This window comes from Helianthus annuus, chromosome 5 (assembly GCF_002127325.2).
Source record: "Helianthus annuus cultivar XRQ/B chromosome 5, HanXRQr2.0-SUNRISE, whole genome shotgun sequence".
NCBI classification, from domain to species: Eukaryota; Viridiplantae; Streptophyta; class Magnoliopsida; order Asterales; family Asteraceae; genus Helianthus; species Helianthus annuus.
Genome location: NC_035437.2, coordinates 99,310,439 through 99,382,527, shown reverse-complemented (window position 1 = coordinate 99,382,527; position 72,089 = coordinate 99,310,439). Strand labels below are relative to the sequence as shown.

Genomic DNA, 72,089 nt, shown 5'->3' with positions numbered 1-72,089 from the left:
ATGTGCACTATTGGTATAGGAGTTCCCTCCGGTATCCTGACAGTAGATCCTAAGTTTGCTAGAGCGTCAGCTTCAGCATTCTTTTCTCTTGGTACCTATTCAAGTGTAAAAATTTCGAAATATCCTGCTAATTTTTTAACAATTTCAAGATATTCAGCTAACTTTTCACCTTTTACCGCATAAGATCCATTGAAATGGTTAGTAATCAATAGGGAATCAACATATACTTGTAAACATCTAATATTCATATTTCTAGCCAATTCTAATCCTGCTATCAGAGCTTCATACTCAGCTTCATTACTGGTAGGAGAAAATTCACATTTAATAGCCTGGGGTAGTATGTCCCCCTGTGGCAATTTTAGTAGTATACCCAATCCTACACCTCTCACATTAGATGCACCATCAGTATATAATGTCCAGGATTCTAAGGTTCCTCCTATTTGTTGTACTTCTAGGTCCACTTCATTTTGAATATCACTACTGAAATCAGCCACAAAGTCTGCTAGAGCCTGAGACTTTATAGCATTTATTAGATCATATGCACTTAAGTTTACTGACCATTTAGCCATTCTACCCGACATCTCAGGTTTCCTAAGCACATTTTTCACAGGATAGTTAGTTTTAACATGAATCATATCTGTCTCAAAATAATGTATATGCTTAGTTGATGCCATAACTAGGGCCAATATCAATTTCTCTAAGTGTGAATATCTAGTTTCAGCATCTAATAAACTTTTACTAACATAATAGACAGGATACTGCTGACCTTCATGATCCTTTACCAAGACAGCACTTACTGTATTCCCTGATACTGCAAGATACAGGGATAATGGTTCACCATCCTCGGGCTTCATCATCAGAGGTGCGGTTGAAAGATATTGCTTCAGCTCCTGCAAGGCTGCTTCATGCTTCTCTCCCCATTCGAATTTATTATTCTTCTTCAGGATATCATAGAATTCCTTGCATTTTTCCGAGGATCTTGATATAAACCTGTTTAATGCTGCTACTCGTCCCGTTAATCTTTGTACATCTTTCATATTTGAAGGTGACTTGATGTCCAAGATAGCTTTAATCTGCTCCGGGCTTGCCTCTATACCCCTTTTAGTCACCATGTATCCTAAAAACTTTCCTGCCCCCACTCCAAAATGGCACTTGGCAGGATTTAGTTTCATATTATACTGGTCCAGGATATCAAATACTCCTTTAATATTCTGGAGATGATCCTCAGCCTTCTTGGAGACTACCATATCGTCAATGTACACCTCCATGGCGTCCCCCAGTTTGTCTTTAAACATCCTGTTCACCAATCTCCGGTACGTTGCACCTGCATTTTTCAAACCAAAAGGCATAGCAGTATAACAGTAAATACCTGTTGGTGTCATGAAAGCAGTATCCTCCTGGTCTGAAGGTTCCATTTGGATATGTTGGAATCCTGAGGATGCATCCATGAAGGTTAACATCTCATGACCGGCAGTGGCATCCACCATCGAGTCTATATGAGGCAAAGGGAATGGGTCTTTAGGACATGCTTTGTTCAAGATTGTGTAACCTACACAAACTCTCCATTTCCCATTCTTCTTTTGAACCACGACCACATTTGCTAGCCACTTGGGAAATGTGGCTTCCCTGATCATCTTGGACTTCAATAGTCTTTCAACCTCTTCTTGAATAATTATGTTTCGTTCTGGAGCAAACTTCCATCTCTTTTGTTGGATAGGCTTGAAAGACCTGTTAATTCCAAGCTTGTGAGTTATAATATCCTTAGAAATACCTGTCATATCCTCATGCTTCCATGCGAATGTTGACAACCTGCATTTCAAAAAGTTAGTTAACTAATTTTCAATATCCTGAGGGATATTGGCTCCTACGAGCACTGAGATATCCGGATTATCCTGATCCAGGATAATTTTCTTTACATCCTGCTCTGAAGCCTCCACGATATCCTGGGCCCGCATCTTTAATTGTTATGTTGCATTAGGCTTGGTTGAGGATTTCATCGAGGATGAGTAACACTCCTTTGCTTCCTGCTGATCACTTTCCACCTTGACTACTCCCCAAGGGGTAGGGATCTTGATGCATTGATGATAGGTTGACGGCACGGCTTTCATATCATGGATCCAAGGCCTACTTAATATAATATTATAGCAGGATAAGGAGTCCATTACACAAAAGCGTTGCATTGAGTTGACCCCTTCAACATATACAGGCAACTTTATCTCCCTTACGGTATTCCTGGCTTCTCCACTAAAACCAACAAGCACAGTGGATTTCGACGTAATATCCATCGGGGATACATTCATCCTCTTCAATGTCTCCAATTGAATTATGTTGACGGAGCTGCCATTATCAACCAGTATCCTACACACGAAATGGTTAGCAACATATAACGTTATTACCAGAGCATCATGGTGAGTGTTTTGGTCAAAAATCACACAAGGATAATGCAACCAAACTCTTTGTAAACGGGGAATGATGCTTGGTATGATGAACAAAGATAAGGATCACTTAAATGAAAATTGCACAAGTGACACAAGGATTTATACGAGGAAAAAGCCCTTGATCAATGAATGATCTCCGGCATAAAAAACCTCGGGTGATGGAAACTACCGATCACCAAACTTCAATATAATAAACAATGTTTACAACTTTGGATGGTAACGAGCTAGGTACAAGGATCACTATGGTGTAGTATGCTAGAGTGTGTAAGAAGTGTGTTGTCTCTTCCGAATGCTCAAGAGTGCAATTTATATAAGCGTGTGTGGTTGAATTTTAGGCAAGTCACCTAACTACTAGCTCGTTACCCCTTTAGGAATAGAAGTAAATTTAGCCTAACTAATTGCCCGTAATTTGTGCTAAGTTTCCATATTCTCCACAACGTCTATTTCCGGTGATGTATGTGCGAGATTTACGTGAAAGATTCCTTAATAACGTTGCCAAGACCAGGTCCAACTCGTAATTCCTGCAAAACAACATTAAATTCAAAGAGAACAATCATTAGTATGAGGATCCTTAGGATGATCCATGATCCTGATCCTGAAGCTATTCTGAGGATCTCTATCTGCCAAAGAAACAAGGATCACTTGTTAGGATATCATGTAAGGATCATTGGTCATTAAAATCCTGCCCTAACAGTGAGGATCCTGGACAGTATCCCTGTCATCATTATCGAACGTGATCACTTTATCAGTCGTGAGGGTTGACATCCTGGTTGGCATATCTCCCCTCTCTGCCTTGGCTTCCTTCGCGTGCCTTTTCGCCGCAGAATATGATGTCCCGTAAATGTCGGATCCTCCTGAAATGAAGTTAATTAACTTGGCATCCGCAGGAGGTGATGCTGCTCGTTCAGGATCCTCCTTAGTATCCTGACCCTTATTCTTCTTTCTTCCCAGGAGATCCTTCAGATATCCCTTGCTCAAGAGATAACTTATTTCTTTCCTCAGAGAAATGCAATCCTCAATAACATGTCCGAAATCCTCATGGAAGGCACACCATTTGGACTTATCCTTCCAATCAGCTTTTTGTTGATTCTTCCGAGGCCACCTGGCTTTGTCTCCTAAACCCTGCATAGCATACATCAGTTCAGGTATATTGACAGAAAAACAGTATTCGGATAATTCAGGATAATCCTCAGGATCCTCATCTTCAACAGCATTCACTTTCTTGTTGTCATTCCTGCCATATGGTTTAGAGCGATATGGTTTATACTAGGATTCTGATTTTTGTTGTCTTTTTGGGATTTCAGCATCACAAATGGGGTGAGCAAAGCGGGATATGTTGTGACTATCCCGGGATACTTCCGGTATAGGGTGTACTATCCCAGGCACACTTGATATCATATCCTTCAACTTTTGAAGCTCTCTGGTTATCGCTGATGTCACACCTGCATCCTGCAATGATCCAAGATTATTAATAACAGGGATACTAGTGTTAACAGACAAGTTACCAGCTTGGTGATTATGGCTATATCCTGGGGCGCATCCTGGAGCATATCCTGGACCCCTCACAGTCGACATCCTGGTCGAAGAGGGTATCTTAGGAATATGACTCGGGGAATGGCTAGACACAATATTCCCCCTGTTATCCTCAGTATATACTGCAAAACTGAAGTTCAAAGCTATGGGCTGCGAGGGAGTGACAGTATCCTCAGCGGGCCTGCTTGAGCTGGATTTCAAGAGTTGTATCTCTCTCATCAGCGTTTGGTTGGTCTCTTGCTGTTGCCTCATCTGTTCCTGTACACTACCAAACAAAGTTAGAATTTCTTCATTAGAGGCCAAAACAGGAGCAGATCCCTGAATATTGTGAGCGGGGATAACATCCCGAGCCACATGAATTTCAGTTCCTTGTGAAGAGGCTTGCGTTCTCGGAGGAGGTGGTGGAAGCACCAAACCAATTGTTGCAGAGGTTGTAGCAGACATGGTGGAAGAGCTCATGTTTGATCTCGAGGCCATTGAAAATAGTGTAGCAAAAAAGTTTTGAAAATAGAAAACCAAGTAATGATTTTGTAAAAGCTTTTAGTAGAAATAGCACCACTCGCCCCACGGTGGGCGCCAAATTGTTTTGGTCAAAAATTACCGAAGCAATTAAGTGATCAAATTAGTTAAGTGAGGTAGTGTGCTGAAGAAATGTGTCAAAAATATGTTGATTAAGTTGTTTGCAAAAACAGTTTCAGGATACAGCGCAGGATATTGAGTTGTATCTATGATCAAACAATGAGCAAAAATAAAAAGGGTGACACAGGATATACGAGGAAAGCCCTTGATCAATTTAGATCGCCGGCATAAAACCTCGGGAGCTGACAATCGCAGCTGCCTTGTTCTTCTTATTGCTTCAAATATCAGGATACAGTGAAGGATAATGCTCGGATCGAATCTAAGTGTTACAATGATTATGAATTGTGAGTGTTAGTGTGTGTTTGCAGCTAGGAATGAGAGTGTACGAGTATGAAAGCTCGAAAGTGTGTGAATTCCTATGATCCGGCACTCCTATTTATAGTTACAAGAAATAACAAACTATGCTAAAAATCCGGGATATTCCCCTATTATTCTGGGATCCTTGGAATTTTCCCTTGTGACCGTTGTAGACCACTTCTCCCAGCTCCAACGTCTCTTTTCCAACTAATTTGAGCGAGTCTTCAGGGGAATTGGTCTTTGTGAACGTTAACAACCTTCAGCAACAAGCGACAAGCAAATCGTTTGTAACTGCCAGGATACTGCCTCAAGATGTTACCAATATCTTGGTCCGGTATCCTGATCCAGTATCCTGATCACAAACAGCTAACATAAAATCAAGATATAGTGTCACGATATGGGCTCAGAATTTCACCCATAACAGTTGTAAAGAATATTCATTTCCCCAATGGATATTTTTTAGGAAGCGAAAATGAATGGGTAATTCATTTTCCTCAGTGGATACTTCGTCAGAAGCGGAAATGAAGAATTGTTGAATAAGTTATTCATTTCCCCGATGGATATTTCTTCGAAAGCGAAAATGAATGGATAATTCATTTTCCTTAGTGGGTACTTCATCAGAAGTGGAAATGAAGGATTATAGTAAAGAATATTCATTTTCTCGATGGATATTTCTTCAGAAGCGAAAATGAATGGATAATGCATTTTCCTCAGTGGATACTTCGTCAGAAGCGGAAATGAAAGAATTGATACAGGATTATTCATTTTCCTCAGTGGATATTTCTTCAGAAGTGAAAATGAACGGATAGTTCATTTTCCTCAGTGGATACTTCATTAGAAACGAAAATGACAAAATCAATACAGGTTATTCATTCCCTCGGTGGATATTTCTTTAGAAGCGAAAATGAGTGAATAATTTATTTTCCTTAGTGGATACTTCACCAGAAACGGAATGAATTTATTCATTTTCCTCAGTGGATATTTCTTCACAAGCGAAAATTAAAGGATAATTCATTTTCCTTGGCGGATATTTCATCAGAAATGAAAATGAGTTTGTTCATTTTCCTCAGTGGATATTTCTGCCGAAGCGAAAAAGGATGGATAATTCATTTTCCTCAATGGATACTTTATCAGAAACGAAAATGAACACGGTTCACAAATGGATTATTCATTTCCCAGTGGATATCTCTTTCAGAAGCGAAAAATGAGTAGCTAGTTCATTTTTCCTCAGTCGGTACTTCATCAGAAACGGAAATGAATATAGACAACCTTTGTTTCTTGTTTAAGTTAACACGTGACGAAAACTTGTTGTGGTTTTTGTGCACTGAATTCCATAATTATGTATGCATCCATAATTACGTAATTCCTTGCACAGTCCGCACAGTTTATTTTATAATGTGTAGGGGATAGAATCAAACGAACAACCTTGTGATAACTTTGAGTAGATCACTATAGGGTCTTTTTAATTAGGTCAACACACAAACATATAAACACCTAATCACATAATCACACAATTGTCAATTTGGTTATCAACTTGTTATCAGCTTGTTATTAATTTTGTTTGTTATTACTTGTTATTAATTTGTCGTTGATTTGTACATATGCATTTAAAGTACACCAGGAATCCAATCAATAGACTTCAATTAGCACTTTAAACATCCTCAAGAATCTATTTATGAAGATAGGATGATCTTATAAGGATTCGGTTTTGTCCTCATTGAATCGTAATATATGTATTAACGCACACAAAGAATCTAATTAAGGACTTTGACTTTGCGCTTTAAACATCCACAGCGATATAACCATGAAGATAGGAAGATCCTACAGGGATTTTGGAATTCGTGTAGCGAGAAATTGTTTTGAAACCTTGTACTAGGTGTATTAGGTAAATATATTTACAAAATGTTTTAAAACCATGTGAGATGACTTTAAAATCATGTATGAGGTTTTTGAAAACAGGTATATCTTTTGAAAACATATGCTTTGTAAAATATCGTGAAACTAGGGAGATATGATATGTATATTGCTTCAAACCAATTAAGGACTTACGGAAGTACCCTTAGGTATCTAATTAAGGATTTAAAGTGGTACTTTGGGGTATTCGTCCAGAGTTGTAAATGGTACCTTGTACTTTGTTTCTTAGAAGAAACAAGTACTTAGGATTTGTGGGAGCGATCTTATAAATGAAAGAACTACACGAGTAGTTTGTCTTGCAAGGAACACAGTTCCTTGGTGTCAGTATCATATGGGTATGTTATTCATACATGTAACCACAATTGTTTTCGTACATCGTAATGCAAATAAAAATTTATTTATGAACCAAAATAATTGTTTCATAGTCTTGGATAACAAAAGAAATAAAACATAAAGTCCAGTTGTTTCAAAGGAGCATCGTCTTCCAGTTAGCCAAATGCTCATCCACGGGCTGGATTTGCATTATTAAGCCTTGGGCAATTGTTTCTGAAATGGCCCATCTCGCCACAATTGTAGCAAGAACCAGGTGGAAAACGAGCTTGAGCAGGGTTGTTATCAACTTGATTTTGTGTAGTCGCAGCTCGGCAAACCCTAGCTGTATGACCAACAAGTCCACAATTTAGGCATTTGCGGCAATGTACATTAGCATGATGATGAAGGTTACATTGCTTGCACAGAGGTGCAGTTCCATTGTATGGCTTCTTAGCAGGGGGTTGAGCTGGTTGGTTAGGGACAGCTTGATTGTTTTGACCAACCACAGCGAAGTTCTGGGAAGCCTTACGCTTCTTTGACTTCTTGGAGGACTCAGTCTGCTTATCCGTTGGCTTTGCCTCATCTGATGGTTTCTTGTCGCCTTTTCGGAAAAGTTTACCCTTCCTAACTTTAGATTCAGTCAGGGTAGCAGATAGTTCAATGGCCTGTCTGATTGTGGTAGGGTTGCTACCAGTAACAATGTCCTGAACTGGGTCAGGGAGGCCATCAATGTATTTCTCAATCGCCTTATCCAAAGGTGTAACCATGGTAGGACATAACAGACTTAGTTCCTCATAACGGTCAGTGTAGGCTCGATGTTCACCGTTGTCTTGCTTAAGATCGTCGAATTCCCTTTCCAATGTCCTGAGTTCATGACGAGGACAGAATTCCCTCATTATTAAAGCTCGAAGCTCTTCCCAGGTTTGAGCCAACGCCACATCAGCACCCCTGTCTCTCATCACACCGTTCCACCATGTTAATGCTCATTTCTCAAAAACACTAGATGCGAACTCAACCTTTCGCTCATTTGGACACTGAACATGTCGGAATGTGCTTTCTAGACTCTCGAACCATTGTAGGAGCGCAGTTGCTCCTTGAGACCCAGAAAATTTCAGTGGTTTAGCCGAATTGAATGTTTTTTAGCTACACTGAGCATTGTTATTGTTATTGTTGTTGTTGTTACTCACTTGGTTTATCTAAGTAATAAGGTTCGAAATCACAGCAGCAATCTGCTGAGCGACTAAGGCTGCGAGTGCAGCATCCTGAGTTTGATCACGTCTAGGAGGCATTTTCTAGTAAGAACAAGGAAACATGAGAAACGAGTGAGATGATATTGGTTAGTCAAAACAGAATGTTTAAAAATATCGACAAGGCATAAGGATTGTGATCATTTGTTTGTTACTTAAAGCAAACAAACGACACGGTGACTAATCAAAGTAAATGGGTCATAATAATGTATCGAGAAGACATACTTTAGCCTATAAGTGGACGCTCACCCCAAGATTCCCAGGTAAGAGTGACTGGTCTGTTACTGCGGATTTGTACGAACACTCTAGCCTTAGACAGAAAACTCGAGGTACAGGCACCCACCCTTCCATATTGCACGTGTTCACATTATAAAGACCCAAACTTTGACAATATTTTGAAAACTTTGAAGGCTTAAGACCTTAAACAAATCATCTAAGAGGAGATGATTGATTTTCAAAACGGATTTTGAAATTTGTGTTCTTGTTGTGGTTGTCACCTAAAGACAGGTGACAGTTTTGTTTTAAGATCTAGACACAAGATAACTTGTGTTGGGGTCCTAGGAAGGTTATAGTCTAGGTCAAAGCATTACTAATAACCCAATTCCCTATAACATGAGCTATGATACCAACTCTTCTGTCACACCCCGACCGCGTAAAACAACAAACCGCGGCGGAAACGTCGGGGAGTGTCGTAACAGAACCATTGTTTCACAACACATGGAATTTAGAGTTTGGTTTTATTAATTAAAATGTTTACATTGTCTTAGTTTAAACAGGAAACAGAACATAATATAAACTTGTCTTGCTGGATTTTAAGTCACTAAGGCCCAAGTCCGCCTAAGTGTGTCACGATCATCATCAAACCTAAGCTCCTGAAACACATGTGAAAATAGGTATGTCAGCATAAAAATGACTGTGAGATACATAGGTTTTGCTGTTGAAGGATTCATGACTTGTAAGTTAAAAGAAGTGTTTAACAAAAAAGGTAGTTATGAATCTTGTAAAATGTTTTCTTTTATAAACACATGTGAAAATCAATAAGATAATCAGTTGATATAAAAGAAAGATGTATGGTTAAATAATTAACCAATGATGATGATGAGCATACATCAATAAGATGTATGGTAGTCATGAATCTTGCAAAATGTTTTCTTTTGTAAAACAGTGTCTTGTATACAATATGTCCTGTCTTTGTATAAATGTATCATGTCTTCGTATAAATGTATCATGTCTTTGTCTTGTCGAAGTGATTTAGATAACGCTACGATATGTAATATCATAAAAGCACTTATATATAGGATGTACCAGCGGCGTGTCCACCATGCTTTTATCATATTACACACGCCTCGTTATTTAAAACACTTACCAATTAACCACCAAAAATTTCTTCTCAAACCAATGTCAAAATGTTATAAGTAAACAATGTCCAATGTCAAGTGTAAACCATGTTTTGTATAATCAAGTGTCTTGTATGGCAAGTAAAAAGTATTTACTCAAACCATATGTATAATGTCAATGTATAACCAAACGTCATGTATGGTGAATAAAAAGTATTTACTCAAACCATAGGTATAATGTCATGTATAACCAAATGTCGTGTACAAAACAATGTCTTTGAATAAACGAAAGTTTATGTCAAAGTTGTGTTATGAAATAATTGCTTTTATCGATATAAACATTTATAAGGTTTGTTAACGAATACACTCAGGCATTGTCGTCTGTCAGATAACCCTTATAAAGACAAAGGTTTATCAGTGTTCATCTGGTTCTGTCATTCCCCAGATGGATACTTCCAAACCAAACTAGGAAGCGGTAATGAGGTTAGCAGGCCTATGGTAAACCATATATACTACCGGTCAGCGGGATAAATGTTAATGAATGTATCTAGTCTCGTTTTACATACCAAAATGTCATAATCAATATGAGCATGTCAGGTAAAATGTCTTTGTAAACCATGTACTAAGTAGAGTGTTCATGAAATCAAGGTGCTAGATATGTTAAGTCAACATATGAAGCAAAATTGATCCTTGAAATCAATGTGCTAAGCATGCTAAGTCAACATACGAAGCAAAACATAAGTGAAATCATGTACTATACGTGTACTAGATGAACATAGCAAGTATATGTCATGAAAGTGTGAAAGCATGAACAACAAGTAGGCACATGTGTATCACCCCAAAATATTTGAAAGTAGTAAAAGAGGGGACTATGTACTCACTTAAGATTGCAAGGTATCCTTGATCTAGTGAACTATCAAAGCTCGGGAAGTTAAGGAATCAAGTGGCACCTAGTATGGAATCATTATGTTAATAATCGAAGCCTAAATCGGGAGATAGGATAGAATGAGGTCTTGTAAACCAAATGAGTGTTGGAACTCATATGAAATGGTTTAACAAAGCCTAAATTCTGATTTGATACCTATCCTAGGTGCTTATGACTCGTTATGACCCGTTAAGGTAGTCTACGCTACTTTAACGCGTCATTTGCGCAAAAGCACGTTTGAAGAGCCTAACTAGTCCTATGACAAGTATTATATGCCCTAACATGTTTAATATTGTTGCATAATCAGTTTAAGTGTAAAAATTTAGGTTACATATGCTTAAATTCAAATTATGCATGAAAAGGGCATTTTGGTCATTTTCCTAAGGCATATAAACTACCTTATCATACAACTAATTTAACTAAGTGACCATAAGGTATAACCTCGGAGGGTTATTCCCTATACAACTATGGTCACAAAATATGTTTGATTGAATCCTAATGATCGACCAAACGGGTCGTCTAAGCGGTGGTTTAGACCGCTTGGCTTACGACCCTAAACAAGCACTAAACTAAAAGTGATGAGTTAAACATGTTAAAACATGTTTAAATAAGTTAGAAAACTGATTTGATATCAAAACAAAGTGTTTTGATACCCGAACACAGTTTCGTCGCAAAATGCACATAATCGTGCATTTTGACCGAAACTTTGACTCGTCACTTCGACTAGTCAACGTGGTAATCAGTAGGTATAGTCACAAGAGACTATAACCATCGTGATTATGCTCACGTTGCAAAGTTCAAACGAACTTTGTCTTGACCAAATCATGGTCAAAGCTGAAAGTCAAACACTGTTTGACTTTCTTGTTTGATTTAACTAAACAAGCATGAAAGAACACTTACAAGAGTCCAATGCTTGGAAAAAGAACTAAGAATGCTCAGGTAGGTGGCCATCAACAAGTGACTGCCTCCACTTAGAGCAGATATGAGAAGAAAGAGCAAATGAGCAAGTTGAAGTGAAGAAATGTTTGGGTTTATATAGAAAATCATAGACCTTTGGATCGATGCCAAGTGTTTTTGAGTTGTTCAAAGCTTGATCCTCACCATAAACATGTTAGGATATGATTTGGAAACTTGGGGAACACTTAAACAAGCCCACAATACTCAAAAACCATGTTTAAAATCAGTTTTAGCAGGCTGTTTTGCTGAAAACAAGTTTCTGCCCAGAAACTGTTCTCGCGGGCTGTTTGACGTGGGAATTGAGCGTGGCGTTGGGCGGGGGGGGGGGGGGGGGGGGCAGGGTGACATAGCTAACTTTGGTTAGCTACTTTAATTAAAAAAAATCCACATGGCTGGCCACGCCAAGCTAAGCCACACCACACCACACCCCTCATTTTTCACCATAAGCTTGTGGATCCCACCCACGCCACGTGTCAAGAAATGCCCCCAACCCAAGCCCCTCCACACCCCATAGTCTAAGAAGCAAGCATGAATGGGTAGTCCAATCTAAATGTAAATCCAATAACACATAGTTACGTGGCATCAAGACAATACGAACAAAGGCATCTCCTCTGTTTTCAGCTAGTTAGGTATCCATAGCAGTCCTATACAGCTTTTTCATTTAAACTTCTTTTAAATAAGTTTTCATTGGGTTAGTATAGTTTAGCATAAAGAATCGTAGTTAAAAGATGGTTCAGTTACTTAGAAAAATTGTTTTTTTCTTCCCCCACAAAGAATATATATATATATATATATATATATATATATATATATATATATATATATATATAGAGAGAGAGAGAGAGAACCATATATAATTGTCTAGTAAATGATCAAAGAAGGTCTTATTTCATCAATGGTGAATATACTCACGTCAACAAACTTCTTGTTTTCTTTTGTTCCTTTGAATAAGAAGAGTCACTCATTTACTTTATATAATTACAACATTCTATAGAGGTAACAAGAAACAAGATCAAAATCAGATAACAAAATCAATATGAAGAGACTAACATCTTTTTTCTCTCCATTTTAATTTAATAATTCAAATTGACAAAACAATTTCAGAACCCACATGTGTTTGTGTGCTTAACTGACTGAAAAACAAAAATCAACCTGGCTATCGAACCACAGACGACCAAACCACTCTTGACCTACGATTGAACCCAAACAACTTCTAGCTATTGAACCACAGATGATCACGGCTATAGAACACTTTTGGCGATTGAACCAAAAGCGATAACTGGAAATTAGGATGCAGTTTGAGAGTGGATAGGTTATGCGGTTTGAGAGTGAAAGAGGGAAAACTTAGATGATTGAAAATTTTGATGATTTGATTGACGCTAAACCTTAGATGATACGGTTTCCAGGGCGAATAGAGAAAAAATAAAATTTTCAATGTGTAATTCCCGCTGATCAAACGGATGAAGGGCACAACTGAACCCTACAGTTCAATAAAAGATAATTGTTTATTATATTAATCTCTTTTTTATTTTATACTTAAGCATTATGTGTTTTAATTTAATTATATTTTTTTGAAGGGCGACTTTCTTGTATTAGGCTACGGCACTCTCCAAATTGGAGAGTCCCGTTGCCCCATCCGGCCAGACTATGTTGTCTTAACCGGGCTCACGCTGGCTTCAGAATTTGGCTTGGGCGTTCCCCCGGGAAACCATACCACTGGCTGCCACCAGTGGCGGAGCCACACTTTGAATAACGGTGTCTTCCGACACCATTGAATTTTGTGTAGCAAATACAACGTATAACAGGAAAAATTCGAGCGGCACCATTATTCTTTTACAAGCGACACCATTGTCTTTTTACAAACGACACCATTGTTTTATATGGTCTACTCTAAACCGAAAACCGAAAAATGAATAAGGCATAACAATGTGCTTGTTCCCTTAACTGAACGTCTAAAGTGAAAACTTTGCCCTGTCTTCGCTTTTCACCTCCCAAAGGATGGCCACCATTCACAAATATTGGATCATCCAATTTATTTTCTCCCTCAAAATCATCGCCATTTTCTGCCCCCTTACCATGACTTGCATTTGCTCCATGTATATAACGTGAACAAAAATTCAGACATTCATCAACCAAATACCCTTCTGCTATGGATCCCTCGGGGTGGCTCTTGTTCCGCACATATGACTTTAACTTGCATAAGTATCTCTCCATAAAAAACATCCATCTATATTGAAGACGTTCTCCAAGCCTAACTTCATTTACTAAGTGGATAGGCAAATGAACCATTATGTCAAAAAAAGATGGCAATAATATTTTCTCAAATTCACACAATGTTTGTGCAATGTCTCATTGTAATTTTTCAAGCTCCTCACGCTTAATTACCTTGCTACACAAGCTTCGAAAAAAGGCACCTAACCTCATCAAAAGGACAGCAACATGTTTTGGTAATGATTTTCTGACAGCAACTTCAAGCAAGTAATGCAAAACTATGTGCGCATCATGACTCTTGTAACCCGAGAATTTCTTTTCTGAAGAATGAACACAATGGGCAACATTAGACGCACACCCATAAGGTAATTTTGTTTTCTTAAGAACACGACAAAAATTAACTTTCTCCTTTGAAGACATTGAAAAACATGCTCTCTTAATGATAACATGCTTACCATCATCAGAAAGTATTGGCTAAAGCCTTTCTTTGATGCCAAGTTCCAAGATATCAAATCGAGCTTTTGGGTGATCTTTTGACTTCCCACTAATATCCAACAAAGTCCCTATCACATTATCACTTATATTTTTTTCAATGTGCATCACGTCAAGATTATGTCGACATTTATTGAATTGCTAGTATGGCAGTTCAAAAAAATATTGACCTTTTCTTCCATGGGCAAGTGTTGTCATTGTTCTTCTTTTGTGTCTTTCCAAATAGATTTTTAAAGCCACACAAGTCATTCAAAGCATTAACACCTAATAGAGGTGTTGGAGAAAACCTCTCCTCAATAAGCCCATTGAAAACACTCTTATTACGTCGCCATGGATGTTTGACGTGTTGTCGTAGTCACACGCAAATTTAATCCAAATTACAACTAATAGATAGCAGCAAATGGGTATCGAACACAGGGAGTTTGTGGAAAGTGTGTTGATTCTATAGCCTTGTAAATTAACTTCAATTAATCTAATATGCAGAAATTAAAATTCAAGAGTTGATTGTTTTGGTCTTAGAACTAATTTACGAACTAATGGCAAAGCAAAATTGGATTGTTAATCAGATTATGAGAGAATGACCATCTTAGGTTCCGGTTTCCTTTAACAATTGTGCATAATTCCAACTAGAAAGAGTTACATAGACATAACTCATGCATAAACATTTGTTGTGATAACAGGGAACGAAGTACTCGGATTATATAAACGCGAGGTTGTTACCCGATGACCAATTAACCATTATCCAACCCTAACCCTTCCCGTGATATCTCGATTGTCAACGACACCAAGAACGTACGATTTAGACTAGGATCAAAACATCAATTAACAATTTACGATCAAACATTCATACACCATAATAAACATAGCAAACACACCAAGTTTATCATTCTAGAAATAAAAGGAAACACACAAAAGTCATAGTAGAAACCTTCACCTAAGATTATCACCGAAAGTTTAGCCGGACATGGCTTAGTGAATCATCATTCCAACAAAATCAATGTTCATAAGGATCAAAATACAAACCGAAATATTTAGAAATGTTCCCAATCACTTGGCAAAGCCAAATTTTGCCCAAGAACACAAGAGAAACGTCCCCAACAATGATAGATATGAAAAGGCACTTGAAAACGGATTAAAAGAGGGCAGTTACACTTTTTGCGTCAGGGTCTACCGTAATGTACGCTACCTACCGTAAATTACGGTAGCATTAAAAACTTTACGTTGAGTCTTTACTACCTTATGGTGGTCAAAAATTATCAGTGTCTACCGTAAATTACGCTAGCTACCGTAATTTAATTTACGGTAGGCTTCAGCAATCGATTTTGTTTTCTTCATAACTTTCTCGTTTCAACTCCGTTTTCTTCACCTTTTTCGCCTACGTTCTCGTAATTTCATCCACTATCATGTTATCTTCTTAATTATTCAATTCCAAAATTTTATTTTTTTTCATTTATTCTCCGTCTTTCAATCTCCAATCCAGTCGTGTCTATTGGAAGCTTTATTTCCATACTTTTAAGCTCCAAATGTACCTGAAACACAAGCAACCGTAGTTATTTAATTCAAGACAATTACATGATCAAATGAGGGAGTAACTCGTCTTTTTAACACACTTAAGGGTTGTCCCATGGACCACCCGTCAATGTTGAGCATCCAAAAATCTGCGGTGATCCATATAGCATGTTTTCTTACTATGTTTCAAGTAAAGTGAGCTAGTCTCGTAATTACAACATGGACATGCAAATTTTCCCTTTGTTTTCCACCCCGACAACATTGAGTAACCTGGAAAATCACTAATTGTCCACATTAATGTTGCATACATTTTAAAGATCACATCTTTAGATTTATCGTATGTCTCTAACCCATTATTCCATAATTCTTTGAGCTCCTCAACTAAAGGTTGTAAATAAACATCTATGTTATTACCTGGAAATTCAGGTCCAGGAATTAACAAAGACAATATAAAGTATTTTGGTTTCAATGACATCCATGGAGGTATATTGTAGTTGATCAACACCACAGGCCAAGTGCTATGAGCATTGCTCATTGTTCCGAATGGATTAAATCCATCACTTGACAACCTTAACCTCACATTTCTAGTTTCCTTTGCAAACTTTGGATACAAAGAATCAAATTCCTTCCAGCTTTGTCCATCAGCAGGATATCGTATATTTCCATCTTTAGGAAGTCCTTCATCATGCCATGTCATATGTTTAGCTATTTTAGAACACATGAAAAGTCTATGTAACCTCAGTTTTAAAGGAAAATGCCACACCACTTTGGCTGGTACTTTTGAAGATGCCTTAGAATCTTCACTATAATGCTCGTTCTGTTGTTTCCACTTAGAGGTATGGCAAATGCGGCACACTTCAGCATGCTTATCATCTTTCCAGTAAAGCATACAATCATTAGGACATGCAGGAATCTTATTATAATCAAGCCCTAAATCCCTTATGATTTTTCTAGCTTGAGTAAAACTAGCTGGAAGCTTTGCCTCTGGAATCATCTCTTGTAAAAGTTGAAGAAGATCATCAAATGCCAAATTACTAAGCCGATGAAGGGTCTTATAGAGAAGAAGTCTGACAATGAAAGATAGTTTCAAAAAACTTTTACATCCAGGAAACAACTCTTGCTTTCCATCTTCTACCAGCTTATAGAACTTTTTGGCGTCTTTATTTGAACCTCCTTGTACCGTACTTGTTTCCATTATAGTGTCTCTAAACCTATCATGCAATAATTCATTAAATTTTTCATGCATACCATCTCCAATATCATCTATGCCGTATGAATCCTTGTTTGTGAAGGAGTTTCTCCATGAAAAACCCATACATAGTAGTCTTCTACAAATCTGTGTCCTTTTAAGTGATCAATACTTCATCTCTTTGATACCAATAACGGTTTATACATCGTTTGCAAGAACATAAGATTTGAAATCCTTTTGCGGCCTTAGAAAATGAAGCATTAAGAAATTTTGTAACTCCGGCTTCAAATTCAGGTAACCGTCTAGGTAAATACATCCAACCTCTAACATTTTCCATGTCTCTGGTATTCAGAAGTTAATAGCAAATTCTATCATTTAAATACATGGTTTAGCAAGTATCAAATATCCACTAAATATTAGCAAAAGATAAACACACGCATACACCTTCAATTCACATGTCATATCAAATCCAAATACACAAATCACATTTAACATTAGAAAAAGATATACACCTTAAAATAATCCTTTGACCCATTTGCTTACTTTTAGAAAAGAAAAGAAAAGAAAAGATTATATCAAGTAATTAAATTTATCAAACATAATTGCAAATTATTATAAAGTTTGTCAAACTTCAAGTGTAATTAACATGTAATATTTTATAATAAAGCAAATTAGCAAAGTCATTGAATTCAACATGTAAACAGTCATGATTAGATCAGTGACATGCTCGAATGTTTGAATCCTAGATGAGTACACTAAACACCGTTCTAGCCCCACAAAACTTGGTAGCGCGAATCAAACATATTGAATTGAAGATGTTAGTAGTACATAAACCGAATCTGTATATATAAAAAAAAACTAAATAGCGTACTGTATTGGCACATTTGGGATTGGGCTTCATGAAAAAGGGGGCTGTTGATTTGTATACTGATTGGTTACGAGAACTAGGCCCAACTGTTGGAAGTTTGCATTTGGATCAGAAGATGGACTCAGCTGTGGATGCTGGCCCAACAGCGCTACATAGTGAGCCCCACCCTTCTGTTTTTGCGCTTGCTTCGAATTTGCAAGTGGGCTCATCAGTTAAGGCCCAAAAAGTTTATAGAAGTGGCTATTATGATATCTCAAAAAATTCTTTTGGGTCACAATCGGGCCCAACATGTAATACAAAAAGTAGTTTTGGTTCATTATGTGATGAAGAGGAATGTTTCGATACGGAACTTGGGATGTGGGAGCATGAGATAGAGGTGGTTAAAAATTTTGTGGAAACTAGTATCCGTCCAAAGGTTGAATAGTATCATGCATGGTCCGAAAACATGAGAAAGTATTATGATGGTTTGACAAAAGTGAATGGAGATGAAGCTGCGGTAGAGTCCGAGACCGATGAAATGGCACGATTTATGAAGATGGACTCTAAATTTTAGTTTTATTCTCTTTTTTTGTGTTATTTTGATGTATGTTTCTCTTTCTTTGTTCTCTGTTTTTACGGCAAGTCGCCATTTAAACATTTGAACTTTGGTTGTATTCTCGTTTTTAAAAATTAATAAAAGTTTACCCGGGGGCACCCCGTTTCCCAAAAAAAAAAAGAGACTTTACCTAAAACAATCAACAAAAATGTGCATTTAACTTTGCAATCTATTGGTTCCATCTAATATACATTTTATATTTTAATTAATAATTATCTAAATGATGGGTTTGTTTAGGCTCGTGAGCCGGCTCAAGCTCGATAAATGAAGCTCGGGCTCGGGGTCATTGAGTAAACAAAGCTTATTTTTTGGCTTGGGCTGGAGCTTGTTTCAACTCAGCTTGTTTCGAGCTGATCTCAAGTAGCTCATCCTATCCTATCCTACCCCACCCCAAAACCCACCAGCACCATGCCACCACCTCAATGCCGCTGCTGCCCACTTCCGTTAATTTTATCAAGAACTGCTAGGCAAATTCACATCCAATACAAGAACGAATACAATACTACTCATTGATCAAACCAAATTCACATCCAATACAATACAATACAGTACGAACCTTGGCAGAATGATTGAAGGTCGCTGTAGAAGACGAAGACGAACTCCCTGTACTCACCGATTAATCAAAGACGATTTGATGATAAAAATAATACCAACCGATGATCAATGATGAACTCCCTGTAATCAATCACAATATTAACCCATAATCAAAAACGAATGATCGAAGGGCTGTTGTATAACAGATACTCCGTGTTCAAGGGTTGATTTGGACGCAACTTATTAACAGAATGCCTATAAAATCTGAGTTATATTATACGTACTATTAATTATGGGTATAGGTTTATTTTCATCAAGCTACCGACATAATATAAAACCATTTAAACAAAATTATTAACATATCTCAAATTAGTCCATACGGCTTGATGGACGATATGGTATTGACTAGGTTACAGGTTCGATTCTAGGCTTTAGCTGTTTCTTTCTTATTTTTCTTCCGGCTTCTATTTTTTTCCTTATATTTTGCTTTTGTTTTAAAGTTATTTCATTTTGTTGGTTACTAGCCTAAGATCCCGCGAGTTTCGTGGGTGGCTTAACACAAACATATAATATCTACTGGCATTGAAGCCCATGTAGATCATCATTTTTTTCTATGCCTTTCCAAACTTAGGCTTCACGTCTAAGGGTTAAAACAGGTCCCAAACAGACAATACACGATCCTAACCGGTACAAACCCAAAACCGAACAGAGTGATCACTTCCCTCTCCAAAAACCTGTTACATACCAGCGAACCTTTAATAGATCAACGAAAGGTTACCATTTTCATCTTTTGATTGACATCGAGTTTATATAAACTTCAATATCTAAATTCTTATTTAAATTCATATTAATATACCCAGGGATGATATACTTGAAAACAGTTAAACTCAAGGAAAAAATAGATGTCAAAACTATATATCATGGTGTTGTTCTCGTAACGACAAACAACATACAGTTAAATAACATAAATGTATGAAAATAGTATTTACCTGATTAAATATATATCATCGTGCTGTTCTCGTAACAACAAACATTTAATTATTTTGAAGTAATCTGCTCTAAAGTTTCAAAACCATATTTTGAAGTAATCTTCTCTAAAGTTCCATGATGACTATATCGATGAGTGGCACCTTTTCCACCTGGTGTTAATATAATAATACTTGGTTAGCTTTATCCTACAATAATACAAAACAAAGAAAACAACACAATTATCATAAACTTCTAAATCTAAACTATGTGGTACTTACTTTACATGTGTTTGATTGGGCAATTGCTTTATTATTTATGGATGTTTCAAATCTTTATTGGGTATGCTTAAAAGGTTTTATACTATGTGAGTGTATACATCCTATATATGAAAAATAAAATGTAAAATGTAACAATTTATAAGTAAAAAAAAATATATTCTTAAGAATGTTTAATGCCTTTAAAGCATAAATAGCCTTACATAAACAGTTTTTAAAGCCACGTTGTATCTATATGTTTTCATAATGTAAAAACAAAAAACACTAAAACTTATATTTATACTGAAATGCGTTATATAAAAAAGTAAACTTAAACAAAAGATAAAAGTTATAGTAATAAACTTAAAAAGTAACAAAAAAACCTTATGTGCAACTTCACTCAGCCCAGATACACTTGAGCCCAACTTCATTTGGAACATCAACACGTTAAGTCTAGTTTCATTCAGCCCAACAATAATGGTCAAATGAAAAAAAAAAATAAACCAAACGTTAGAAACAACAAACATAATCAAATATAAATCTACAAACTTAATTGTATATTACATTGTAGGAATGGAGTCCAATAAAATGGGATACATGTTTAATAAATGCCTTTAAAAGAGATAAATGATAAATAATATTATAAATAATTATCATTATTATAAAATGACATATCATATTTGAAATCCATATTAGAAACCTTAACCATGGACTGCCTAAACTTTTTCTATAAGCTTTTAAAACATCACCATGCCATCGAGCATTCAAATGATTTTCTATACTTATTTACAAAACATGTTAATTAAATAAGTATATGACATCTACTTGTAGAAGATGAGATGTTTTTTTTAACATACTAACAAATTAATTTCAGTTATTTCAAAAGTTACTCACCTTTTGCACAGATATGCATTTGGATTCGAGTGGTCCAACTCGACTACTTTCTTTGCATCAAAAACAGCTTTTGCTCAAAAAAATTATAAAAATGTCAAATGCGTGAATACCAGCCACGTATATGAATAGGGGTGGTAAAAAAGGGTTAACTACACCAAAATGTAACAAATTGGACATGAATATTTCTGTATAGAAAATTATATTCTTGTTTCTTATGGGTTAGCTGCCCCAAAGAGTACCAAAGTTAACATGCATTGTAATTCTATGTAGCAGACTAAAAGACTTACTTTATTATTGCACCAAGCCTGCAAATTTCTATCTTGTTACATTCTATTGTATACCTCCGTTAAATCCCCTGTATGTATAATCAACAAAATACTCAACATAAAACATAATCAATGATGATCGATTTAAATTATAGCAAAATCATGAAGAGATAACATCTTCACCAGTCGATAACCACCTGTTCGTTCCCTCGAGTGAGACAACAGGAGTTGTTCTTCATTGGGTAATACAGTTCTTGGAAATAAAACATGGTAATGCCTGAGTAGGTAGCTGCAACAGCCGACGCGGATTGAAGCCTCGAGTGAAAATATATCCGACGACGACGACTCTTCTTTCACCGCCTCCTCCGAAAAATTCCGCATCGTCTTCGGGGGTGGCGTCAAACCAGTTCAAGCCTTAAATTCCTTTCCCGGTAAGTTAATAAAATAATTTTGGTGGTCAGATTCTATAGGAACAAAAGCACATGTGGCCAAATTTGAAAGACACGAAAGTATATTGAACATAAGAGTTGTGTTTTAATAATACATACACAAGTAGAAAGATCACCTAGTGTACTTTTAGTACAGAGAACCGCTTAATTCAACATTTAGATTATCATCCATGTAATATAATTATAATCATATTTGACAGTTAAATTAACAGTTCGGTCAAAATAACCCCAAAACATACCTCAAGCACTCTGTAAAACCAAATGTTAAAGGAATTTGTAAGTCATCCCAATCCAATCCAATCCAAGTCAAGCCATCCCTGTCTAAATACGATTAATCGCAAAGTACCAAACATTATTTATGACACCCAAAGCAAAGTAATTAACAAAATTCGTTTTTAGAAGCAATTTTATTATAAAATATGGTAGATTCAAGATTTTATCACCTGCTACTTCCATTACCACAACATCTCTGCAACTTTCATCATCCCAAATGATACATTTATCCATATGTCAAAATGCTTTTCTTGATTCACTTCCCAATGGCTTAAACTTTCTCATTCTTCATCCAGTCAACTTTGATAATTTGCCACCAGATACCAAGTTGAAACCTGAATCAGCCTTATGGTACGCGGTCTCTTGATTCCCTTCATGAAGCATTCAATCCCTAAGTTACACGGGTTAGACAAAGTAAATTATACTACTTATCACTGTTTACATAGAAGCTAAAGCAGTTACACAGTCTGGGATAATGAGTTATGGATAGTTCAAATTGAGTAATCTTATATTGCTTAACAGGTCTAATGGGGCAAAAAGCATACTGGTATTAATATAACTAATAGAAGAAAAAAGGCTTGCCTGAGGTCTTCAGATTATATTGTTAAAACAATCTTATTTGCTCTTGTGACCATGTCTTTATGTCATCTCTGCTCACAATTTCCTGATATAATCTAAAATGGGATTCAATACTTGTTAGAAAAGTAACGAGGTTGCATATAACTCAAGCTAAAAATCTACAAACCTGTTAAAAGTTCATGGTTGTTGAGGGGCGTTCTGAAGTGGGAATATCTGCCGAAGCTAAAGCAATATGAAGGAAAACCGCTGTGATGTGTTGGAACAAATGTTACGCGTTAAATCGGCTAGGCTTTTAACATAAAAAACACTAAAAAAATATGAAATGTAGCAACGTAATATTCGGAAATCTTGGTTTTTGAGGGGCGTTCTGAAGTGGGCATATCTGCCGAAGCTAAAGCAATATGAAGTAAAACCACTGTGCTGTGTTGGAACAAATGTAAGGCGTTAAGTCGGCTCGGCTCCGAACATAAAAACGCTGAAAAATATGAAATGTAGCATATCAAATGTAACTCGATACCATTGATTTTCAATTCATCTCAGTTTATACAAAAATAAAAAAACAACCAACTATAAACTTACAGTGTGTAGTGTGTTCGTGTATTCAGCTGATGATTGCGTTCAACTATTGGAAATGCAATTAACCAGATATCATATCCATCCTGAAAGCAAAACCCAAAGTAATTAGATTATCTAAATTCCAATACAGCAATAAAGAGAACTGAAGGGTAAAATGTTACCTTGTAAAAGTAATTAATTTTGTTGAACAAAGATATGTGGTCCATGAATAGGAAATACCTGCTTCTCTCATAAGATTGGAGGCCCTGTACACACAATTCAACTCTTTAAGGTTGAACCATTTCAAACAAAAACTAAAATGAATAAATGAAAACATACAATATCATTTCAAGCAATATCATACCTAAATCACAACATTTCATTACGGTAGTAAAAAGATGCAAACGTACCTACGCAAATAAAATGACTACTAAAACCCTGATAAATTGTTATTTATCCACCTCAAATTTAACAAAAGAGTATGTGAGCAGCCAGAACCCATTAAAAATACCATATCGCGGTGGGATATCGGTAATTTTAATTTCATGAAAAAATTACATATATAGCAATTTAACACTAACAATTCAGTATACTCTCCTAACATTAACAAATTAACCTTTTGTAACATGCAAAACATGAATAATTGTAGCAAGTAGGAACTGATTAAGACTTAAAACACAAACATTTAACGCTAACAATTAACAGTTAGGACTTAGAACACTAATAGCAACAATACGAAAGACGAATGGAAGAACTAAGAAAAAAGGCGGTGATATATCGCCGATAACATCAGTACCGATATTTGACACCTATATTTTATATGGAGACCGATACCGATATATCACTGGTATTAATTGCATAGCTTATTAATGGAAAAAGAACAAATACAACACTATAATGACCACCTCCTTGATTCCCACACATAATAGCGCGGTAACAACAAACACCAAAATGGCTGCACAAGGGTCGACCGCCATACCAAGTGCAAGAACAGTATATCGGGCAAGAAAAGGCGGAAGACTATCCGGGCCCCCAAAAAGCAATGCCTAAAGAAAGAGCAAAATATTCGGTTTTAAAAAATAAATCATTTTGAGAAATTAGCATCGTTGCATATAATGTAAAATGTAAACCGTAAAACGCACGCACCAGATTAGGAGAAATACCACGGGCGACTGCAGATCCGCCGATTGTATATTCCAAAATCAAAGCCCAACCGATTATCCAAGCAAGGCTAAAAATATAAATATTGTAGTTATCAGATATTTTGGAACTAATTAGTTACATAATGTGTTAAGAAGTATAATGATAAACAACGTACCCTTCTCCGACACAGATGTAAGAATAATGATACACACTTCCAGCCGAAGGGCAACGACTCGCCAACTCAGCATAACAAAAGGCGGATAGAGCAGCTGCTATTCCAGCTATTAGGAAAGAAAAGGCTAGAGCGGGACCCGAATGCTCTCGCGCAAGCGTACCCACGAGAATGCAAACAACAGCTCCAATTGTTGAACCGACACCTAACAAATTTCATAATTTCAAAATCGATTCACTGAACTATAAAAACTAATTAATATTCAAATTTAAAACCCTAGAATTTAAGTTATAGAAAATATAAGATGCTTCATCTGAACCTTACATTATTTCTCAACCATATCCTTTTGTTATAAAACCCTACCAAAAAATACATGATCATTTACAATCAAAATCAAATTTTGAAAAGAACCCAACACCAAATTCATCAATAAAAGGTAAACATCACGATAAAAAAACCCTAAAAAAGGTAAATAATATTCAAGCTCCTTAGGATTAGAAGATGACGACTTTGATGACGATTTTGGTGGTCTCGGTTTCGATCCTCTTTCATTTGCTTTCTACAGAGATTTTTTTTTAAAAGCCTGTTGATTTAACAGTTTACTTAGAACACAAACCATCTTTTTTCTAACTGAAACGTTGGATGATGAAGGTGAAGGAGGAGCCGCCAGCGCAGGTGAAGCCAGCCGTACAGGTTAATCCGAAGATTGTCGGTGAACTTATCAGTTCTGGTTCCTCCAACACCAACAACACCAGAAATCCATTTGTGGTTCCGCCTTGTAGATGCTAAAATTTCAATACAACTACAAAAGTAGGAAATTTATTATATTAGGGAAAATTAATAACGTTATCTTCTGCTGATATTTCTGGTACCTTACCGAGCTTTTCTCGGCACCGATACCCCAATCATCTCGTCGCCAGCCTTCCAAGCCGGCGTTGCAGCCACTGGAGCAGCTCTAAAAACATTATTACCAGAAGCAAAACTGTTGCGTTAGTGGGAATTGAAATGCCAAAAATGATTTGTTCTCTACATTCTAAAAATCGAAGGAATTGAAACCTAAAATCTGTTTGTTCTATAATCGATTCAACGTCAAAAGTTAGAGATTGAAAACGAATAGTTCAAAATCATAACATCAGATTGTTGTGTTAGGGAATCAACCACAATTGGTTAAAAATATCAAAACAGAAATTCACAAATACGTATAAACAATTGATGGGTTTAGGGTTTCTAGTGCACAAATGAATATCAATAGACAAAGCTAGGTAGAAACGTAGGATTGTAAGATTAAAAGGAGCAAAAATTGATGTACATAAGACTAAACAAACCTGGATACATTTCATCTTGTTACGATTTAGGGTTTTGAATAATCACTTCCATGACAATCACCTCCTCCAGATTAAGTATTTGTGAAAGGTAACAATTTTGATAGGATCTGAATCAGATTATAGGATGAAATCGCCACAGATGTTGTAGATGATTATTAGGGTTGTGAATGGCGGATGAAAGGAAAATGGAAATAAGTGAGAATGTGGATGACGACTGAGATTTAGGGTTTTTGATTTTGAGAAGACGCAAAGAGAAAGGGAATTGGTGATCCTGCCTAAAACAAAGAAAAGGGTTGTAAGAGAATGTCACGTGGCGTCAGTTTATTTTGCTTTATTTGAAGTAGTTGATTCTAACCAGTTGTTTCCCTTTTTTTTCCTTTTTGTTATTTTTCTTTCTTAGTTATTCTAACCTGGGTAATTGAAACAGCTAATTGATTACTAGAGGGAAACCATTATCAGATTTAAATGTGTATGGGTAATAGTTTTTTTTTTTTTTTTTTGAAAAGCACCAACTATATATTAATATATATATGGTTATGAATCATAATGAGCTACCGACAATCAAGATTTTTGTTTTCTTATTCTATTAAACTAGTTTATATGTGGTACATTTATTGCATAAAATTGCTTAATACATCTGATGCGGGGATACATGCAGCTTATGTTGTTTTTGTTTAAGGAAAACCTAAAGTTTATATGTGGTCCAGTCAAGTTATGAAAAAAAAACTAGATAATTAAGATTTGCATATTATTACAATACACTTTTTTAACATCTTCTCTATAATTAACTGACCCCAAATCCGTCCAAATTCCAAAATGTGTCGGGTTTCGGGTTTACCCATCGGTTTCGGCAGGGCCGGCTCAAGGTGGAGTGAAATAAAGCAAGAGCTTTATGCCTCCATTTTCCTAGGGCCTCAAATTCTAACAAAAAAAATTATATGTTGGTAATTTTGGCTTTGAAATTGTTAACATTGAGGTTTATAATCTATAATTATGCGTATACAAAGATGATATATGAATAATAGGATCCATAGCAATCTTTTCATTTACAAAAAGGGCCTCCAATTTTGCTATCCGCTTTGGGCCTAGAAATACTTAGAAAATTTTGAGCCGGCCCTGGGTTTCGGGTTCAATTGTCATCCTAGGTTTTGCGCACCACAGCTATGTTGTCAAAAGCGCAAAAAGTGCGCGCCTAGGCGCACCTATAGCGCCTGGTGGTAGCCTAGGCGCAAAAATGGGTTTTTTTTTTTGAAAAACACGCTGCTGAGGTGCAGAAAAAAAAACGAAAAGTGCCCGGGTTTTCGGAGCTGCATGGTGGCACACACGAGTTCAACCAAATTCTAGCTCAGAAACTCATTTTTGCACCCCGCCCCCCTGCGCGTGGGTAGGACTTGTGGTAAAACATGTCATAAAGCTACAATGGAGTAGTAAAGGTTTTACCTTATAAACAACCACTCACTTTGTTCCCACACCAATGTGGGACAAAATATTTACCACCTTTTGAGACTTTTATTCACACACCCAACACTTACAACATATAAGTCGTAAACTTTTTCTACTAACTATTAGCTACATGATCTTAAATGGCATATATAATAGTTTTTTTTTAATTTTATATGTGGAATCTTATTTATTTTCAAAGCATAACATATTTTTTATATATTTTTTCTCTATGTGCGCTTTTCTTAAAAAAGCCCATGCTTTTTTTGCGCCTTGCGCCTAGGCTCCGGGCGAGGCCGATGCGCCTCGCCTGCGCCTTGCGTCTTTGACAACATAGCACAACAGTGGGGCCGAATACCGTCACAAACAGAAGAAGCATCAGAAACAAAATAGAACTAACAACAAACCAATTCTCTGATACCTCGGTGTAGTCATGAAGAGGACCGATTATGAGATAGTATATAACTAATAGCTCGGTGACAAAACAACAACCAGACTTCTTATACACGATCACAAGCATGAAACAAAAATAATTTGGTTTTTTATTCTCATCGTGTCTAAACCATTAAATAAGAGTTGTAATTTGTTAACATGCTTTTAAACGGGTTGTGGTTACCTAGTAGACCCTCAACTGCCTTTGACACATTAACTCATTCTTTACAACCCAACCACTGAATTAACATGACTTTTGTGTGAGAATTGCATTTAAAAATTTCCTAATGTAACCTTTTTAACAAAAGTTGCAAATTTCAACTAAATTTGCAACCTTTGAACAAAAAGGTTGCAAATTCAATATAATTTTACAACCTTTTATGAAAAAGGTTGCATTAGATCTTCTAATGCAACCTTTATGTTCAACAAAGTTGCATTAGAGTCAAATGCAACACATTTGAAAAAGGTTGCTAATGAAAAGTTACATTAGGCCAATTTTCTAGTAGTGCATAATGTTACTTGTATACGAATCTGATCAAACTTGGTAACCATAATAGGACATGGTTGACCAACTTTAAAACAAGTAATTAACCTGCCAAGCAAAACAAAGGTGAGTTCACACACTTTACTAAAAGTATGTATTCCCGATGGTTGGGAACGGAACGAACAACACTTTCCCTAGTTTGGGATTGCATAGTATCCCTGGTTTGGGATATGGTTAAATGTTATTTATATTCCATGAATAAGCGTACTAAACGAAACTCTATCACGGAAGTCCCCATTTACTATACTGATTAGTCGACTGGCCTGGTGAACGGGATATTAGTTGATAGCGATGTTAGGTTTCACCCACCTCACACCGTGCCTGGATAGGATCGGGCGTAAACTAATAGGCCTTGGCAAACCGTCAATGATGATAGACATTGAAAAACGGGGCAACAACGATACAACGGGTCGCAAAGTGTTCGGTATTACCGAGTTTAGTAGTTTACATATGGGGTAGCTCCCCATGGCATGATATAAATGAGTAATTTAACAACACAAATTTTGGAAATAAAACTGCATAAACCGTGAACTCGCCAACTTTATGTTGACACCCTACTGCATGCTTTGCAGGTACTCAGTGATAGCTCGGACGGCGAGGAGTGCAGTGGTTGTGTAGGGCCCTTGATGGGTTCTTATTAAATATCTTTGAACTTTTAAAACTGTTACTTGGATTATCAAACTGTATGCTTCCGCTGTAAACTTTAAACGTTTCTTTTGAACTTTAAACTTCTAATGCTAGCACTACAAAAAAATGTCATTTAGTGACATACAAAAAGTGCCACCAAAAAACTAAAAAGTGCCACCAAAGACCTCTGTAAGAATGAGCGGCACACAAAAAAAGTGCCACTAGAAGCGCTGACGCTAAATCCTTTTAGTGGCACTTTTTCAATATGCCGCACAAAGTTTTTGGGGTTTTAGTGACACTTTTTTAATCTTTTTAGTGGCATTTTTTTGATCTGAAAGTTTTTGGGTTTTTAGTGGCACTTTCTTTTGCCACATTATAAAAGACTTTTGTGCCACAATTTTTGTGCCTTTAAAAAGTAATTATAATTACATATCCATACTAGTTTCAATTATATCTATTAAATATATATATACAATTTTTAGTGGCACATAACTTTGCTACAAAAATCACATTATTTACGATCTTTACTATATAATAAAAGAAACCACTTTGGGGACACTTGTCATCATATTAGGCCATTTCTTATAGATAATTATTATTTTAGTTTAATCTTTTTTAATTAATTATAAATAACCCTCCTACTAAATATTATTTAGTTTAATATCTTATTGATAATTATTATTTAGTTTAATCTTCTTCTCATTTATAATATTATTTATTTGAATTATTTATTACTTTTACATTTATCTATTTACTTCAAATTCAAACTTAATTATCTAATTTGATCTTAACTATATATTTGAACATTTTGTTTAGTTTGGTATCAAATAGATTTTACGAAACTTAAAATAAAATTAACTAATATTATTTATCATTTATACATTTACGGAGTTTTAAATAAAGGGTTAAATTTATTGAGACTTCGTTAACAAATTTTGTAAGAACAGAATAATCTATCTTATCACGAAAACCAAACTTTGTGTTAATATATTAAATATTTTTATTTTCACTATACAAAATTACATTTACTCGACCCATGTAATACATGAGGTTTTTTTAAGATATAATTTTTTATTATTTGATGTATAAAATTAGATTTATTCAATTCGTACAATACACGAGGTTTTTTAATGATATATATATATATATATATATATTTTATTATTTACTACAGAAAATTACATTTATTCAAACCGTGTAATACACATATTTTTAAAGATGTATTTTTTTTTATTATTTGGTATATAAAATTACATTTATTCAACCCGTGCAATAAATGAGGTTTTTAAAGATACATTGTTTTATTATTTAGTATATAAAATTTATTTATTCAACCCGTGTAATACACGTGATTTTAAAGATATAACTTTTTTATTTGGTCATACAATTACATTTATTCAACCCGTACAATATTGTTCTTATGGATATAACTTTTTATTATTTAATAAATAAAATTTCTTTTATTCAACCCGTGCAATAAATGAGGTTTTTAAAGATATATTGTTTTATCATTTAGTATATAAAATTTATTTATTCAACCCGTGTAATGCACGGGGTTATAACCTAGTATTAAATATAAAATAAAGGTTCTATGAAATTGTAAATGTGGAAATCATACTACTATAACTTCAACAATAAGTTCGATCCGAAACATAATTCGAATGTTAGCAAAACATTGTGTGATAAGTAACATTCCAAATTCCAAATGTTTACACGATGAGTCTAAACGTTCTTTCTGGTTAGAATTTCACTGTCTTAGAACTTAGCTCCAAAGTTTCTCATGATATCTACCCTACCCTGCCATCGTCAACCATATAAACAAGGATTAGTATGGATTAAAAAAAAAATCTAAAATTTTTTTAATTTAACAAATTCATTGTTCTTGATGGTGGTGGGAAATCATACCTTGGGCTACTCGCGCACTCTTTTTAACAAAACCAGTTAAAACGAATTTATTCTTTCTGTTGATGACAAGGAGTGACAACCCTGCTTGTAAAATTTACCAGCCACTTGAAGTATCCAAAATGAATAAGTATCCAATCATGTTTATTTGGTTTCAATTTAAATGAAGCCTAAAGAAGTATGTTTATGGAATATAAGGATTAATTATTCAACATTAGTTAGAAAATGCAAATCCAAATTAAATACTGTAAGGAAATATGTGATAAGCTAAGGGTGCGTTTGGTTCAAAGATTCACCTACGCAAATTGGGTTCTTTGCTCATAAATATCACCCTGCAAGGCTGCAACACATTTCAACGGGTCACTTGCAAAACTAAAATTTCATTCTAGAGCTGGAATCTATCAAAATATTTAAATGTAAGTAAACAACAATTAATTCGTCAACACAAAGCTTTTTGATGGCATATACATTGGCTGTTGTTTTCTTATTAAATACTACTATTAAAAAATCTGCAGTTGTGAAATACATTATGAAAAAGAAATAACATTAAAAGGGATGTAGATTGTATAAAGAGCAGGGTAACCATACCTCACCAATAGCACCATTTCCTATCATGGTGAGTAGCTTAAAATCATGAAATCCCACATCAATGGCCAATTTGAGCTGAGATAGCTTGTATGCGACCTCCATCATGATTACCTTATTGAACCCTACAATGACAAGCAAGGTGCGAGTTCTGGGGTAATTGAATGTGACGTGAGGCACCCCAACAACCATAAATATGTTTACTTACACAAAATACCAACCAAAAGGTTATTTGACCATGTTTAATTGACCCAAATAATGAACACTAATACATAGTGAGATAGAATAAAGTACCTTATCAGAGGTGTGAGTTTGGACTAGGTCTTGGATTGAAGACAATACGGATGCCCTAGTGTTCGATTAGGGCTTATAGATGGTGTTGGGCTAGGTTAGGATTTTGAAGGTGGCGAACAATGGTTATTGTGGTGATGATTGTGGTTAGCTGATGTGGGGGATGAATTAGGGAAGAAATCCTAAAGAAGTCAGTTGTGACGGGTGTGCGGTACCTGAAATACCAGTGAATATCGCAATATAAAACCGTTGCTATTGTGATTCCTCTCTTTTTCTCTTCAAGAGACTTATCGATTTCAAAGGCGATAGCTTTGGCCTTCCCTTCATCTGCCAGCACCTAAACAGAACACACATACGTTAGCTGACTAATTTTAATTTTGAAAATAAATAATCAATAGCTGATGGAGCAAGCAATAAGTGCCGGAATGTTAAAAAAAAATCAAACCTTTGTAATTGCAGCTGTCAGTGTTGTTTTTCCATGATCAACATGTCCAATTGTTCCAACGTTAACATGAGGTTTCCTAACAAATATAAATCACAACACAAAAAAGATCTTAACACAAATTTTATTTAAGTTACAGTTTTCCACACATCATGCTTGTTAAAAACAATATGGAAACACTTGGCAAAACAAGTGGCTAATTTCTCAAACTTCATCACATTCTATATTTGCCACTTTCTGGATGTACAATTAGGGGTGCTAAACGGGTCGTGTTCGTGGGTTGGTGGGTTCAACCCAACCCGAACCCGAAAATTTTTGACCGACCCGAACCCGAAAATTGTGTCATACATATGAACCCGAACCCGACCCGAATATTCTCAGGCTGACCCGAACCCGACCCATTCAACCTGATTTTTTTTATTTTTTTTTTTTATTTTTTTCAGCAAATTAATATATTAAAATTAACATCTACTGCAAAAACACAAATTTATATAATAAAATTACATTAAAATCATAAAATATTAGGTCAATTTCCCTTTTTAAGTTATATTTATGACATAAAATTACACACCTAATCAAATTATGACATAAAACATATTGTAAAAATATAATTTTAATATAAATGGGTTAAACGGGTCAACCCACCAACCCGACTGGGTTGACCGAACCTGACCCATTTAGCTAAACGAGTTCACGGGTTAAACCTGAAACTGACCCGAACCCGTTTAGACTAAACCCAAACCCGCGAATTTCATGTTAGGCTCATGTCGTGTTTTCGGGTCATGTCAGAAATTCACACCCAAATTCACACCCCTATGTACAATAATTTCAGCTTGATACAAACATAAAAATGTCTCTTTAACTACAAAAAACGAGTTATGATGGATTCTAAATTCAACAAATGCATTTTACAATTAGTAGTACGGTCCAGAAGTTCAACCAGTTTATCATATTTCTAAAAAGTAAACAACATTAATCTCTAAGTTCAAATGTAACCGGCTTGACATACAAAAATCACGTCAAATCAACTGACGAAGGTTTCTAATCTTTTATAGACGGTAAATGAAAAAAAAATCTAAAAAAATGACTCGAGATTCAACTAATGAGATTCAAATCGAACGAATGAATAATAACACGTCATTTTAACGATTGGCACACTTATGCAATATAGATCAAATTGCAACCTAGCTGTTATTATTCGCATACAAACACTCTATTAGCATAGATAGATAACTACATTAATTTATCTATACACTTACGGTCCAAAGGTTAAATCTGATTGACATATTTCTTAAAAAATAAGCAACAATAATCTATAAGCTCAAGAGTAACCGGTTTCACATCAAATGAAACAAACGAATGCTCGTATCCAAATGAAACAAACAAACAATAACACATCATTTGAATGATTAACAAATGACTCTTGATCAAATGAAACGAACAAATAATAACACATCATTTGAATGTACAATAATTTTAGTTTGACACAGACACATAAGTTTCTCTTTAACCACATAAAATGAGTTACGGTGAATCCTAAATTCAACAAATGCAATTGTCAGTTAGTAGTCTTGTCCAAAAGTTCAATCCAATTGTCATATTTCCTAAATACAACAACAATTAACCGATTTGACATCAAATATCCAGTGAAATCAGCTGACAAACGGTTTTTAGTTTGATTCAAATGAAACGAATGAATAATAACACATCATTTTAACGATTAACGCACTTATGAATAATACCGTTCTTCTCGAGATCCGAGCGTTTAAGAATCGCACGATCTAATGCAAGCGGTTAGAAAATGCAGTCGATGATTTGAACCTGAAAGCGAACTGACCACCACGAAACACCATCGACAGTTAGTAATTAGAATCAGACTATTTAAAGTATTTAATTTCCATTTTCCAGTGTATTATTGTTTAGGTATCCATCTATGGATAACTTCTCTTCTCGCATGATTTGTTTAAAAAGCCCCAGGGTGTGCGACTTGTTGTGCCTCACGCTTAAGCGCCCCTAAGAAGGCACTTTTTATAACCAAGCACACACCTTTAGCATATCAAATGTTACCCTACGAAACTTCCTATTTGCATTTCATTAGTATTTGAGAATTTAAATATACCAATAATTAACAGAACCCACATGTTTTTAGCCATATGTTTTGTTTTTTTTTTTTTTTTTTGCAGTACTGCTAGTGCCGTGACCGTCAGGAGTACAATCCGTAGGCCAACGGAGCAGACCAAGAGTTAGATTTGCTGGTCTTTTTATCCATTACTATGACAATTTTCAGTTCTGTACCATGTTTTTTAAGGTTTTGTATCCCAATCTTTTTAACAATCTTGATTACAGTTAAGATTTTGTATCCCAATCTTTGTTTAGATTTAGTGATCTTTACACATCTAAGCATTTTTGGATGTTCGCAACTCTAGAGACACATAGCCTTGTCCGCGCGGGCTGCACCTTGTGAACTTTTGACTACGGAGGGTGTTACTTCCTGTCTGATGTACAATAAGCATTGAGCCGCACTCAACCCGGACCCGTTTCAACCCGACAAAATTGCCCTTTGATGTTCAATCTATTTTTATTTTTAAAAGCAATTTTTTAACCGATCCACCTGAAACCCATTCTGACCCGGACCTGTTTTGCCCCGAACCAAAACAACCCATTTTTTAACTCACCCGTTTTGACCCATGACCCAGCCCATCCCGACTCGACCCGACCCGTTTGCCAGGTCTAGTATATAATAGACAAAAGAATATTGTGGCGCTTGACATACTAGAACATTACCAGTCAATGGTGGAAGAAGTTGTTGTGAGAATCATGAAGCTTCACAACTTCATCCTACTAACCTATATACAGCCACAAAAGTCCCAAAAGGGCACATACATACTATGATCAAGATTCATTATGCTAAAGCAATAACGGATGAACAATTCAGCATGCACAGTAACTAGTAATTTAAAATATTTTGTATCCAAACACATCACATAATTCAATCCAATCTAAGAAAATGCATCCGTAATCATATAAATAGACACAAAACAGTTGATTAGATCAAGATAAGGGCGAAGATATACTATGATCAAGATTCATTAGGCTAAAAACAAATCTGACATTAAAAGTAAAAGGTAAATTAGGATCAATGAAACATAAATATGAACTAACCTAACAAGATTAAAGCTTTATATATATTATTAATTATACTCATATGGGAAGAAGATTAAAAAGCAAGTAAAAATACAACATTTGTTACTATGAATATTGTGAACCAGAATTCAAAAGGTAAACAAATTCATCAAGAAATCTAACAAAATTAAACAAACACACATACACAGTTAAATAGCTTCTAAGCCTAGCCATTCAAAACCCTATTTCGTTCACAACCTAACATGGTTGAATCTGAAACCCTAATTCATTCACAGCCAAACAAAAGAGCAGAAACTGATGAGAGTAGGAAAACAGAAGAACATAAATTGATTAGGGAAACATAAATCGTACCTGGTTGTGCTTGGAATTGCGCAAAAATCAAGCGAAGATGTTGGTTGTGTATGTGGATAGCGAGAGGAGAAGATGGAGTGAGGGGTATAGGCCACAAGAAGAGCAGAGGGAATATGAAATAATTTGGGGGAGGGAAATTGATTTTTTTGGTGAAAAAGAAGAATAAACTTCTAGGGCAATTTTTTGGTTTCAAAGAGGGAAATGGTGAAAATTTTAAACGAATTGTTCAAATTTTTTTTGTGGCACAGGCAAAGTGCCATTAAAAAAACATATAGAAAATTTTGGTGGCATATGCAAAATGCCACTAAAAGTCTTGATTAGTGACATAAAAGTTAAATGCCACTAAATGTATGTGTTAAATACCTAAAGTGCCATTAAAAACAAAAATTAGTGGCACAAAACCTAAATGCCATTAAAAATGTGTGCCATTAAAAATGTGTGCCACTAGATGGCTTTTTTTTTTGTAGTGGCTAGTCACTAATCGCATTGGTGGTGATATGTTTACTCTATTATATTTATTGTTCAATATGATTGGTGGCATGATCCGGGTTAGTCACACGTATCGCGGTAGTACTCCGCACGTGGAAATTGGGGGTGTGACAGATTGGTATCAGGAACCATTGGTTATAGTGAACTCGGTTTTAAAAAGAAAAGTCTTTTTGAGAAATACCAGACTATAACCTGTTCTGTATAAGCAACTCGCAACGACACTACACTCAAAGTGCAAGGCTCAACATTCTAGATTATGTAGCTCGGGCATGTGTTTACTTGTTACTTACTTGGGGCATATTTGATGATTTGCGAAATGACATGCTTAATATATAAAAACGTTAGCTATATAATACGTACTTGTGGGATCATCTTAGGAGTTGTGGGATCATCTCACAACTTACTACACCTGGAACACCACAACATAATGGTGTATCCGAAAGGAGAAATCGAACTCTATCGGATATGGTTCGATCTATGATGGCAAGAAGCACATTACCTCTATCATGCGGTATTTAGTTTGCTAAAATTTGAATGCCATTTGTTTATGTTGAGGACCATAAATGTTTTAATCTCTTGGGTAAACAAGTCATTACGAAAATATAATATAGCAACTAGAGTTTATCTTGGACCGAGAACAATTATGATAGAGAACCATGCCAATAAACTACTCCAAAATTATGATCGATTTATGTTCGAACCTATTTTGACTAGAACCCAATTCGGTTAGAACCCGTCTATTACCTGACCTGACCCAACCGTTTTACTTGGCCTACAATACATTAATCTATTCAGTAAATGATATTTTATGATTGATTTAGTCAAACTATTGGAGTAACAAACCAGGTTAGACGTATCTCTTCCAGGTGACAAGATTGGTCATGCGTGTCTCTTGCTTCTCAATATGTGTATCGCCTACGCTGCAATTCTCTATAGGCACATCTTTAAAATGAAAATAAAATGTAATTAGATGATGAACCAAATATAAATTATAACAATAGATATTTAAAAACAATGCTTAGGAAATTATTTTTCCTAAATAAAAAGCCAGTCAACATTGGAACGTAACCTTAGGGATTTTTGTTCATTTGTATATAGTTGTAGTTACTGAATGATGCTTAGTTACCTCCGGATCCATTTCTATGGATGAGGGATTAAAAAACTATATTTCATTCATATATAAGTTTAAAAAAAAAAAAATGAGATATCTGCACATGTTTTTGTAGAAACAGGATTGAATATGAGAACAACGGATTAAGAGCAAATGATGAAACAAACGAGAATAAACAAATCTTTGGTAGAAGTTGTATCGTTTGGCATTGCATTCCGATAAGCATCAGGCATTTCCGCAAGTTTTTTCACTATATACCACGGCCTGTCCTGATTTACTGCCAGTTCATGGTAGGGGTCTTTGAGCAAGTCATATGCAACATCTGCAAGTATGATTAAAAAAACAAAATAAATTTATTGTTGGTTTGTTTATATAACAAATTAACAACACAAGATAAACAATAGCATGAAGTAAAACTAAAAGTCAAGGTGTAACATGAAATACTAAATTAAGCTTACCAAAATACTGTGTTGTGATTGTCCGAGTGAATAGATTATAAACATGGTTTCCTTTGAAAGGATTGGGGTAGCCAAAGTTGTCGGTGAGGCCAATATATTGTTTGTACATTTCAAACAAATAATCCAAAATGACCCTCTGAGAATAAAGAGCAACGGTCTCAAGAGGGAGAGCCAACTTGCTATAGTTGCCCTGGTAGTCAATGAATAACAAATGCAGGTTTTTGTTGACCAACAGCTCTACAGCCACTTTGTTGCCACACTCTATAGCAAACCACAACACGGTGGCCAGAGGTAAAAGTGACTCTTCGTCAACATATATCTGATTGAGGAGATTCTCAAGAAACGAAATATTTGCAGGATCACTGATTGCAATGTGGAGTGCAGTTTTTCATCTTCTACGATTTCAACAATCAATGTACGTTTGTCCTGGTTGAAAATTTCTTGGGTTGTCTCCCAGTCTCACAATTCAATAGCTTTGTAGAGTGAGATGTACTTATCGAATTTGGCTATTTGAAAGAGACATGGAAAACATTAGAACAAAAAACTAGAAACATGAAGGATTAATATACGGGTCATACCTCTGTATGGGTCTCCCAAATAACCCTTGTAGTAATCAGACTCAAGGTGATTCCAAAGCGGTCGAGCTCTATCGTAACCTCCAGAACGTCCCATCACATCTTCACTAAGAGAACCATATATCCATCCTATCACTAGCAAATTTGACTTTTCTCATTGCCTATACATGGCTCTAAAAGCAGTTTTGTCTGCAATCGTTTTAGAACCATCATGCTCTCGGGGTTCCTTTAATGTCCCATTTATAAACTCGAGCATATCATGGCAATCCAGCAGACATAACATTTGTGCCTTCCATTGTTTATAATTACTTTTACCAACAGCTTCACAGACAGGAAGCTGGCTGCATTTAGGGATGAGCTCGGTACCGACCAGTACCGGTACCGAAAATCCCTAAACGTAGGTACCGGTACCTAATATACCTGGTACGGTTCGGTACCGGTACTAATGAAACAATGGTTAACCGGGCAGGGTTAACACACTCGTCTCGTCAGGAAGGGTTAATCCCTTCCTCCCGAGGATCGCTGGCTAGATCGTCCGCTGGTTGATCTCTTGCACAAGGAAACAAACCGTGACTCACAACAAGGAGGATGGGGTGGGGGTGCTCCTTGTTACCACTCTCCGGCGTGAGAATCAGTAATTTGCTTGGGAAGCAAAGTGTGATAGTAGTAGTAGTGAGAGAGTTGTGAAGAGATACCTCAAACCTGGTTTGGGGTTGGTATTTATAGCCGAGGAGTGAAGGACGAGTTGAAGGGACAGACTGACCGCGTGCAGCCCTTATGCAGGTGTGTCAGGCTTGTCGGTTGTGAAGGTGATGCCACGTCCTACTGCAGTGTCAGTTTGTTGCTTACGTGTGGTCTGACAGGCGACTGTCATTGGTGCCACTTGCTTTGTGATGTCAGTCCCACTTGCCTCGTGGGCAGGATGCGGTGCTGCGCCGCATCGCTGCCTGCGGTAACCGCTGCCGTTTCCGCATTCTCACGATGGCGAAGACTGTGGGATGCGGTGCCGGGCCGCATCATCACTTGTGGTGATTGTTGTTGTTATCCAGCTCCCTTGTATTGATAGAAGTGTTCACTGGATGCGGTGCTGGGCCGCATCGCTATGAGTCCTTCCGTTTTCATACACCAGATGCGGCGCTAAGCCGCATTGCTATACCGTTCTCATATTCCAGGTAAGTCCTCTTCCATCATTGGACAGATTGGATTCGACCGCTGTGTTCGCGCGTACCCGCACGAACACAGGTTAGCTAGTATGGGTTTTGATAAGGGTAATGGTCACTCGCGGTCGTGCTGACGCGAGATCTGGGACCATACCCCTTCAGGTACCAAATTTACCGAATTGGGTACATTTTCGGTACCGACTTTTGACATTTTCGGTACCGGTATTTACTGATTTTTACCCTCAAATACCGGTACCGTACCGGGTATATTAGGTACAGGTACCCACCTTTAGAAATTTTCAGTTTCGGTACCGGTCGGTACCGAGCTCATTCCTAAATGCAGCCAGCTTCTTGTCTGTGAAGTTGTCGGTAAAAGTTATTATAAAAAATGGAAGGCACAAATGTTATACCTGCTGCATTGCTATGATATGCTGGGGTTTATAAATGGGACATTAAAGGAACCCCATGAGCATGATGGTTCTAAAGCGATTGCAGACAAAACTGCTTTTAGAGCCATGTATAGGCAATGGGAAAGGTCAAATCTGCTAGTGATAGGATGGATATATGGTTCTCTTAGTGAAGATGTGATGGGACGTTCTGGAGGTTACGATAGAGTTCGACCGCTTTGGAATCACCTTGAGTCTGATTACTACAAGGGTTATTTGGGAGACCCATACGAAGGTATGACCCGTATATTAATCCCTCATGTTTCTAGTTTTTTGTTCTAATGTTTTCCATATCTCTTTCAAATAGCCAAATTCGATAAGTACATCCCACTCTACAAAGCTATTGAATTGGGAGACTGGGAGACAGCCCAAGAAATTTTCAACCAGGACAAACGTACATTGATTGTTGAAATCGCAGAAGACGAAAAACTGCACTCCACATTGCAATCAGTGATCCTGCAAATATTTCGTTTCTTGAGAATCTCCTCAATCAGATATATGTTGACGAAGAGTCACTTTTACCTCTGGCCACCGTTTTGTGGTTTGCTATAGAGTGTGGCAACAAAGTGGCTGTAGAGCTGTTGGTCAACAAAAACCCGCATTTGTTATTCATTGACTACCAGGGCATCTATAGCAAGTTGCCTCTCCCTCTTGAGACCGTTGCTCTTTATTCTCAGAGGGCCATTTTGGATTATTTGTTTGAAATGTACAAACAATATATTTGCCTCACCGACAACTTTGGCTACCCCAATCCTTTCAAAGAAAACAATGTTTATAATCTATTCACTCGGACAATCACAACACAGTATTATGGTAAGCTTAATTTAGTATTTCATGTTACACCTTGACTTTTAGTTTTACTTCATGCTATTGTTTATCTTGTGTTGTTAATTTGTTATATAAACAAACCAACAATAAATTTATTTTGTTTTTTTAATAATACTTGTAGATGTTGCATATGACTTGCTCAAAGACCACTACCATGAACTGGCAGTAAATCAGGACAGGCCGTGGTATATAGTGAAAGAACTTGCGGAAATGCCAGATGCTTATCGGAGTGCCAAACGATACAACTTTTACCAAAGATTTGTTTATTCTCGTTTGTTTCTTCATTTGCTCTTAATCTGTTGTTCTCATATTCAATCCTGTTTCTACAAAACCATTTGCAGATATCTCATTTCTTTTTTTTTTAACCTATATAAGAATGAAATATAGTTTTTCTTAATCCCTTATCCATAGAAATGGATCCGAAGGTAACTAAGCATCATTCAATAACTACAACTATATGCAAATGAACAAAAATCCCTAAGGTTACGTTCCAATGTTGACTGGGTTTTTTTAGGAAAAATAATTTCCTAAGCATTGTTTTTAAATATCTATTATTATAATTTATATTTGGTTCATCATCTAATTACATTTTATTTTCCTTTTAAAGATGTGCCTATAGAGAATTGCAGCGTAGGCGATACACATATTGAGAAGCAAGAGACACGCATGACCAATCTTGTCACCTGGAAGAGATACGTCTAACCTGGTTTGTTACTCCAATAGTTTTGAATAAATCAATCATAATATCATTTACTGAATAGATTAATATATTGTAGGCCAAGTAAAACGGTTGGGTCAGGTCGGGTAATTGACAGGTTCTAACCGAATTAGGTTCTAGTCAAAATAGGTTCGAACATCAATCGATCATAATTCTGATGTAGTCTACTGGCATAGTTCTCTATCATAATTGTTCTCGGTCCAAGATAAACTCTAGTGACTATATTATATTTTCGTAATGACTTATTTACCCAAGAGATTAAAACATTTATGGTCCTCAACATAAACAAATGGCATTCAAATTTTAGCAAACTAAATACCGCACGATAGAGGTAACGTGCTTCTAGCCATCATAGATCGAACCATATCTAATAGAGTTCGATTTCTCCTTTCGGATACACCATTATGTTGTGGTGTTCCAGGTGGAGTAAGTTGTGAGATGATCCCACAACTCCTAAGATGATCCCACAAGTACGTATTATATAGCTAACGGTACCGGTACCTAATATACTCGGTACGGTTCGGTACCGGTACGGTACCGCTATTTGAGGGTAAAAACCGGTAAATACCGCTACCGAACCGGTACCGAAAATGTCAAAAGTCGGTACCGAATCGGTACCGAAAGTGTACCCAGTTCGGTAAATTCGGTACCGGTACCTACTTTTAAGGATATATCCACATGTCAACAATACCCTAAATACAGCCAGCTTCTCGTCTGTGAAGCTGTCGGGTAAAAGTAATTATAAAGAATAGAAGACACAAATGTTATGCCTGCTGGATTGCCATGATATGCTCGGCTTTATAATTGGGACATTAAAGGAACCCCGAGAGCAGATCTCTGGTTCTAAAGCGATTGTAGACGAAACTGCTTTTAGAGCCAGTATAGGCAATGGGAAATGTCAAATATACTAGTGATAGGATGGATATATGGATCTCTTAGTGGAGATTTAATGATTAATACCATACATGAGTCCCGATTTTCCACCCTAGATAAATTTATATATATATACAATTGATGAAAGCCTTAGGAACAGTGCCGGTTTCCAACTTTCTCATGACCGGCACCTGCCAGTTTGCACGACTTAGTTACATCCCAATGCTGCCACGTATCAGAAAGAGTATAATTCTGACGGTCAAATTCGTATTAGAAAAAAATGTATTGCTAGGTTTTCAAAGAACTTCAAACATAATTTGCTGAGTTCCAGAGTATGAGGTTGCCGGAATTGTCAACATCGGAGGTTGTGACGACATGGCCGGAGCTGTTGGACTGCCAGACGACGGCGCTAGAGGAGCCAAGGTTGCCATCGGGGAGGAAGGTAATGGAAGCGGTAGAGTCGGAGGTGGCACCGGAGTCAGATATGAAGCCGAAGAAAAAGGTGTTGTTAAGGGATTTTAGGTGACGGTGAATGATTGAACGGGGCGGATGTCGGTGGTGGTGACGATGTTAAATCAACCCCACCACCTGCAAAGTCCGTATGCCCCCCGGACTGCTCGGTTCTGCAATTGAAACGTTAGTCTCAACTCGATTACCACCCACCAGTCTACTGGGGAAGAAAACGTACAAGATTATCAAGGTTGTGAAATGTTGTTCATATATGATTTGGGTTCTAGGTTTTATAGAAAGATGGTTTAAACCATCAATGAAGATGAAGATGAGAGAACACAGTGAGAGATCTAAGAGGGATGTGTCATATGGCAGCATAAAAGTGTTTGGTTAACCTACTAACTCACTGATAATATAGGCGGTACAAATTCTAAACATCGGAGTTTCTCATAGTTCTTCTTCATGTTCCTTGAGCTTTGTTAGGCATTTTAAGCCATTTGGATTACCAAAGGTTCCCCCGTTGTAGGTGAGGTGGTTTAGAAAGTTAGAATGACTCTTTAAAGAAATGGTTAAATGTTTATATAGACATAATATGCGAAATATTACTTGTATGTTTTGTGGCTTAAGATGTTAAATTATTGTGTTACTTAAATTTTATTAAAAATTTGGTCATCCGGCGGCAAAGCGTGGGAGTCACCACTAGTTAATAATAATTAAAGTTCGTCTTCATGTTTTTTATTAATGGTTTCCTAAAACGACATTTCATTTCATTTCATTGTTCTTTAAATTTTTTAATAAGCAAAGACAACCTTTCCAACAAGCAAGACCCTAACTGGAAGGAGCAACCGGAAAGAAAGACAACCTTCCCAACAAGTAAAAAATTAGTTTGACAATAGATCAGACACTTTCAGCACACTGATTTTTTATATAATATATTTCATTCATTCCATTATTCACTTCAAAATTGGCAGAAATGAGGGTTTATTGCCGGTCGAGCAAAGTTTTATTTTATTTTATTTTATTTTATTTTTTTTTGTCTACAGGAAAGGATCAAACCAACAAAAAACTTTGTTTGAATGATTGGTACTAGACCTGGCAAACGGGTTGGGTCGGGTCGGGTCGGGTCATGGGTCAAAACGGGTTCGGGTCGAAACGGGTTCGGGTCAAAACGGGTCAATTAAAAAAAGGGTTGCTTTGGTTCGGGTCGGAACGGGTTCGGGTCAAAACGGGTACGGGTCGGAACGGGTTCGGGTCAGAACGGGTTCGGGTCGGAACGGATTTCGGGTCGGGTCGGGTTGCAATTCCACTGCGTTTGCAATTTCTAAAATTTGGTCAAAGTTCTGGAAGTCACCCAAAAGGGTGTTCTTTATACAAGTGGTAGTACTGAAAGAAATTGGATTTGAACCAACAATATTTAGATGGTTCATGGTTACTGTTTTTGTAATTTCAAAAATTCGATTATTGGTACTGAAAGAAATTGGAACCAAAGCGGTTGTGGTACAGTTGTAGCTTTTTCAATATAAATAAACAGCCTGGTCTAAAACCAAAATGAATGAAAAATAGTTAGAAAAAAAAAATTAAATGTTGAGAGTGGGTTTGCGTCGAAACGGTTCGCGTCGAAACGGTACGCGTCGAAACTGTTCGCGTCGAAACGGTTAGATTCAAAGCGGTACTGGTCAAAACGGTACGGGTCGAAACGGTTGCGTCGAAACGGTTCGCGTCAAAACGGTTCGATTCGAAACGGTACGGGTCAAAACGGTTGCGTCGAAACCGTTCGATTCGAAACGGTACGGGTCGAAACGGTTCGCGTCGAAACGGTACGCGTCGAAACGGTACGCGTCGAAACGGTTCGCATGGAAACGGTACGCGTCGAAACGGTTCGCGTCGAAACGGTACGCGTCGAAACGGTTCGCGTCGAAACGGTTCGCGTCGAAACGGTACGCGTCGAAACGGTTCGCGTCGAAACGGTACGCGTCGAAACGGTACGCGTCGAAACGGTTCGCGTCGTGCGGAAACTCGTGTCGGCCCATAACCCGTTGCGATCCGAAACCCGTCTTGTGCTGAAACTCGTGTCGGCTCGAAACCCGACCCCGTTCCGATCCAAAAAATGCGTCGTGCCGAAACCCGTCTCGCCCGGAAACTCAATTTGAACTGAACCTGTTCCGATCCAAAACCCGTTTCATGCCGTAACCCGTCTCGTGCGGATACTTGTGCCGGCTCGAAACCCATTCCGATCCGAAACATGCCCCATTTCTTTAAGACACTAACCCACATCGACCCATTTCTTTAATGTTGTCGACCCGCTTTGACCCGAAAATAACAAGATGAAATTTTAAGTGACCCATTGTGACCCATTTAGTTAAAATATCTTACCCAAACCAACCCATATAATTTTAAAAGCAACCCAAAGTGACCCACTTAAAAGGCTTTGGGTCAAGATTGCCACCTCTAATTGGTACACTCACTCGTAAACAAACAAATATGACCGGCCGATGATTATATTGGTTCGACTTTTGATTAAAAATGATGAAAAAGTTTACCTTCCTCAATCACATTGGAGTGAAATTTGCAAAGAGAATGATTAGACAGACAGAAGCCTCTTTCTTTCTTTCAAAGAGATTGTGAGGGGTATTTGTGTATTTTACTTCGGTTAGATGTACGTACATATTAATAACAAGTTTGAAAGCAGAATCGGCGAACGGAAACTTGTTCTTATCTGGATGAAGAAGAAGAGCTAGTTTGCGGTACCGCGTTTGATCAATTCGTCGTCGTTTTGGCGGCCGTCGAGCTGGAGAACGGCGTACCAGTTCGGTTGACTGTGGATCTGTTTCTCGGCGGCGAGGAGGACGTCGACGACGGCTAAGATCTGATCGGAACCGTCGAGTAAAGGCTCGGTTTCCTGAGCGAGATGAGCGAAGTCTCGAGAGCCGTTGAGGTCTTTGGATTGAAAGAGTTTTTCGGCGATTCCGAGTAACCGCTCCGCCTCTGCTTGTTGATTGCATATCTCCGGTTAGGGTTTTGAAAGGATGGTAGGTGGTGGGTGGAGGGTGAACTGTGCATCTCTTTTGTTTTATATTTTGTTATCATGCTTGGAACATGTGTAGTGTGGTAAATCAAAATAATGCCCTCATTCGACACGTGTCATCCCAGTTAGTATGGGGCATTATAGCATAAAGTGGTGTAGTGGGGCATTATTCCAATAACGCCCGTATTATTTTTAATAAAAAAAAAAGCACACGAAATGTAGCATGTGGGTAAAGTTGTCAGACACAGGATAAAGTGATTGGTGGGTCATAAACCTTTTCAGGTTCTTCCTTTTCTCCTCCACTCCCATTGGCTACTTCAATAAACCTTTGACCACTTCCAGCGTTTTAATTAAAACGCCAAGACCCATATTTTTGAAAAATAACGCCTAATAACGCCCAGTGTAATGGGGGTGGGGGCGTTTTAGGGCGTTTTTTTTCAATTTTTTTTTAAATCACGCCCCATTACGGGTGGTCTTATAAATAATAGAGTTGTTTGTAAAAGTCATAAACATTTTAATATTCGTATTATTATGTTTTATGGTAATGAAATACAATTAGAACATGGTTAGCAATCAAATGTATTTCATGTAAATTGCTATGTTGAATTAATGGGGTGATCCATTGACGAAGGTAAAGCCTTGGTTAGGGCCAAATGACGTAGGGTGTAATGGGTTTTACAAATAAATGATTGTGTCTGTAATTATCGAAGTTAAAGGGTATCCATTGCAATTCGATACAAACATAAAGAAGGAAAAGTGTAATTTACCATGTAATATACAGTAGGTACTATTCATAAGAATACTTTTTTAATATATAGATAATATCACATAATTAATTAAATTTTATTGAATATCCTAGGGGTTTATGTCATGTTTTTTTTTTTAACGGTAAAAAATTTTACGTCTAAACTCACCCTGTTCGGGGCTGTGTCTAAGGTCGACTCCTCGATCGCCATGAGACTGTGCCCTTTTTATGCGTGAAAACTGGATGGAATCCATAAACCCTCGCCCCCTAGTAGGTTCAACCCCAGGATTAAAGCCTAGATTCGTCCCTTCACCTAGATGCCTCTCGAAAATGGATCAAGTTGTTATCATTAATATTTTAACAGCTAATTTATATACTTTTAAACCTAATTTATAAATATAAATTAGTATTTATCTTGTTGTTATAACTTTCTAAAAAAAACAAAGAAAACATTTTCAATATACCCTGGTATCGATAAACTATAAGATTTCTGATAAAGAAATATTTACGTTATTATACATTGGCTATTACTAGATTTTGCCTCGCCCGCGTTGTGGGACATTAAGCCGAATATTTCTCTATCATTGTACGTCTTTGTTTCGGTTACTTGTACATACTACTCATAACATGATCTCAAAAAATTACATTTAGTCAACCAATTAAATTAAGACACTATCATTCTGTTGCCTAAGGAAAACAAAAACGATAGAAAAACAATAATTTTAAACTGGGGGCAAAATTGAAATTCTTCAGGAAAATGAGCATGTGCCATGCAGCCGCCTGACACAAATAAAAATTACACCGAGTCAAACAATTAAAACAAAGCACTACTATAGTTTTGTCAAAAGAAAACTAAAATGATGGCATGACTGTAATTTTACACTGGGGGCAAAATCGTAATTTGATTGGGAAAACAAATGAAAACGATGGCAAAAATGTAAATTTAGATTGAGGGCAAAATTGTAATTTGTCTGGGTGTGAAAAAAACAAAACTAATGGAAAATTGTAAATTTAAACGGGTCAAAATTGTAATTTTGAATCGAGGGCAAAATGGTAATTGTTGGGGGCAAAAGCATAATTTTATTTTGAACTGTAGGTAAAAACGTAATTTGAACTAATGGCAAAATCGTAATTTTAAAGCGGTGATAAAATCGTAAATTGGTTGGGCCAATGAGGGAGTGCCAGGCAGCTTCCTTACACTATTCCCCCATCTTGTGTCTGTAGTTATACATTTGGGGCAAAATAGTAATTTTACTGGGAAAGCAAACAAAAACGATGATAAAAATGTAAATCTAAATTGAGGGCAAAATCGTAATTTAGCTGGGAGAAACAAAACAAAACTAATGGTGAAACTGTAAATTTAAACGGGGCAAAATCGTAATTTTGAACCGAGTGCAAAATTGTAATTTTTAACTGGGACAAAATCATAATTTTATTTTGAACTGGAGATAAAAACGTAATTTTAAACTGATGACAAAATCGTAATTTTAAAACGGAGACAAAATCGTAATTTGATTTGGCCTAAAACAGGTGAACTACTGTTCACCAAATTTCATAAATGTTATAAAGTTAATTAATAATAATAATAATAATAATAATAATAATAATAATAATAATAATAATGTCACTTTCATATAGATATACTTATTAATGTTTCGTATATAGGTGTACTTGTTCTTAACTAGGTGATGCCATGTTCGTGTTGCGGGGCGATGGTCGAATAATTCTCAACCAATTAAAAAAACAGTACTATAGTTTTGCTAGAAATAAAAAGTAAAAAGAGTGTTAGGCAGCTCTTTGACACGATTTTTAGCTGGGGACAAAGTCATATTTTCATTTTTACTTGGGGGAAAAGTCAAATTTTTTTCCCGAGGGTAAAATCCTAATTTTTAGCTAGGGGAAACCATATTTTTATTTTGCACTGGGAACAAAAACGTAATTTTGAATTGAGGGTGATATCATAATTTGAACAGAGGGAAATTCGTAAATTTTAGCTGGAGGCGAAAGCATAAAATTTATTTTGAACTGTGGGCAAATACGTAATTTTAAATTGTGGGCAAAACCGTATTTTTAAAGTAGGTATAAAATAATATACTGGTGTAAATTCATAATTTTGAGCCCGGGGGGGGGGGGGGGAACAAAATTTTATTTGAACTGGGGCGAAAACGTAATTTTGGGTGAGGGTAAAAGCATATTTTTTTTACCGAGGGCGAAATTGTATTTTTTAGCTCGGGGCAAAAGGGTAAATGTGTTTTGAAGTTGAGGCGAAACCGTATTTTGAGTAAACTGCCATTTTGGTCCCTGGGGTTTGGGCAGTTTTGCCACTTTAGTCCAAAACTCAAACTTTTTACATCTGGGTCCATGTGGTTTCATTTTTATTGCCATTTTGATCTAAAAGTAAAGTCACCTCAGATTTCTTCAAAAAAATCCTGATTTTTGTCCTTTTCCTCAGGGGTATAATAGTTATTTTTAACATTAATATATATATATATATATATATATATATATATATATATATATATATATATAAAATTAAAAAAGGGTAAATTACTTTGACCACCAAGTTCATTAACAACCACAAGACCTTTAGACTTCCTCTGCATCTTATAATAAGGTATTCTGACGGAGTAATTTGATTGAACAAAAGAGCTTCTTAACTCAACAACTCTTTTTTACCAACAGATTTATGCCTCTTTTGAGTATAATTCACATAACCTTTTGAACTCAGTGAATCCACACATAAACATGGTGTAGTATGTGAATCCATAACTGATCAACCCACCACAGATATACCCCTCACCATTCTTCACAATTTCAGCCCCAAAACAAGCTTCTTGATGGTAAAAATTCAAACTTTTTGCCCAAATCCAATGATAGAAGAATCTTTATGAAGATTTAAGAGATGCCCAGATAAAAAGTTTTGAAACAGAAGCCGATTGAACAGAAGTCGTCGGTGTCACCACCGTCAAGATCATCATCATCAACATCGTATCATCATCGTCATCAACCTCGGAAAAACGACATCACCGGAACAAAAAGGGCGCCGGAAATAAAAAAGAAAAACGACATCCTCGTCTCTCTATCTCTCTCACTAACTCCCTCTATCTCTCCGATTTGTTAAGTGTGAAGGTGGAGGTGAAGGTGTGGTGTGGCCGGAGAAACTCGCAGACGAGAGTATAGGTATAGTGTGTGTATGTATCCTTGATGAGAAGAGAAGTATGTGGTGGTGCCGGAGAACCTCGTCGGAGAAGATGAGAGTGAGAGGGGGGAGGAGGGTGGTTGTGGTGTGGTGGAGAAGATGAGAGTGAGAGGGTTTGGCCGTTTGGGTCTGCTGATTTAAGAGAGAGAAGAGAGACATAGGGGCCTTTAAATAAAATAAAAAAAATAATAAAATAACTATTTTACCCCTGAGAAAAAAGACAAAAATCAGGATTTTTTTTGGAGAAATCTGAGTTGACTTTACTTTTGGACTAAAATGGCAATAAAATTGAAACCACAGGGACCCGGATATAAAAAGTTTGAGTTTTGGACTAAAGTGACCAAATCTCAAGGACCAAAATGGCAGTTTACTCCTGTATTTTTTAACTGGAGGCAAAAACATAATTTTAAAGTGGATATAAAATAATAAACTGGTTGGTCCAATGGGTATTGCTCGCCGCTGTAGGATCGTGCGTTGACCCGAACGAGTCGTTCAGAGAAGTTTTGATCTGTTTCAGATGCGGAAAATAAGAAACAGACTTAGATACAGCTTGCAATTCACTTAAAACACACTTCTGATTCATATAATACTGATTACACGCATAAATCAAACCGGCAGCACCTCGGTATGAAATTTCAGAACCGTTACAAATGATTTCGCTCCAATCCTTTTTATAGGCTATTGATTCCGCTTGAAACAACTTCAAGCGGAATACATCTTCAAGCGAAATCACTCCAATTAATACTCAAACGGAATTAACACATTCTGATTTCGCTTGAACAATCTCAAGCGGAATCACTTACAATTGCACTTTCAAGCGAAATCATCTATAAAACCTCATATTTTCTCGATCTACGTGCCCTGATCTAAACATTCTAGTGTAAGACTCGATACAAGACGAAGTCGACAGATGCATGCACTAACAGTGTCACACCCTGGCTTTGCGGAAGCGTGGGTTTATTTGGTGTGACTTCTTAATACCATAGCAACAATCATAACAATGCTATATGATAAAAACATGAGATATTCACCCGTTAATAGAGTTTAGAAAAATAACATATTATACTTGTCTTAAAAACATCAATCACAAATTAAGTTACAAGCCTTGACTTGATTTAATGAGTTCGTAAAAACTTAGCAAAAGACTTTAAACAATACTAGGTTTAGAGATATGTAACCCGTCCAGGAAGAGGTTACACCTTCTAAACCCTGGATGACTTCTTTATTCAAACGCAGCTTGAAAATACTTGCATACCGTGCCAGATCCATTAGTTCCCTGAAATACATGTAGTTTGAAAAGTCAACATAAAGTTGAGCGAGTTCATGTGTAAGTGAGTATGTATAGACCTTTGTAAAAATGTCTGTATGTATGAAAATCCCTGGTATGAAAAAATGTCTGTATGTATGAAAATCCCTGGTATGTTGCTACTTAAACCAATTGTACTCTCGAACTCTAGAGGTGCGAATCGTAAAATTTGCAACAGTATTTGGCAATACAGATGCATAACATTGAGTAATTCGGGACGTATCGATATCCATGCTTGAATCCCTGGCGTGTCTCCTTAGCTCCGGTGGGGAGCTTTCATCCTTGTGCCTGATTGTTTTTAGGGCAATATTTTCTGAAATGCTTTTTGCTTCCACAGTTAAAATAACCTCGAGCACGTTTCTGTTTATCACTCATTCTGCCTCGACAATTATCATTGTCGTTGTCCCCTTCATGATTCTCACTACCGTCTTGGCCCCCATTACCACGTTCAGTATCTTGCCAACAAGTTTCTTTAGGATGCCCCCTCTTTCCACAGTTAGCGCATTTTCCATATCTGCATCGCCCGACATGATAACGTAAACAATTGTCGCACTTAGGTAGGATACCCATGTAGTCTTTTCCCTTTTTGGCCTTCTTCTTGCTACTCCCCCGAGTAACCATCTTGAAATTTGCGAGCTTTCTCTTGTTATCCCCAGATGCCTCTATAGCAATCTCCTTTTTCTCCTTCGTAGTGGAAAATTCTCCTCGTCTAACTGCTTCTTCTGTGAGTGCCATGCTTATGTTGATAGCCTCGGTGATCGTTGAAGGTTTAGATGTTGTTACCAGGCTTAGAATCTGAGGTGCCAATCCCCTTATGAACTGTTCAATTCTCTTAAACTCTGGTCCCCCCAGGAGTAAAGCAACTTGTGATAATTTGTTAAATCTCTGCACATACTCCGCTATCTTTGGTCCTTCCATTTTCAAGTTCCACAGTTCTGTTTCCAACCTCTGGACTTCTGCCCTCGAGCAATATCTCTTACGCATCAGATCTTTCAGTTCGTCCCACGTCATAGCATACGCAGCGGTCTCGCCCATTGTCCGAACTTGATGGTTCCACCATGACAGAGCCTCATCCACCAATAGTCCAGCTATATACGTGACTTGATGTTCGGGGTCACATTTGCTCAATCGTAAAACAGAATCCGTCTTTTCAACCTAGCGCACGAAGGCTAAGGCACCCCCAGTGCCTTCGAACTCTCGAGGTTTGTGGTCCAAGAACGGCTTGTAGGTGCAGCCTGCGATGTAAGCAACATTATTCGCGTAAGGCCTTAGCAAGGCACTCGTGGAAATGTCCAAATGTTTTGTAATGTGTCTTAAAGGGCTAGACATTACCGTTGGGGGGTTATTTCCTGAGGTACCTCCGCTGCAATCGGAGCGTCGGGCCTTGTACCGTGCAATGGCCTGTAAGAGGCGCTCTTGCATTTCCGCCTCTGTTGTAGGTAGAGGGTGGTTGATATCGGTGTTCCCTTGAGTCGACATCTTCCTAGAAGAAAGTCGGTTAGGTCAGGTCTTGTGAAGGACGCGAGCACACAAGTCTCTATTCAACGAATAAGACCTCAGAGGTGTATTACATATATGCATATATGCAGTTGTTATAACATTCAACCATATATTATCACATGTATTGCACAACTTGTAAATAGGAATGTAGCAAGTAAGCATGTAGTATTATAGTTATAGCACAAATATGTAGATCAACAACGTGCTTAGTGGGGACATAGCGACGGAGTTTTTCATTAGTCATTAGTCATAAGTATTGTCGCGTGTTTAAAGATGATCGGGCTTTCATTATCCTCCGGCCACAATCAATGTGTCTTACAAAATGCATCACATCAGAAGGGACACAGGGTCACCCTACCCCTGTCCAATAAGTATATTAGTGCATCAAAATTATGTAGTCAGGGGTGGTCCTCAAAAGTCTCCGCAATCCCGGCTTATCATTAGTGTCTTTACCCAAGCGTAACGCAATCCGCATAATCCAGAAACCAACTATACTGGTGATTGAGGTGGAGGAGGAAAGAAAAGTAAACTGCTAACATGCGTGAGTCCCTCCTCGAGCTTGTATATACGTTGAAGTAATTATCTGCTCTGCCGCTCGATAGTAAAGAAATGAGCATCAGAATCCCGGGAAAGGTGAAATAGCAAAGGTCAAGAACACAAAGGAATCTTGATATTTGTGGCGAATCAAAGCATGCTGGTGATAGACAGGGTGGAGGACGTGGTGTTTTACATAAACTTTTCAGACAATATGCTGTCTTGTGACGTAGACACTCAAATCATGTTTTCGGTTATGAAATGTTTTGCATTTGAAGTTGCCAATTGTGGCGTCAGCTCAAGCTCCAACCTTCTGCGACTCATATCCTTAAACTGTAGTTGATGTTACAGGAGCAACTCGTCCCGCGTGTGGCCTTCATAATGTAAGGGTCTAACTTCAGCACAGTGTACAATAGGAATCATCGAAATGGCTCGTCCGGCTGTGTTGAGGTGAAGATAGCAAACGGTGCGGCCTGTGAGGTCGGGGAAAGTGCTGTTGTAGCAAAAAGGATCGTTATGCTGGTGCCGACCTGGAGTATTCTTCCGGGGTGCGGGTATGTCCTGGAAGAAAGTGATAGGCACGATGGCGCAATGGATGTCGGTCTTCATAGGGGAAAGGAGCAACATCATCGGTTGCGGGTGCAAAAACAAACGTTTCAACCAGTAAGGAAATTGTCGGGTGCTGGTGCTGGGTTAGATAGTAGGGGTGCAAATTCTAGTAAACCAAAAGTAACAGGGTCAAAATCAAGAAAGGGTGCAGGACCAGTAGCTGCAACATCAGGCTGACTCGAAAGGTGCAGAAGCTAGCTCAGGAGTAGGTCCTGGGTCGTGTAACGGTATGGTGCCTCGAGCAGGTGATAGTGCAGCAGCTATATCATCGTCGTCTTGTGTCAGTAGTAGAATGCTGTAATCCAGCTGTTTGTAAGGTTGCGGGTATCACAGACTCAAAGGAGTCTGAATGCATGCTAGAATCAGATGATGGCTGGTTAACAGGGGTCTCAAGAAGTGAAGTTAGTAACAGTGTTCTCGTCTAATTTTCTATCGTTATGGGCGTCGGCAGGAGGGCCATCGATAAGCATGCCAACGTAGTCATATATTGTTTGTCGAGTAGCCAACCTTCAGTAGAAATGTTCGCAGGAGGCGCATCATCGAGGATTGGAGTCATGGTGTGCCTATCATTGGGATGACCAGTGATGGAGTGGTCATGGATTGAAATAAGATTGACAGAAAGATTCTTGTCAGAGAAACCATCAGCAAAGATGAAGTATCACCAAAATCTGGTAGCACGGACTGTTAGAAGTCGTCCTCGCCCTTAGTCAGCATATCAGGATCACTCTCAGTATCTGACGTAATTGTCTCTGGCGCAGATGTAATCTCATTATCCGTGGTGGTGGTCGTAGGGTTATCAATGTCTGATAACTCGTTCTCTAATTAGAGTGACATGTGTGCCGGTGCGTAGCATGTATATCCATAGTAATTATTAACAATTAGTATATGCGAACAACTACCACATATGAATGCACATCAACCTTAAGCATGTAAGTCTTAATTAATGCAAGCAAGTAATCATCCTAGTCTTCCCCAGACTATCCTCCCAGCCTCCCAGACTGAACCTCCTAGTCTCTCAGACTATCCTCCCAGCTTCTCAGACTGATCCTCCTAGTCTCTCAGACTATCCTCCCAGCCTCTCAGACTGATCCTTCTAGTCTCACTAGACTAACCTCCCAGCCTTTCAGACTGAACCTCCTAGTCCCACTAGACTAACCTCCCAGCCTCTCAGACTGAACTTTCTAGTCCCACTAGACTAACCTCCCAGCCTCTCAGACTGAACTTTCTAGTCCCACTAGACTAACCTCCCAGCCTCTCAGACTAAACTTTCTAGTCCCACTAGACTAACCTCCCAGCCTCTCAGACTGAACTTTCTAGTCTCTCAGACTACTCCCTCAGTCTCTCAGACTGAACTTCCCAGTCTCTCAGACTACTCCCTCAGTCTCTCAGACTGAATTATAAATTTAAATTTGAAATGTGTATTTGTGCCTTTTGTTTGTAAAAAGGTTTGTTCCCTGGATCTGGACGTATAGTGTATGCAATGTAAAAATGTTTGAAAACGTTTTCGTGAGAGCCCTGATGATCATAGTCTAGACTCAAGAAAGAATCCTAGTTCGTTATGATCGAGGCTCTGATACCAAGCTGTCACACCCTGGCTTTGCGGAAGCGTGGGTTTATTTGGTGTGACTTCTTAATACCATAGCAACAATCATAACAATGCTATATGATAAAAACATGAGATATTCACCCGTTAATAGAGTTTAGAAAAATACCATATTATACTTGTCTTAAAAACATCAATCACAAATTAAGTTACAAGCCTTGACTTGATTTAACGAGTTCGTAAAAACTTAGCAAAAGACTTTAAACAATACTAGGTTTAGAGATATGTAACCCGTCCAGGAAGAGGTTACACCTTCTAAACCCTGGATGACTTCTTTATTCAAACGCAGCTTGAAAATACGTGCATACCGTGCCAGATCCATTAGTTCCCTGAAATACATGTAGTTTGAAAAGTCAACATAAAGTTGAGCGAGTTCATGTGTAAGTGAGTATGTATAGACCTTTGTAAAAATGTCTGTATGTATGAAAATCCCTGGTATGTAGCAATTAAGGAAAAAGAGATCACCATTGGGTTGCAAAGCCAGTGATATGTGTGAAGTGCTGTAGGAAGACTCAAACCTAGCAGATTTTTGCGTCGGGCTCAAAGTCACCACCTGGGTCATTCAGCGGACTCAGGGGTTGGGCTCGCTACACCCAGATAGATCTACCGCTAATGACCCTCGGTCCTACAATGAGGATTAATGGCCTCCAGTTTCTGCCTACTCACTCACATGATCTAAGTAGTAACCCTCCTTACGCTAACCATACCATGTAAAAAGTATTCGTAATCATAGTAACATGTATTTCACCCCCGAAGTATAAAAACTGAAAACAGTTATGAGAAAAGGGGGACATGAACTCACTGTATTGCGTCTTCGTACTCGTAACCCAAATCTCAGCGGCAAGAGTACGAACCCAAATCTCAGCGGCAAACACGACTACCTACAATGGTCTAATGTCTATTAGACGAACGGGTAGTACCTTGTCTTAGTATGCATGATTTTGAGTAACGATTCTGGTATTATTCCAAGTTATAATAATTGTATTTAGTTCTGGAACAATAGTTAGACAACTATTTTAGAGTTATACTTCTCAAGTATTGTATATGCGTATTTCCTTCCCAAGGATGGGGGTATTTATACATGTATGCTTCATAATTCCGAAAATATATTTTAAGTCACACTTATCTAAATATTCTGTCTCCAAAATATACATATTTTTCCCAAAAATATTATATTTTACTTCACACAATTTCCAAAATATATATATTTTTCCCAAAAATATTATATTTTACTTCACACAATTTCCAAAATATATATATTTTCCCAAAATATTATATTTTATTCCATACAATTTCCCAAGATAATACTTTTATCAAAATACACATTTAAGAGTATTTTCCGAAAATACATAAGTTACATTTTAAAGTTCGCGTTGTAATAACAGTTCCAATGTAACTTAAATATTTATTTGTGAGGGCGTTGGTATTATTTTGGAGTCGTATTTTCATGATATATCAAGTAATATTATTTTTACCCTAAAAATAATATATCTTTAGTTCACAAAAGAATCACGTAAGCACACAAGCGTTTTATTAAGAAATATATATTCTCAATATATATTTAACAAGTTTCCTTTGCAAAAATCCACCTCCGACACTTGGTTATTTTGTAATAAAAACCATGGCGAAATTTATATTTTGAAAACAAGTTGAAAATATACTTATAAACACTTGTCACCAAAAATATTTCTAATTGTTATATTTTTAGAAAAATTTAGCCAGAGTTTCCTCTGTAACTGAGGTGGCCACGCTTTCAAGCGTATCATTTTCTTTTCAAAATTCAATCATCAATTTATCAACCATCAATATACAATATTTGAACATCAAACATGACAAAATAAGTCTAAATCGCAAACTCATGAACTTGTAAGTTGCGTAAAAATATGTATTAACTTCCTAACATATTTAGCGGATCTTGTCATCTTTAAAAATAGAATCAGTTTCTTGAAAACTTTATTTTTAAAGAATATGTAGTCTTACAACTTCTAGTCAAAATTTACGAAAATATTTCTTTGTTAAATCTTCTTGCTACACAAGTGTTTACACACTTGCTTTTTCACTAAAATGCTTGTAGTTTGTGTAAGATCCGGGTTTAAAACAAGGCTTGCCTCTTACACTTGGTTCTTCGAAAATACCACTTGTAGATCTTTAGATCTACTAGTTTAAAACCTTATTTACAAGGAAAATCACTTTTACACAAGTTCATGTTTTGTTAGTGGAAGAGTTCATCATCTTGTAACTTTCACACTTAACAAACTACTAGTTCATGTTCCATGAACATGATCTAGCATGGTTAGATGATGATCTATCCCACTACTAGCATCAAACAACATAAAATAATCACAACTAAACAAGTTTCATAAGATTTACACCACTATAACCAACTTATTTATCATTCTTTCAAGACTTTAGGTTTTGATCTTGTGTGTTCTTGGATTTTAACCGTTAAATCTCTTATTAACCACTTTAAACAAGAACAAGAAGATGTCTAGAAGCACTTACTACTAGCTCGTGGCTAGGGAAGAATCAAAGCGTAAACAAGGTGGATAAAAGCAATGTAGAGAGGTTCTTGAGTTTCCGAAAGCACCGGGTCTCCTCGTATGTCACCTTGCACCTTAGGATGTATGTGGAATGTCTTGATCAAAGCTTGATGATGATGGTGGCTATGGTTGTGATCTCGGCCGAACTCAAGGCAAGGGGAGAGAGAGAGAGCAAAATTTTTGAAGTGTTTTGTGAATGAAATGTTAACCTCTAAGCATTCTTATAAACCATCATTTACTAATAACCATTGTGTAAAATGTCTTTAAGATATTAGACATGGATTAATAAAATAATCAAAAATTGGTGGAGTGTGTCCCACATGGGGAACCGATAGTATGGGGGGGGGGGGTTTATAGTTGGATTTCAATGATATGGTTAAGTGTTTAGTTGAAATCCAAAAAGACTTAGTTAGTACATTTATGTGTGTTGTTTAATATAACGGGTGTTAGGGTGTTCGGGGACCCTAACTAGCTCAGAAAGGTGTAAACAATGTCATTGACAATATTTTTATGTTCCAGGTAAAGTCCGGTTGTTCGGTCGGATATTGATTCTTTAAAGTGTCAAACAAAACTTTAAGGTGTCTTTTATAGTGTTTTTAGTGACACAATTAATTCCCAACACTTTGGAAAATATCTAGGACTATTTTACCAAGTGTTTGCACTTTACTAGCTTTGTTAAAAGCTGAATTTTTGTATGTAGTGCAGAATTTTTGTAATTAAAATATGTTTTAGGCACTTCCGGTCACTATAACTATCACCTAGTGACGCAGTTTTATAATCCGCACCTCCCTACACTCCCTACTAGTGTAGTAATCTATTCCCGGCTCATACTGGCCTCAGAGACAATGTCTGTCTAGTGCTGGCAATGTCAGCATGTTTATTGGGTTATCCGCTCACTGTGCTAACTGTGCTTTTATGCATCAAGTTTGTCACTATTGTTTTGTGTGTAATAAATGAAGTGATAGTAATAAGGTATGATGCATGAATAAGTATGTATCAGAAAACAGAAAGCAGTTTATTCGTAATTGTAATCAAGCACAGTAATTAAGCACTAATTAAATATAAATTAGTTGCACGGATACTTGTAATTTTTAGAGTTGTCACAAACAGACTCCCCCTCAGATGTTGATGAGTCGTAAGTGTCGAGTCTTCTCATCTTCAGTTTTTATCAGTCTTCTGGGCTTCACTCTTTCGAATCTTCTCTCGAAAATTTTCAGACTCCCCCTTTCGATGTGCTGGCATTCCTTAAGTTCGTCAGCATCATCAGCTTTAGGATCATAATCTATCTCTTTGTCATTCAGACTCCCCCTCTCAGTAAGCTTGGATCGTAGCCTGGCTCACACTTTATCCACAGACTCCTCAGGTATTGGAAAAACCTGGCTCTTCAATCACATGCTCCCTTTGATATTGTTCCAAGATCGTGATCTGGTTCTCATCCAACTCAGGCTTCTCAGAATCAATTAACCCAGCTTTTGCTCAAACCTGCACAATCTCTTCCACATAACATAAGTTTCATGAATTTCAACAATTTAGAAATTAAGATGTATGCACCAAGTCAGACTCTCCTTTTGAGATACAACTAGAATTTCTGTGACCACTTGCAGAAAGAATATTCAACCAATTCAAATTTAATAGACTCCCCCTCAAAATATGCTCATCATGTTTAGCACTTGGAATTTTGAAAATCAGCTTTCCAACATCAGTTGTCGAAAATCTTTTTGTAATTTTTCAAAAATTTATGCTAAGACACACTGAAAATCTTTTTGGATTTTTGTATTGAAAATACAGTAAAGAAATATTTACAGACACTATTTTTGAGAGTTTGTGTAAGAGGATCATATCAGTTTCTGAGACAAATCACCAACACTGTTAAGCTTCATTTCATTTTAAGTTCTAAACAATTCACGTAGATTGTCAGTATATTGATCCACTTAAATTTTCACACATAGTTCAACTGTACGAGATATGAGATTAATGTCTTAAGCACTTAAACTTATCCGCATGTCCAGATCCCAATATTCAGTCTTACAGGTGAGTATACCTAGATGATATCTGTAAAGGGGTTAGATGCGAAACCGTGAGAGCTCAGGTCAGAACTTTCGTTCAGCAAAGAGATGACGGCTCGACTTTTGGTGTGTCCCCGTTAGAGGATCTTTTCTTCAACAACACATGATTAGCATTTTTCAATGTTTCATCATTTTTTGTACTGAGGGTGATGCTATATTTCAAGCTTTTGCAGAAAGTATTATACGGGGACTAGGTCAGAATTTCCATTCAGCAGAAGTCCCGGAATAGTACCCCAGATATCACTGAGTATAAAGACCTAGTATCTCAGAAAGAGGGACCTTTCAAACAAGATTTCAGGGGTTACCCATATATCCAAGAAATGTTACCCACGAAATAAGCAAGTTTGAAATTTAGGTTTATATCTCGTCACAATCTACTAAATGTGCAAAAACCTACTGGCATATCCGCAGTGAGATTGTTTATCACATTTTAACTTTCCAAATCTTTAGCATGTTGTGATAGTCCACTGATGTACTATCATTTTCTCTTTTTACAACAAAACTCTTTTTCATTTTATCATGTTTTTGTCTTTTTCAAATTTTCTAATGTTTTTGGATTTTCTGAAATAGATTTTCTGAAATTTTTACTCCCTCTAAAATGCAAACACATTTAAAGAAATTTGAAAACAAACTATACAGAAAATGACAACTGATGTTAAATTGCCTCAATTCGCCATCCACTAAGGCATAAGCAATCAGAACTCCCCCTTTCAACAAACTATTTTCTCATTTAGATTTCAAAACACTTAAGTTTGTTTTAATCAAAATGATTTTTCCGGAAAATAAGTTTAGTTGATTTTACCATTTGTGGGTATGGGGATTAAATCATCATTTTGTTTTCAAACATTGGTAGGAAATCAAGTACAATTTAGTGTCCCTGATTTACCACTTGCAAGTATGCACAATCAAATCTCTGTACCAGTTGTAAGAACAATAACCACTTGTACCAAGTGTAGGAATAAGACATCTACACACAATCATTTTACCATAAAGATGCCGATTCCTGCTTCACACTTACCAACCTGGAAGCTCCAGCATAGTCCATCACCTGTAAAAATTTATCAACTTTTAAAATTCATTCACAAACTTAATTTTTTTTATCAAGAAAGATGCTGATTCCTGATCCGCGATTACAAACTTGGGATCTCTGGCAAGTCAGATTTTTAAGGGAAAAGAATTTCCACCCAAGTCTGACCAACCTTGGGTGTTTTTAACTCTAATTCAGTTGGGTTATAAGTTGCTTTCTTTGTCGCATAAAAATCTTTAACCCCTTTGGCCTTTCCCTCGACCATTTTCCCAAAAATTTTCTTAACATTCCCATTGAATGTTTTCTCAACATCAAACTCTGTCTCAGAATAAAATTGATTCGAGATATCAACCTTACCAACCTTTTGTTTAACATTTTCATTCTTCAATGATGGAAAATTTGCATCATTCACTGAAGACACTGATTTTTCTTCTTTTACCTCAACCTGTGGCTCCACTGATTTTGTGGAATCAGTTTCATCGCCGACTTTCTCAGAAAACTTCTTAACAACCCACGTTTGGTTGTCCTTCTCTCTCTTTTTGTAAAAATTTTTCTTTGAACATTCACCAACTTCATAAGTGGAATTTTCAAAAATCTTGAATTTTTCAGTTGGTGGTTCAACATCAACAACTTTTCCTTTAAGTTTTTCGGAAACTCCTGTTTTTTCTTTGTATATCGTGAACAGTTCCATGCAATGTGACCAGCTTCATTGCATTTAAAACTGGTTCGAGTATCCTTTCTGTGGAAAACTCCAGTTCCTTTTCTCTTCTTCTCAGCAAGAAACTCCTGGTTTGATTGTCTCCAGAAAGGTTTCTTCTGTTCTTCCTCAGCACTTCCTCCTGAAACACATTCTGTTTTTGTTTTAGAATTTTTCTCATTTTTATAATTTTCAGGTGGAATAAAACCTAGACCTTTCTTTTTGAAATTACCATTATGGTTTGGTTTCTTTTGAAAACCAGAACCAGAATTGTAACCCTTTTTCTTGTTTAACCTTTGTTGAACTCTTGAAGTGTATTTTTTAGGTTTTTCAGTAAGATTTAAATCTTTTATTTCAGAAATATTAATTTCTGTCATTTTAAAAACCTTTTTGATCATATCAATTCTAACACTTCTTATTGGAAACTCTTTGTCAGAATATAATTTGTCAGAATCATTTAAAGTATATGCTACTTCAAATGTTTCATCATTCAAATTTGATTTTGATAACAAAAACTCTTTACTGTAAGCCCATTTAACCGCTGTTGACTGACGAACTTGAACCTCTAGACTAAGACTTTGACTCAGACTCCTCATCAGTATCCAACACCTGATAGACCACCTTTTTTATTAACTCAGACTCATGATCAGTGTCAGACGATGTGAAAGTGACGTCAATGTTTTCTGGTAATTCATCAGTTGTATCGGATTTTAGGGTTATATTGACTGCTTTTTGGACTTGCTCCTCATTTGGTTTTCTGGGAGAATAACCTTCCCAGATCGGAGGTGGACACTTGTTATAGCTTACACTCGGTTTCTTACCAGTATCTTTCTTCTTTGGCTTGTCATCCTGAAAAGTTCGAAACCTGCAACAGTTGGATAAATTCGATCAATAAGATAATCAGAACTAGAGTAACTCTGTAATAATCGTCCGATTCTCTCATTCTCAATTTTCTCGGTCTCCAACTCTCGTTTCCATTTTGCACTTTCTTCGGTGTAGAAATTGATAACTTTTTGCTTTGTCATCATTACAACATTCATCATGGTTAATGCTAGTTCTCTTTCAGAATTTGTCTTTTGAAGACCAGTTACTGTTCTGTTCAAAACATCATATGACTCCTTCACGTAATTGAGATTGAAAAGTAATTGTTCCTTCATCTTCTCAAACTCAGCCAACTTCTCGTCTTTTGCTGCACACTCTTTGCAAGATTCTAGACACTTTTGGCATTGTTTGATGACTTCCACAATCTTTTCAACTTCAATGATTTTCAATGATTTTCTCAGCTTCAGTCACCTTTTCAGTTTCAACAATCTCTTCATCAATAGTTTTAACTTCTTCATTTTGAACAGTACTTTCAGGCTTCATTTGCTTATGTTCTTTAGCTGCTCGTCTCTCCTTCAGCTTCTCCAAGCGATCTGCAAAATAAAAATGAAAGCTTTTAGGAGATAGATGAGATTTTGCAACATTAATATGTTTTTCTTCTTCATCATCACTACTGTCATCAGTTGGTGATTGATCAAATTCTATTGACTTATCAGAACTGTCATCTGAAAATCCAGAATCAGATGTTGTTTGATCAAAAACAATTTCTTTTTCTGAACTTTCATCACTTTGTAAACTTTCATTTGAACTCTGTGAGCATTCATCTGATGAAACAAACTTTTCTTCTTCATTCTTCATACTAACACCAATAGACTTCATCCACTCTGTAAACATATCTGGTTCTTTCACAATTTTAGCAATGAAAGCTTTAAACTCTCCTTTCTCGTCCACAAACATATCCCAGCTAAATCCTTCAGGTAATCTTTCATCATCTTGATTGATTAAACATGCTTTGCTGTCGGATGAAATGTATTTATCCCAGTTGAAATTCTCTTTTTCTTGATTCACTAAACATGCTCTCTTCGAATCCTCTATCACTTTTCTACCATGAGCCACTTGTGGTTCTTGTTGTTGTTGTTGACCAACTTGTTGATATATGGCTTTCTGGTAATAGTTATCTTTTCCGAACGGATTCTTTACTTCACTTGCTTCTCTGTTCTTGCATTCCCTCTTGAAATGACCTTTCTCCCTGCATCGAAAACAAGTAACTTTAGATTTATCAAAACCTAAAGTAGAAACATGTGCATCAAGAAAATCATTTCTTCCAGTAATCAATTTGAATTTTTCTGCTCTTCTTAGGACACTAGCTAGACACCATTTGATGTCCATTAGCTCCATTTCTTCGGCGTCTATCTGATCGTAATCCTCCTTTGTCAGCATAGGATTTCCGATTCTTCCTGCAACTAAACCTTCATAGGATTGTAGCACAGTTGCAAGTAGCGCCATATGATCTTTTGCAATTTCTTCAGAAAAACTTTGACCTTCTGGAAGATTCAATGCAATGTTGCATTGTATCACACAACCATTTCCAATTTTTGAGCTTTGAGAGTGAAAACTTGATGTTTAACTCTTTGGATTCACACTTGGATATGAAGAAAAACCACTGCTTTTGTTTGATCCTTGATCAAAATTTTTAGATGAATTTTCAGCATTAAACGCAGTTTGAATCTTCGGGCTTCTTTCAACCTCTTGAACACTACTTTTATAATACGTCTTCACGTCTTGTTGACCACTCGGATTATTCATCCTCGCAATCTTTTGCTGTTCAAGATCTTGGCCCTCAATCTTCTCAATGAATTGAGAAATCGTCAAACCATCATATTCACCAGTATTCTTTAAGATCATCAAATAAGTTCCCCACTCCTTTTGAGATAAAGCATCAGCTAACTTGTCGACCCATTCCTCTCGATCTTTGGTTATGCTTAACATAGACATAGGTCTCACTAAGTGGCAATATCTTTCAATTAACTTCTTTGTATCTTCCCCGGGCAGACTACTGAAAAGATCAAATTCTTTTTTAAGTAGTGCCTTTTTACTCTTAATCATCTTCTCACTACCCTCAAATTTGATTCTAAGAGCATCCCAAATAGATTTTGAAGTTTTGTCATGTTGAAGCAATATAAAGATGTCTTCTTTAATGGCTTGCTGAAGTAAACTGATCATCATCTTTTCAGCTTTGTACATATCACGCTCTTTATCACTGAATTCCGAGATTTCTTTTTCAACTTGCAAATTAGTACGTGGTAGAACATATTTCTTCAAAATACACTCCCATGATCTTAGATGATTAGCTTGAACCCAATTTTCAAACCTATCTTTCCATCCGTAATACTCCTCAATGCTCATTAGCTTCAGGGGTTTTTGTAATGTTCCAGTTTTGTTTTCCAAATTTATGTTCTGAGCAATGGAAGCTGGAGTAGTCGGGGATGTGGCAAACGCGTTGTAGAATTCTTCACTCATGATGAAATCAAGTTCAAGCGAAATAACCCAATTCCAGTTCAAGCGGAATACCAAAATACCATTTCAAGCGGAATCTTCAAACAACAATTTCAAGCGAGATAACAAGTTGGAGCGGAACCACCAGCAACCTTCAAGCGGAATCTGATTAAAACGAAATCACTGATTTCTCTTGAACCTTTTCAAGCAGAATTACAACTTTAAAGCTGAATCAGATACTTTGGAGCGGAATCAGTCAAGCGGAATACACAACTCGAGCGGAATCACAAGTGGTTCGTTCAAGCGGAATCACTTCTTAGGTCCATTTTTGTCACTTTTAAACTGATTTTTGGTCTGATTCTTTCAAGGCTTTGTTAAAATGTAGTTTTGCACAATATATGAGAAAATTAGCCGATTTTAACCGTGAAAACTTGTTCAATTGAAGAAAGAAGGTGTAGAAGTTAGAAAACACAAAGATATCAAGCTGAAATCTGCAGAACTCCTCCTCCTGAGCTCTGATACCAGTGGTAGGATCGTGCGTTGACCCGAACGAGTCGTTCAGAGAAGTTTTGATCTGTTTCAAATGCGGAAAATAAGAAACAGACTTAGACACAGCTTGTAATTCACTTTAAACTCTCTTCTGATTCATATAACAACTTGTACAATCACTGGATAAACCGGCAGCACTTCGGTATCCGAATCAAGAACTGTTACAAATGATTTCGCTCCAAAACTATTTATAAGGTTCTGATCTCGCTTGAAACAGATCCAAGCGAAATAAGATATGTTGATTTCGCTTGAAACACATTCAAGCGGAATCACCTAGTTCAAGCGAAATCAGCTACTATTTCAACCTAATCTCCTATTTTCTCGAACAACGTGCCCTGATTTAACATATCTAGTACAAGACTCGATACAAGACGAAGACGACAGATGTATACACTAACAGCCGCCCATTTGAACCAATGGCAGAGAAACACTATTTCAGGGCAAAAACATAATTTTAAAGTGTGTATAAAATAATAAACTGGTTGGTCCAATGGGGGAGGGATGGACGCCCATTTGAACTAATGGCAAGGTGATACTATTCCCTACCATGTGGTTTGTATATGTTGAAAATGTTCCTTTCATAAAGATATACATACATACTAAATGGTATACTGCTTTTGATGATATCCTGATTTTATGATTTGCTGACAGGTGGATATGATAGGATTCACACGCAAACGAAAGATGTTTTCAAGTTGGGCAATAAAAGGCTTATTTTTACAAAGATTTTAATCTTAGTTTCACGTAGTAGTGTTGGTTTTGTTTTATTTTGTTTTGTTTTGAGGTCTCTCGAAACTTAAATCTGGCCAAATATTACATGAAGTCAAAAGGTCATACGCAAGTTTTTTGTGTAAGTTGACGAGTTTTTGAATTCACAGCCTTATTTACAAAATTGAGTTGGTTAGTAGCACTATTTAAATTGGTAAAATTGGGTTGGTTAGTAGCATCCGATTCCTCAATGCACGAGATCAAGTCAATCTACAACCACACTTCAGATGTGATATGGTTCCAACCGATAATCGATTAGCCTAAAAAATAGAAAGAAAACTACTTCCTAAATGAAATAAATAAAACAAACATAATAAACCCAATAATAATCAACTAATAATTTCCTTTGCATGGCAACATGCCTTTCATGCTTCACTTGATTCAAACCTTAGACCCATAACCATATTGCCCATGTACAAGTGCAAGGCTATGGCTAAGTCATCGTGGGCCGGTCTTAGGAACATAACAAGATGCTGTTAGTTTGAAACATTCTTATTATTCATCGCTTTCAAAAGGTTTTTTCTAAATGAATTCTTGATTGTAGATTTATGAGCCGGCCAAATGGAATTTAACTTAAACAAACCACTTAATCCTAAAAATCTCATCAAAATATATTTAGTAGGATTAGGATCAAATACAAAGGTTTCTTAAAATAAGAAGTGTATAAAAGCTCATAAAAATAAACCCACTACAAAAAAAAAATCAATTTTAAAACTTATTAATAATTGTTTAATTAGTTAAATTATATGTAATTTAAATAGTTATAGAAGAATAAAAAGCAATTAACATATGATAATAAGCAAAGTCAATGAACAGTGAAGGAGGACATTTGGGTAATGTTGGTGCACTACATCTGTCGACTTCGTCTTGTATCGAGTCTTTCATTGCATTGTATAGATTAGAGCGCGTTTTACGAGAAAACATGAGATTGTATGTGTTTAGGTTACAGGTTTCGCTCATATGGTCATAGCTTGTAGTTTCGCTTATATGGACATATGAGGTTTCGCTCATATGGACATGTACGTATAAGCGAAACCTCCAAGCCTATATATAGTGGTTCATTGGAGCGAAACTATGAGTATCTCCTTGTATTCCACACCGAGGTGCTGCCGGTGTGAAGAACTGCGTGTAATCAAGTGTTAATCAATACAATCAGCAGTTTTAGTGAAGATTCAGCTGTTTCTACCTCCGTTTCTTGTTATTCCGCACCTGAAACGTAGTTGAACACCTCTGAATGACTCAATCGGGTCGAACCACGATCCTACAAGTGGTATCAGAGCTCAGGAGGAGGAGTTCTGCAGAGATTAGCTGGATTTTATCATCATTTCTTGCTTCTACACCTTCTTTCTTAAATTCAGAAAGTTTTAACGGTCAAAATTGGATCAAAATTTCACAGACTGTGTGTTATTGGACATTAACAAACCCTGGAAAGTTTCGGACCAAAATACGGACTAAAAATGGATCAAAATGACCTCCGATTAGGTTTCGCTCTTTCGGACATTGTGTAGTTTCGCTTATTTGAACACCTAGTTTCGCTCTTGTTGTCCAAAGATCAGAGGTTTCGCTCCAAAAATCAAGTAGTTTCGCTCTTGTGTCACAAAGGTTTCGCCCATAAGGACTTGTCCAAGGTTTCGCTCATTTGTACAGACAGCAGTTTCGCTCTTGTGATCATTCTAGTTTCGCTCATACGGACAAAACCCTAGTTTCGCTTTTGTGGACTCCTGGGATTTCGCTCTTGTGTACAATCACCTGGTTTTGCTTATTTGTCACAGATTTTGAAATACGTGTTGAAAAGTCATGGATACCGAGTTCTATAACGCATTTGCAACACCGACTGGTCCATCTGCTATTGTTCAAGCCATGAACATAGGAAACGAGACGGGAACCACCCAAAAGCCCCCTAAATTGATGAATATCGAAGAATACTATGGGTGGAAAGATAGATTCGAGAACTGGGTTCAGGCAAACCATCTTAGGTCATGGGAATGTATCTTAAAGAAATATGTGTTGCTTCGAACAGATTTGCAGGTTCTTAAGGAGTTATCTGAGTTCACGGATCAGGAACGGGTTATGTACAAAGCAGAAAAGATGATGATCAGTCTGCTTCAACAAGCTATCAAAGAAGACATATTCATTCTGCTACAACACGACAAAACTGCAAAGTCGATCTGGGATGCACTTAAAGTCAAATTTGAGGGTAGCGAGAACATGATAAAAAGCAAGAAGGCACTGCTTAAGAAAGAGTTTGATCTGTTCAGTAGTCTACCGGGTGAAGACACAAAGAAGCTAATTGAACGTTACTGCCACTTAGTGCGATCAATGTCGATGTTGAGTATTACTAAAGACCGTGAAGAGTGGGTAGACAAACTTGCTGATGCGTTACCACAGAAAGAATAGGGAACATATTTGATGATTCTAAAAAACACGGGTGTTTATGATGGGTTGACTATTTCTCAGTTCATTGAAAAGATCGAGAGTCAGGATCTGGAACAGCAGAAGATCGCTAGGATGAACAGTCTGAGTGGTCAACAGGACGTAAAGATGTACTATAAAGGTAGTATTCCGGTTCCAGAATTTGAGAGAAGTCCTAAAATCCAGACTGCATTCAGTTCTGGGGATTCAACAGAAAAAGTTGATCAGACTTCAAACAAAAGCAGTGGATTCTCATCATTTCCGAGTGTCAATCCTAAAGAGTCAAATACAAGCTTTCAGTCTCAAGGCACAAAGACAGGAAATGGTTACGTGATTCAGTGCAATATCGCTCTAAATCTTCCAGAAGGTCAAAGTTTTTCTGAGGAAACTGCGAAAGACCATATGGCTCTACTTGGTTCCATGTTGTTATCTTATGAGGGTCTAGTAGCCGGTCGGATCAGAAATCCTATGCTTACAAAGGAGGATTACGATCAGATAGACGCTGAAGAGATGGAATTAATGGATATCAAATGGTGTCTAGCTAGTGTTCTTAGACGTGCTGAAAAGTTCAAAATGATTACCGGGAGAAATGACTTTCTTGATGCTCATGTATCTACTTTAGGTTTTGATAAATCTAAAGTTAGTTGTTTTCGATGCAGGGAGAAAGGCCATTTCAAACGGGAATGCAAGAACAGGGAAGCTAGTGGTGCTCAGAATCCATTCGGAAAAGATGACTACTACCGGAAAGCCATTTATCAACAGGTTGGTCAACAAGATTCACAGACGGCTCATGGTAGGAAAATTGAAGATTCTAAGAGAGCGTGTTTAGTAGATTTCACCTGGAGCAACTACATATCTCCTGATAGCAAAGCATGTTTGGTTGATCAAGATGATGAACAACTACCTGAAGGATTCAGCTGGGATATGTTTGTTGATGAAAAGGGTAATTTCAAAGCTTTCATTGCAAAAATTGTTAGAGAACCAGACATGTTCGCCACATGGATGAAGTCTATTGGTGAGACAGTGAAAAGTGTGGAGGAACAGTCTGTTACATCTGAAGAAAGTTCAGAAAGTGTTGATGTAGGTTCACAAAGTGCAGATGAGAGCGTACAAAATGATGTTACTTCAGAAAAGGAAGTTATATTTGATCAAACACCGTCAGATTCTGATGTATCAGATATTAGTTCTGAAAAATCTGCACAGTTTGATCAGTCACCTCCAGATGATAGCAGTAGTGATGATGAGGAGGAAAAGCATATTAACATTGTAAAATCTCATCTTTCTCCTGAAAGTTTTCATTTTATTTTGCAGATCGCATGGAGAAGCTAAAAGAGAAGCGAGCTGCTAAAAAACAACAACAACAGAAATCTGAAGATATTGTTCAGAATGAGAGCGTTGAATGTATTGCTGAGGAGGTAACTGAAGCTGAGAAAGTGAAAGAAGAAGAAAAAGTAGTAGATGTGGTGAAGACAATCGAGATTGAGAAGATTGTTGAAGTTGTCAAGCCTTGCGAGAAGTGTTTGGAAGCTTGCAAGGGATGTGCAGCGAAAGACGAAATAATTGCTGAGTATGAAAAGAAAAAGGAGCAGTTATTGTTCAACCTAAACTATGTTGTGACACTCTAGGTTTTTCCGAACGAACACCTTGTAATATTTTTGTGTATATGTATATATATTATTAAATGGAAACGTGACTTTTTACGTGATATGTGTGATATGTATGTATTATATATATATGTATGTGAGTCGAGACCATGACTCGCAACCACTCGGTTGCGAGTGGGCCACTCGGTCTCGAGTGGGCCTCTTGGGCCGTAACCGGTTTGGGCCGAAACCCCCTAAGCTTATTTTGGAACCTTGTATAAAATCCCAAACCTTTCCCCATTTCCCTCATTTGTTACACAACACATCCACACTCCTTCTATTTCTCTCTCACTAGAAAACCCTCAACAACACCACTTTCCCTTCCAACTTTCGGTTCAAGCTCAAGGATCTCGGACAAGAAACTCGGTCAAGATCATCACTCGGACACTCCATCTTCTCGGTTCCTTTCCTTTGTTTCGGCTCCTTCTTCTTCTTCACAACCGGTTAGTGTTAATTATTATGTGCATAGGATTTATGTTGTGTTGAATGAACTAAGAAATGCTTGGTTAATAGTATTATGCATGATTTTTAGGATGGTTCGTGAAGCTTGACTATATGTGTAAACCTCTATATATGAAAGCTTGATAACATGTTTAAAATGGCTAGAAAATGGTAGTTTAAGAGTATTCATGGCCAACCAAACTATGCTTCTTTGTTTCTTGCAAAATGATATTGTTAAATATAAGATTTCGGCTACAAAATGCATGTTTTCTTGTTCTTGCATTATGATCTTGATGAAATATGTAATTTTCGGTTTAAAAATGTGTGGTTATGTTTAACATGAAAACCCTAAAAATTGATGAACTTGTTATGAACATGTTGAATGATGGTTGAATATGAGAAAACCCTTAGGATTTGATCCATTTTTGATTAATAGATAGTTTGGGTAAGTTGTTAGTTAAACCTCATTGGCTGTTTCCCGATTTGGGCCTGATTACATAGTACAACTTGGACTGATGTTTCTGCATCTGCACGTGAACAAGAAAGGGACAGCATTACGACTCGCAACCACACTGTTGCGACTCGCAACCACAGCGTGATAACTCGAGACCACACGGTTGCGACTCGCAACCATAGCATGACAACTCGAAACCGCAACGGTTGCGAATCGAGACTACGACGGTTGCGACTCGTAACCACAGCATGACAACTCGAGACCACACGGTTGCGACTCACAACCACAGCGTGACAAGCCGAGACCTCCTGGTTGCGACTCGAGACCACCCGGTTGCGACTGGGCTGTCCACTTTGGTTATTGGGCCATTATGTGTATTATGGGCTACCTGTTAACTGGACTATGTGCTGCTGTTTGACTGTGTAACTGTTAGGGCCGGCCCAATAACCCACCGTCTAATTTATGCATGATACGTGTTAGTTAGGCGTAGATTTTACGTGATTGCTTGTACACCAAACCTGACCTATACCGGTAACCATGTTAGGACGTGGTGACCAACGTGTTTGACAAGTAACCTAATCTGCCGAGCAACCCAAGGTGAGTTCACACACTAAAAGCATGCGTCCCGCGGAGGGACACGAACAAACTACCAACTTTGGGAAAAACACTTTTGACCCATTACTCCGGGGGAAAATAGAATGGGTAACTACTATCTCCAGGGGAGATACGCTTGGACATTATTTATAAATCACAACTAGCCATACTAAACGAAACTCTATCACTCTAAGTCCCTGCTTACAGTACCGATTAATCGCCGGGGGCGAACGGGTTATTAGTTGATAGCGCTATTAGGTTTGACAACCTCACACCGTGACCGGGGGAGATCGGGCGTGAACTAGTAGACCTTGCAA

General features: G+C 37.1%; 1 protein-coding gene, 1 long non-coding RNA gene and 1 pseudogene across 10 annotated transcripts; all 3 read right to left on the bottom strand.

Annotated features, from left to right (window-relative positions):
• Positions 1–18,679: 18,679 nt before the first annotated feature.
• On the bottom strand, positions 18,680–22,492 carry LOC110889102. Of its 9 annotated transcripts, none has more exons than XR_004893105.1 (8): positions 22,273–22,492; positions 22,069–22,150; positions 21,578–21,803; positions 21,402–21,469; positions 20,604–20,673; positions 19,987–20,136; positions 19,020–19,138; positions 18,680–18,923 (listed from the first exon to the last, which is right to left on the bottom strand). It is a non-coding gene; the product is annotated as an uncharacterized LOC110889102 (long non-coding RNA). The 9 variants fall into 9 exon arrangements; XR_002563400.2 differs by lacking the exon at positions 18,680–18,923 and adding an exon at positions 21,115–21,181 and having other exon boundaries at positions 18,947–19,138; positions 21,564–21,803; XR_002563398.2 differs by lacking the exon at positions 18,680–18,923 and adding an exon at positions 21,115–21,181 and having other exon boundaries at positions 18,947–19,138.
• Positions 22,493–22,709: 217 nt separating this feature from the next.
• Positions 22,710–26,120, bottom strand: LOC110889101 (cationic amino acid transporter 2, vacuolar). Its single transcript, XM_022136605.2, has 8 exons — positions 25,877–26,120; positions 24,555–24,756; positions 24,383–24,467; positions 24,142–24,282; positions 23,419–23,502; positions 23,261–23,340; positions 22,848–23,156; positions 22,710–22,776 (listed from the first exon to the last, which is right to left on the bottom strand). Exons 1-7 carry the CDS (start codon positions 25,884–25,886, stop codon positions 23,126–23,128), a joined length of 633 nt encoding a protein of 210 aa, XP_021992297.1. The 5' UTR covers positions 25,887–26,120; the 3' UTR covers positions 22,710–22,776; positions 22,848–23,125.
• Positions 26,121–30,511: 4,391 nt separating this feature from the next.
• LOC110891555 lies at positions 30,512–45,752 on the bottom strand (annotated as a pseudogene).
• Positions 45,753–72,089: the final 26,337 nt, after the last annotated feature.

What these genes read in the sequence shown, in the direction of transcription:
- LOC110889101 (XM_022136605.2), bottom strand. An exon ending in AAATTAATTACTTTTACAAG is followed by an intron (nt 23,341 to 23,418) that starts GTAACATTTTAC and finishes TTTTGCTTTCAG; the next exon opens with GATGGATATGATATCTGGTT. An exon ending in ACACGAACACACTACACACT is followed by an intron (nt 23,157 to 23,260) that starts GTAAGTTTATAG and finishes CATATTTTTCAG; the next exon opens with CGTTTTTATGTTCGGAGCCG.